Genomic DNA, 72,089 nt, shown 5'->3' with positions numbered 1-72,089 from the left:
ACAAAGCTTACAATGAATGCAGAAAACCCTAACCCTAGCTTCTCTTCTTGCCTTTGATCCGCCTCTTGACTCGGAGAGCTTCCAAGAACCTTCAAGAACTGGCGATCACAAGCTTTGAGAGTGCTGTGGAGGAGCTGGCGAAGATCTGAGATGAAACAGTGAAGAGATGCCGCAGCCATCGCACGCCTGCAGCTATAAACGACGCCAACGGTCGGATCCCGATCGATTCGAATATTCCCAATCGATCGGGGAGGCTTTGGATCGATCCACGGATCGATCCAGAGCGCCTGGGTCGCTCCACGGATCGCTCCTGCGCTCATCGCGCGAAGCAGCGCCGTCCCAATCGATCCACTGATCGATTGGGCCCTCTGGATCTATCCACTGATCGATCCAGATCCTGGATCGATCCACTGATCGATCCAGCACTTGATTTTTGTCCAAACCAAGTCCCAAACCTCCCAAACCAACATCCGGTCAACCTTGACCTGTTGGTATGTCATGCCTAGCATCTAGTCACTCCCTTGACCTGCTAGGACTCCCTTGCCGAGTGTCCGATCAATCCCTTTGACCCACTTGGACTTTTCTCTGCGCCAAGTATCCGGTCAATCCCTTTGACCTACTTGGACTTTTCTTTCATGCCAAGTATCCAGTCAATCCTTTGACCTACTTGGACTTCCCAACACCAGATGTCCGATCATCCTTGATCCATCTGGATTTTCCCTTGCCTGGCTTCACTCACCAGGACTTTCACCTAGCTTCACTCACTAGGACTTTCACCTGGCTTCACTCACCAGGATTTTCCATCTGCCTAGCTTCACTCACTAGGACTTTCACCTGGCTTCACTCACCAGGATTTTCCATCTGCCTAGCTTCACTCACTAGGACTTTCACCTGGCTTTACTCACCAGGATTTCCATCTGCCTAGCTTCACTCACTCGGAATTTCACCTGGCTTCACTCACCAGGATTTTCCATCTGCCTAGCTTCACTCACTAGGACTTTCACCTGACTTTACTCACCAGGATTTCCATCTGCCTAGCTTCACTCACTAGGACTTTCACCTGGCTTTACTCACCAGGATTTCCATCTGCCTAGCTTCACTCACTAGGACTTTCACCTGGCTTCACTCACCAGGACTTTTCTTCTGCCTGGCTTCACTCACCAGGACTTTCATTTTGCCTAACATCCCAGTTAGGACTTCCCAGTCAAATATCCAGTCAACCTTGACCTACTTGACTCTTCTTCAATCAATATCTTATTGTCAAACATCTAAACCCAAACCAAGACCCATCTTGGTTACCCAGGTCAACCTTGACCTGAGGGATATTGCACCAACAATCTCCCCCTTTTTGATGTTTGACAATACCACAATAACACTTACAATCCCATATGTAAGTTAGGCTAATCTCATAGCCTCCTTCTTCATGCCACTAGGTAATGAAAGCATAAATTAAGCTCTTCATTCTCCCCCTAAGAGGGCAAACTCCCTCTAGGTAATGAAAGCCTAACTTACTCCCTTTCATGAGTCCTTTCATTCTCCCCCTATGACCTTCCCATAGGTAATGAAGGCCTAAACTTAACCATATATTCTCCCCCTATTGGCACACATCAACCCATCGTTGGACACACATCAAACTATGCTCCAATTCTGGGCACACTTCCAACAAATCCATTTGTTGAAGACTCTCCCCCTGAAGAGTTGCTCATCGTGATCACAACTTCACTCATTGTGATCACCCGATAATGAGATCTCATACCCGTCATTATCACCTTAACTTCTCCCCCAATGTTGACAAATACCCAACCTTGAGCATTTTCAACCACTTGAGTGTCCACTTGAAATAATGAGGATATCCACTCCCCATTTCTCCCCATTTCAAGTTTAAATGCTCAACCTTAAGCAAGTTCACAACAGAAGGTTAACCACCTCCCAAGGTTCATGAAAAATAATTTTCATGTCTTCAAAAAGTCCCTCCCCCTAAAGACATGGTGGTAACTTCTGTCATTGCACCAACAATGACTTGGAATCCCTAAAACATTAGGAAACCCAAATTTAGAAGTTTTGAGGTTCAAATATTCAAAATTTGAAACATACCTCAACCTAAACTTCAACTTAGCCTTCCTTAACCAATCCATCCTTGTTTTCACATGAAAACACCCTTTTTATGGATACAAATGTATTTTTAGGGATTTGGAATGGTTACCTAGACTCAAGGAGGTTCAAAGATGCTGAAATCAAACCTTCCCAGCCAAAATCAGCAACTTGGATCGATTGGAGTTGGGTTCCAATCGATTGAACCTTTCTGAATCGATCCACTGATCGATTCAGACTCCCTGGATCGATCGGCTGATCGATCCAGCGAGCTTCTGCTCGCGGGAATTGCCGTTTGAATCGATCCATGGATCGATTCAGGAACTCCAATCGATCCATGGATCGATCGGAGCTCTGATAGTTGCTGAAATTCCATTTCAGTCAACTTCAGAAACCCCTAGAAAATTCTACAAAAATCCAAAAATTATGAAATTTCGTGTAGACATTATTTAGGGCGTTTACTATCACGGAAAAATAGTTTTCTTTGAAAATACTTCATATTTTCAACGATTGACACAAACTTGAAAACTTGCAAAAACTTTAGTATTTTCTTCAAGTTTGTGTCTAACTATTCAATGGTGATTACTATCAAAAGATAGCCTTCACCAAGGTTTTCCAAAATCATTTTGAAAACATTTTCAAAACCAATATCCCATCATGTTCCTTGGGCATAATGCACATGACTTGTACATTAGCTTTCCCAATGATGGGAAAACACATAACTATGTGTTTTGATGAATTTAAAACTCAAAGGAATGCACTAAATCAACATCTTGAGTTTTTGTTCATCATCCTAACATCTCACTTGTATCTAATGTGCACTAAAACACATACAAGTCACCTTATAGTCTTTGTGAGATGTAGATTTTGGTTTTGCCCTAATCTAGGGATCATGCATATCTATCTAGGCATTTTAGAGATATTAGACATCCACCTAGGATGTCACTTGTTAATAAGTGTTGTTAAATGTCATTTGTCCTTAATTACAAGGAATTAAACTAATGCATGATAATGTTATGGCATACATCAAAATAAAATAACTTTCAAAAGAAAGATTCCTATAACTACATGATGTATGAATGTCATGACATGGTATTTTTGAGTTTTTCATAGTAAAACATGAATGCAAAAATAGACATGATGTCATGGCATGTGAGGCAAACAATCATGACAAAATTTAGCATTAATAAAATATACCTAGATTAACTATCTAAGTATCCTTAAAGTCTTAGCTAAACTTACAACTTAAACCTAGATTGCCCTAAAGTGCTTCAAGAGAATGCCAAAACCTAAATTGGCATTTCTAATTTCCTTGATTAATGTATGCCAATTGAAAATAAACATGTCCTCCAATGTTGGCATATTCCATTTTTCCACAAGAGTAGCACTTTTAAATTAAGGCTTAGTTTGCCTTTAATTTCCTAAGAACATACCAAAATCCCAACTTGGTAGTTCTTGTGTTTTCTCAAATTTGTGCCACTTTAAAATAAAATCAATACTTCTCCAATTTGGCACATTTTACTCTTTCAAGGAGTAAATAATAATTCCATTTCATTTTCAAAGGTTAACAAAAACCTTGAAAATGCTCCTTGAGTGTCAATTTCCTCAAAGTTGGGTTAACTACCCTTCTAATAGGAGTTGACACTCTCTAACCCATCTATGGGGTAGAGAAGATGCTCCTAGGAACCCAACACCTATTGGTGCTCCTTGGATGCTCTAGGTACTCACTAGGGATAACTTCCCTAGATACCTTCCTAGTGACCTTGTTGGGCTTCTTAGAAGCCTTGGTCACATTTTCTAGGTCAACTCTAGGGATAGCCTCCCTTGTAACCTTGTTCGTGACTTTCTTAGACTTCTTAGAAGTCTTAGTCACTTTGGTTGCAAAGATACTTCTAGGGATATCTTCCCTTGTATCCTTGACTTGACCTCTAGACTTAGGGTTCGTTCCATAACTATATGGAACCCTATGATAACTAGGCACATCCTTCTTAGCTTTTGGTTTGTATCCCAAACCTTTATGGCCATTGGATGGCTTTGATTTTCCTAAACCTAAGTTATGCTCACTTTGCCTTAATAGGATATTTTCCATCATTTTTAGGGTCTTCTCCATTTTATCAAGTCTTGACCTCAAGACTTGATTTTCTCTCACTAAGTCCTTAGTATTTGTTCCATGAGCATTTTTGTTTCTAGGCTTGTATCTTAAATCCTTAGAGTTATCGCCTAGGTTTTTACCTACATTCCTAGCCTTAGGGATAGTAGTTTTGGCATGTAGGGCCACATGCTTTTCCTTAAAGCCCTCATGCTTCCTATTCTTATGGCAAATCGCATTAAAATGATAAAAATTTGACCTATCATGCTTTTTACCATTTTGCAAGGGAATAGGCTCAATGAAAGTTACCTTCCTTTTTACCTTGGAGGCTCCCCCTTGACTAGTGCCTCCTTGAGCCTGGACCATCTTCTTCCCCTTGGGGCATTGACTTCGGTAATGCCCTTTTTGTTGACACAAGAAGCACACAATGTGCTCCTTACTCTTCTTTGTCCCGGGGGTGATCTCCTTGGGCTTCGCCTTGCCCTTTTGTGCCATTTGGCCCTTCTTCTTGGCCAATTTAGGGCACTTGCTCTTGTAGTGCCCATGTTCCCTACATTCAAAACATATAATATGATTTTTATTATTAATTGAAATATTTATACCTTTGCTTGTAGGGGTGGCATCTTTTTCTTTGGATCCGGAGGTAGAAGCTTCCTCTTGATCGGACCTTGATTCTCCTCCATTTGATTTTTCTTGACTTGTGGAGGTAGAATCTACTTCCTCCTCTTCGTCTCTTGACCCGGATGTAGAAGCTTCTCCTTCTTCTTGATCCGGCGTTACCAAGGATTGCTCCCCCTCAATCCTAGAGGTGGAGGCTTCATCATCTTGAATATGAAACAAGGAGTATGCTCCCTCCTTGTTCCCTTCGTTGCATTCCCTTGAGGATGAAGCTTCTTGGATCTCCTCTTCTTCGGAGGTTGAGCATCTCTCAACCTCGGAATCCTCCTCTTGGTCTTGCTCCAAAGAGTCACCCTCTCTGGATTTTTCATGATCTTGTACAGTGGAGGGGATCTCTTCATGAAGCTTAGCCAATTTGCTCCATAATTCCTTTGCATCTTCAAATTCTCCAATTTTGCAAAGGATGGTGCTTGGCAATAAATTGACCACAAGCTTGGTCACTTTGTCATTGGCCTCGCACCTTTAGACTTGCTCTTGGCTCCACTTGCTCCTTTTGAGTACTTTGCCCTTGGAATTTGTGGGAGCTTCAAAACCTTCCATGAGAGCAAACCATTGCTCTATCTCCATCATAAGAAAATTTTCGATTCTTGATTTCCAAGAATCGAAACTCGTAGAAGTGTATGGTGGAGCCACCCTTGTGTCAAATCCAAGTCCATCTTGGAATTGCATCTTGAAGTTGAGCTTGATAAAGTCTTGAACTTGAAGAATTTGCACCAACTTCTTCACCCTCTAGCTTTTCTTGTTATACTTGACCCTTCCGGCAATGATTCCGGTGAAGAGCGGCCTTGCTCTGATACCACTTGTTAGGACCAAAAGTAGCTAGAGGGGGGGGGGGGTGAATAGCTCGTCGCTTGCTCGTTGCTCGGCGTTGATTGTTGCTTCAAGAATATGCAGCGGAAAATACAGAAACAAATACACCCACGTTAACACTAGGATTTTACTTGGTATCCACCTCCAAAGGAGGTGACTAATCCAAGGATCCACACCACGCACGCACCCTCCACTATGAAACACTCCTTTTCGGTAACTACCGAGGGCGGAGAAGCCCTACAAGACTCTCGGTACAAGAAGAAGGAAAGGGAAACAAAATACAAGCACAAAGCTTACAATGAATGCAGAAAACCCTAACCCTAGCTTCTCTTCTTGCCTTTGATCCGCCTCTTGACTCGAAGAGCTTCCAAGAACCTTCAAGAACTGGCGATCACAAGCTTTGAGAGTGCTGTGGAGGAGCTGGCGAAGATCTGAGATGAAACGAGAGATGCCGCAGCCATCGCACGCCTGCAGCTATAAACGACGCCAACGGTCGGATCCCGATCGATTCGAATATTCCCAATCGATCGGGAGGCTTTGGATCGATCCACGGATCGATCCGAGCCGCCGATAAGCGCTGGATCGATCCACGGATCGATCCGGCGCTTATGAAGCGGCCGCGTCCCAATCGATCCATCGATCGATTGACCTCGATCGATCCACGGATCGATCCGGAGGCTCTCTTTGGAATGGCCGGATCGATCCATCGATCGATCTAGGGCCGGATCGATCCATCGATCGATCCAAAGCCTTGATTTTTGTCCAAACCAAGTCCCAAACCTCCCAAACCAACATCCGGTCAACCTTGACTGATTGGTATGTCATGCCTAGCATCTAGTCACTCCCTTGACCTGCTAGGACTCCCTTGCCAAGTGTCCGGTCAATCCCTTTGACCCACTTGGACTTTTCTCTGTGCCAAGTATCCGGTCAATCCCTTTGACCTACTTGGACTTTTCTTTCATGCCAAGTATCCAGTCAATCCTTTGACCTACTTGGACTTCCCAACACCAGATGTCCGATCATCCTTGATCCATCTGGATTTTCCCTTGCCTGGCTTCACTCACCAGGACTTTCACCTAGCTTCACTCACTAGGACTTTCACCTGGCTTCACTCACCAGGATTTTCCATCTGCCTAGCTTCACTCACTAGGACTTTCACCTGGCTTCACTCACCAGGATTTTCCATCTGCCTAGCTTCACTCACTAGGACTTTCACCTGGCTTCACTCACCAGGATTTTCCATCTGCCTAGCTTCACTCACTCGGACTTTCACCTGGCTTCACTCACCAGGATTTTCCATCTGCCTAGCTTCACTCACTAGGACTTTCACCTGGCTTTACTCACCAGGATTTCCATCTGCCTAGCTTCACTCACTAGGACTTTCACCTGGCTTTACTCACCAGGATTTCCATCTGCCTAGCTTCACTCACTAGGACTTTCACCTGGCTTCACTCACCAGGACTTTTCTTCTGCCTGGCTTCACTCACCAGGACTTTCATTTTGCCTAACATCCCAGTTAGGACTTCCCAGTCAAATATCCAGTCAACCTTGACCTACTTGACTCTTCTTCAATCAATATCTTATTGTCAAACATCTAAACCCAAACCAAGACCCAGCTTGGTTACCCAGGTCAACCTTGACCTGAGGGATATTGCACCAACAGACATCAGTTTGACTTAAGATTTAAAGGAAACCTAAAAGTCAGGACCAGATAGTCCAAACTAGACTAACCTTATTGCACTATAATTCTATACATTTGTTGTGCTAACTTTGTGATGCAAATGTGAGATTTCTAGACCAAGGTGATCTAGCGCCTGGAAGGGATCCAGGTGCCTAGGATAATATAATGCCTCAAGGAACAAAGTCTCGATCAGCACCACATCATCTATTGAGGTACCTAGAAATGATCCAAGCACCTTGTATTGAGACATTTGAAATAATAGAGGCACCTAGGTTAGGATAAATTATGATGAGAATAGATCAGAATAAAATTTCTCCGAATAGATGCGCTTCAATGAGAATAAAGGTGTCTAGATGAAGCTATAAAAGAAATTCTCCAGCAGTAGTGAAATGCGCCAGGTGCCTCATTCATGACATAAAACACAATAAATGTATGACATATGCAGAAGACTTGATGAAATATTCAGAAAGCATGCTCGTCTCATATTGATATTGTGACATACTTGCATAAATTTAAACTCAATTATTTGTATGCAAGCGTAAAGAAAATTCAGTAATTGCTATGTAACAAATCGTATGGCACAAAAATGTAAACTCCATGGCACGCTGCTTGCGGTCCCAAGCAACGTGCCATACATTCCCTCTTAGGGATGTCAATTCGGGTGAATCGGATCGGATTAAGTTGGGTTGAATTTTTTTTTTTAATGCAATCTGAACCTGATCCGAACTCGAGTTCAACCCAAAACATCTAAATCCGAATCCGAACCCGATCAACCCGAACCTGACCCATATAATTCGAAAATCCGATTCAAAACAATTTTTTTGGACTATTTTCCCTATAATTCTTCACTTTTATCTCAATACTCCATTATTATCATACAAACATGATATTAATATACATAAAAATATCTAAATTTTTAAAAATAAAATTTGATTTAATCCCCAAAAAATCCATAAAATCCTATATTTAAGTCAACCCGGGTCAATCCAAACCCGACCCGACCCGAAAATTTTTAATCCTCTAACCCGAACCCGAAAATGCCCAACCCGAACCTGATTTTTTTCGAGTCGACTCGGGTTGGGTCGTTGGGTCGTCGAGTCGTGTTCATTTTTGACACCTCTATTCCCTCTCACCTCACATCTACTTGCCTCGTAGCCATCTATCACCAGGGCCGGCCCTAGGCATAGGCCTAGTGGCCTATGCCTAGGGCCCCTATTATATTGGGGCCCACATACACACATGAATTTGAATAATAAATATTTTAAATTATGGTTAAAGTAAATTTGAATCAATATTTATTTTAATTGATAATTTTAATTTTTTTATTAATCAAATTAGATTTAGTCAATAATTTTTTAAAAATTGTTTTACTAGTTAAATTTAGATTGGATTAATAATTTATATTTTTTACTTTAAAGTTAGATTTAGTTGTTAATTAATTAATTTATTTTATTCTAATTTATTAGGACTTTTTAATTTTTTATTAATAAATATTTAATTTACTAACATAAATTAAGTTTGATTAATAAATTTAAAATATTTATTAGTTATACTTATTAGTAATTGATATATTTTTATAAAAATATTTTTAAAAGTCAAAAGCATATTTAATATTGCACTATTATTTCTCTATAAATTTTATTTTATTTTTCTTTCTTCTCCTTCATTATCATTTTTCTATTGTTTCCATTATGGCCCATCTACAAGTTATGCACTCTTTTTTTTAAAAAAAATTCATCATCAATGCTTACTCGCTAAATTTTCTGGTTAAATAAATTTGATTGATAATTTTTCAAAATAAAATTGATAAAAGACAGTTCGATACATAAAATTTCGACTAATATAGAATCCAAGAAAATGATCTATCATAAGCAGTGTTTATAATTACTACTCGAATATGTTATCTTTAATTTTATACAACAATAATTTTATTGTTACGGTCGTTCGTCAAAGTTAAAATTGATGGATAAAAATTTTTAAGATAACAATTAAAATGTATATTAATAGTATTATTATAATTTATTACTCATTCTAGTATTTTTAACATTTTATTGATGAAATTTAATTTTATTTATTTAATAAAAATATTTATTAGATAAATATATTATTTTTTTAATAAATTATGTTGAAAAGTTTAACATAAAAGAATTTTTTTTTTAAATTTTACTAATAAAGAAGTGAGTTTACGTGACTTAATTAGTAACGATTTCCGATTCTAAAAATAACTTTTTACAATGTATAAATTATCCTTTTAAATTTTACTAATAAAATTAAATGTCTTTAATAATATTTTATAAAAAATTAATATTTATTAAAAAAAAGATATTTATTTTTAAAAAAATATTATTTATTTTAAAAAAATATTAATGGTAAAAAAAAAAAAAATCTGCTTAGGGCCTCCAGAATCGTTGAGACGGCCTTGTCTATCACCTTAGTAGTTCAACTTCGTTACCAGCACCCATCTATCCATGTATAGTGAGTCTAAAGACTCAACAAGCATATTCATATATAATAGCGAGTACATATTATAATCATGGTGGCAAAAGATGAATACGCTCACCCCCAGCGTTTCCGTCAACCCATCGCAGGGTCAACACGGAGGAGATAAATCACAGACGGTTACTAGCCTTTAGAATAGTGACTAGCACATAAGGGAGATATTTATCTCGACTTTATCGAGATTCGAACCTCAGACCTCATGATGACAATACTTTATGCGCTAGCCATTAGATCCATCCAAAAAGATACATATTATAATCATGAAACATGCATAGGATGTGAACAGAACACAAAAGAAAAATAAATTCATAACTTTTAGGTGATGATTATGATGCAAATGTAATAATTAATTGCGCAACCTAAATGCACCCTTGTGATACAGCCCATACTGCCCAAGCCAATATGCACATCTCTGTTCTTAGTTTGAAAGATCATCCCAGGAACTCGGTGCACCAGTCTCATATTTGTCACCACAAGTACATATATATAGACATAAGAATATTTTTATTCATAAAACTTCATAAACTTTCTCATTCATTCATCTTCTTACTCACAAAAAAGAAACTTTTATGGTTGAAGATCGTACATAATATAGCATAATAAACATAAACATGCCTCTAAAATTTTCATAAATGTCATGCTTCATGCTAAAATAACTTTCATGCATGAACATTCATACATTCACGCATTACATACTTTAATATCGATCCAAACGACTCGTTTTTTATGTTCTCGATGAAGAGAACTCTAGGATCCTTACATACCTTTAAATTAAATTAAAGACCACTCTATGTCATCCTTCACTCTATTTTAACACATGAAAACAAAACCATGGAACATGTTATGAAATCCCCCAACCAATCTACATACAAGATTTAAACCACAACCCAACAAGAACAACTCAACACCAAATTCAGATTTTTGTCTCTTAAGAATCTTTACACCAACACTCATCCAAACTTCAAATAACCTTCAAACATCGTCATTTTAATTCCAACAACACATCAAGATCAATTTCCTAACATAAAACGTGGAAACATGCTATGTGACCCTCCAAAAGATCTATACACCAAACTGAGACCAACTCACACCAAAATCCAGATTTTTTTTTTGTTTGTTTGTTTTTTCACTAGAACACATCAAAACTTCTTGTTTGATAGAAAATTCAGATTTGACCGCCCTTGACTTAAACTTGCTTCGAAATCCATCGAGAACAACTCACACTTCAGGTATACACATGATCTTGCATAGATCTTACAAAATATCATGCTTTCCTTTAGAAGAATCATCATTTAAGCATCATACACATATCAACATCAAAATACTTGCTTTGCTTGGATAGTGTTTTCTAAATTGAATAAAACTTACCTTTTCTTCATGGTAGAGGAATAATACGAACTCCGAGAAAGTGATATAGTCTTCAGATGAACGAACGAAGCATAACTTCTCTTGGCAGGGGTGGAGCCACCCTAGGGCTAGGGTGGGCTCCAGCCCTACCCATCTTACACAAAATAAAATCAAAAAATAAATTAGCCTCGTTCTTTTTTTTCCCTATTGCTTGTCGCATGCGGTTTATTAAATCAAAAATTTTGATTTGATTTGATTAAAAAAATATATAGATCCGCTAGGTGTTGCTACCTTCCTTGTTCTTCCTCGCAACCGTAGAACTGCAAGTGTAAAATATTTTAGTTTCTATTCTCTGTCTTTTTCTGTCACTGGGTTCGAGTAAATCTATTCGTCTTTGGAATGGATTACCTTCGAGCTCCTTTCTCAATGGTGTAGTCTATTAATTTCTTAAAGATCTTTATATTATCATTCACTTGATATTTCATATTCATGTACTGTACAGACATCCGGCAATCACTCGTCGAGTACAACATGATATCCTTTCTCTCGAATAGCATATAATATTTGTGCAACCAGCAGGTTTATTTTCTTTTGATATTATCTATATAAGTCAATTACTATTTTTTTCTTTTTGATAACTTAGACTAAATTTATTAACAGGTTTATTAATTAATTTGATTAATTTTATTTATATAATTGATTATTTTTCTTTATTGGCTTGATATTAGATATTAGATTGATTACTAAGAAATATTTTCTTATGATCAGATGAGATAATTTCTGTATTTATTCACTTTAATATAGAAAATTTAAGGAATGAAAAAAAGAAAAACTACCAACTTATTATTTAAAGAAAAAGAACAAACATCTATAAGAGTGGTTTTTATCATTATACATGTGACTGAGATAACTGTTGTAACACTTAATAAAGAAATATTTGATGCTTTTAGTCGTTATGATTTACATATTCACAACATACAGGGACAAGGATATGATGGTACTAGCAAAATACATAGTTCTTGGAATGAATTACAAACTCTTTTCTTGAAAGATTATTCATGTGCATATTATGTATATTGTTTCGCTCTCGACGGTTAGTCTCATGTAAATTAAGATCCTGACTACGCCCTGTCTCTTGGCTTAGGCGCAAATTTTGGAACCCTAGGGGAGTAAGGGTGGAAGCGCTCCTAACCTGAGTGAGGAAGAGTGGGAGAGTCTGTTGGTGCAAGAAGTACCAGATGATTGAACCTTAGTTTTAATTATGGTAAAGAGTTCAAAGTTAAAATTTTTTGTTGTTCTAACAAGTTGAATGAGTATGTAGAAAAGTCCTAATGGACACTAAGCAAGTGGAAATTCCTAGTTGTAGTTAAGCAACAAAGTTCTAGTCTAAGAGATTGGGCAAAGTCTTGGCGGATCGAGGACGTTAGGAGAAATCCTAGGGTCAAGAACACTAGGTGAAAATCCTGGGGGTCGCGAACACCAGGTGGAAGACTGAATGGGTCGGGGTTCGGACGTCCAGCGGAAAGTCCTGATGTCTCGGACGCTGAGCAAAAGTCCAAACGGTCTAAAGGACCGGTTTGGAAAAAAATAATTTCTCATGAGAGAAGTAGGTAAGGATGCATTCCCTAAAGAGGAAACAATAGGTGTCGGTCCGACCTAAAGTTTTAACGAAACTCAAAGTGAGAACCAGACAGTCCGGAGGCGGTCAAAACTTATTCTTTATATATATTGTTGTCTGGACTCTGGACTAACTCTTTTTTGCAGGAAAAATAAAGTTGGAAAAAAGGTAGTCTGGACGCTCGAGCAAGCTTCGATGAGGGAGCATCCCTGGGTGGGGTGCTTGGCCAGGCACCTGAGCGGTCTGGACACCTAGAGTTGCTCCAGGCGCTCGAACAGGCGAAAACTCATCATCACGCTGAGTTGGAGCGTGACGATTGCCAGGCGCCCGACCCGGAGGGAGGCTGAGCTCCCGGACGTGGATAAACTCCCGGATGAAGTTTCAACGAGAGCTCTCCACATCAGAACAGTTCAGGCGCCCGAGAGGGGATCTAAGTGCCCGGACAGGGCTATAAATGGAAGCTTCGACCAGCAACTCAGAGACATCAATTCAAAGAAGCTTCTCTCTTGCTCTATGCTCAGAAAACGTTTCCATGACGCTCAAACATTGCTCCGACAATCGAAGGTTCGCAACTTCATATCTTTAAAAGTTGTCGGTATAATTTTGTTTACTGTTCTTAAATCATTATAGTTCTTATACACAATTCTCATAACATATTTCAAACTACTAGTGGATTGTCCATCGAAAGCATTCAACGAGTACAAGCCTTAGAGTAGGAGTCGTCACAGGTTCCGAACTAAGTAAATCAAAATATTAACGATTGCTTTTTTTAACTTATCTTAATTTCGCTATGTTTACTCTCTATCGTGTTTTTCAAAAGGTGAAAAAACTATGAGCATTACTCATTCCCCCTAGTGCCAAAAACCAAGTTTTTTTTTTAAACATAAAACCTCAGCCTATATAATCCTATGGGCCAAAACCTGGCCAATGAAGCTTAAAATAAATATTTAGCCTACCACTCACTCTATATTTTGAAAATATTTAAATACCATACACTAACTTATATAAACCTGCACCAAAACATTTACACATAGATTAATTAATTAAATTTCCTCGTTAATTTGTGATTTTTTTTTTGACCTTACAAGTAGCTTCAACATAACTTTTCAATACGATCAAATAAGTTTTACACCCCTACAAAATTCAACTACAACATTATAACGTTGCTCCGACAACTATATTCTGTTGGATATAATTATCCTTATTTGATGAGCTTATTATCTGATACTAATTGATGATTCTCGTAAAACCTAAGCTGCATGAATTCTAGACAATCAAAGTAAGAATTCGAATAGGAAAAACAAGAACATATGAGCATGGATCTTCGTTTCATCGAGAACACGGCATAATGAAATAAATACTGTAATTACAAAGAATCTGAATGCAGTGGAATTGTCATAGTTCTTCGTGCAGAGCTCGTCGATCCAACAATCCTGCGGAAGAAGGAGGAGAAGAAGGTTGGCCTTCCGAAGGAGTTAAGATTGACGGCGCCGGATTCTCTTCGTCAATGGGGAACAAAGAGACGTCTCAAAATTACCCTAATCCTCTCGGGACCAACCCATTATATAGTGCACATCTATTATCAGTCCAGCGATGATAATAGATGTGAGACTATAAATCCATATATACTAAACATCTATTATCAGCAAATAGATGATAATAGATGCGGGACTACAGGTTCTACACATATGAGATCCACATCCAATTACCCGAAACTCACTAGACATAAGTTAGATCACTTCAAAAGGTTCGGATCATATTCACGTGTGCAACTTATAAATAAGTCCACCAAATAGAGATAATTATATCCAACATATTCTACTATAGATTTCTTAAATTGTTGTCGGTATATTTAGTATTTATTAAAATTGATTGTCTTTCATATTAGAAGCTTTGTAATCTTCAAGCCATTAGTGAATTGTTCAAAAAAAAAAATATTCAACGAATGTAGACATGTGAGTAAAAGTCGTCAAAGCTTCAAATCAAATAAAACAAACTATGTTAACTTTGGGTTTTGTATTTATTATTTCTGTTACGTTTTCTCGATTATTTTACAAAAAAATAAAAAAACAATGACTCATGCTATTTACCCTTTTAATGTGCTTTTCAATCCAATAGAACTGTAATTGTATTCCTAATATGTCAACGGTTAACCGGAGCAAAGATATCCCTAGGCCAAATTAGATACCAAAGAGAGTTAGAAGGGGGCAAGCTAGACCTTAGCAAAACTCTCACGTCAAGTCCTAGCAAAAAAAACCAAGTAGAGATAGAGAAAAAAACTGAAGTAGAAAAGTAGCTCATATAATTATGGCTCTCCAATAATTGGAGCCCAAATTTGCTCACAATGAGTGGGCGCCGAGCTTGGCCTTTATCCATCTATTTCCAAGCTTGTTACAAATTTAATTTGGATATATTTTTAATAAATCTACTAGAAACTTTTAACGCTAGCTATTAAATCACTAAATAAATTAAATATTTATTTTGAATATGGTTTTGTCATGATCGATTGATCATGCAAGAGTGTCATGATTGTAATCACATCGTGATTCAGTGGCACGGTACTGAAGATAATGTTCCTCTCGTCCTTCTCTGCATCAAATTATTTGATGGAGGTGGAAAGGGCATGAAGATTTGGGCAGTGAAGGACTTGGAGCCGAGAATAAATAAGGCAACAAAATTGGAAGGCATGTGAAGCGAGGACGGAGGCAACTGGGACGGCGAGACGCCAGGCTACCCTGTCGGCTGCTCTTCGTTTCTTTCGATTATTCTTTTACTGAGTTGAAGGCTATATATTTTGTAAAATATTTTAGATTTTTCGTTAATAATAATGATTATTATTATTATTATTATTATTATTATTATTATTAAGCACATTAATTACATAAAAAAATTGAATAGAGTTTTTTTTTTTCTTTTTGCAAATTAAATGACCCTGGTCCTGTGGTCCATGGTCCCCATAAGTGTCGTTGAATTCAAATGTTGGAAGTGGTTCGTAATGACAGGAGCCTTTACCTGAAGAGAAATTTGTCTGCATGTTTATTAAGCCGATGACTAACATCTCTGAGTGCGTGTAACGTACATACCATCAGCAGTGTTTTTCAATAGGTAAAAGTTAAGGGAATTTTTTTTTTTAAAAAAAAAACGCCTCTAATTATTATAATAGTTACAATAGTCCTCACTTTTAAAAAGTAAAAAAAAAATATCACATATTTTTATTTTAACATTATCATAATAATCACATAATACATATGATAATCATCGTGCGCAATTATTGCGTCTGAAATATAAGAAAATACATCCTTGTGTCTAAAAAAAATGGATCAGAAAATGAGCCACTTATAATTATGGTAAAATCATGATCACAAACCAACCATAATTGATTGCGATCGCTCCCTCGGTTTATTATCCTCCTAGGTTATAGTTTGGATCGGGACAGATGACCAGAGACTATCTGGAGACCGCCGGCAGTGGGTAAGTGGCCAGACAACCTAGTACCAAGCAGGGGCAGCCTCCGGGTAGCTTCCGACCACTCGATCCGACCCAAACTATAATATGAGGGAACGGTAAACCCATAGAGGAATCACAACCAATTATAGTCGGATCATAGCCACGATTTGATCGCAATTACAAATGGTCCACCCCTGGTCTACTTTGTGGACGAGGAGATCTCGGCTTGAAATATAATGCATGTGATGCAGGAGTATTCCCCTAGGGTCACGTGGCTAAGAAGGTCAATAATTAAGCTAGGATGGAAGACATGGTCAACAATGCCCGACTCTCGGCTATGTTCGACTTTTGACTCCCAGCTACGTTCGACTCTTAGCTACATTCGACTCTCAACTCTCAGTTATGCCTGACTCTCAACTCTTGGCTATGCTCGACTCTCGACTCCTGGCTATACTGGACTCTCAACTCTCGGCTACACCCGACTCTCGACTATGTCTGACTCCCGACTATGTATGACCCTCGACTCCTAGGCGTCATCGATTCTAGGTGATCTTCAGACGAATCATCGTGTAGGGAGAAGCAAGGATTACACAGGCGTCATAGCGAAAGCGACGAAAATAAATGAGCAATGATGTCCCTTTATGTAGGAAAGCGTGATAACACCCACGAGTAATAGGGGAAACGTGTTGATACAGGTTATGTTAATAATCTGATTTTGATGAATGATAATTAGGTTAAAGTTAGATGTGTTGTTTGTCAAACTACTTTGCCAAGTGTGTAAAAATTGATGAGTCCGGAGGACCAAACACCAGGCTAAAATCCAGCTAGGTCTGTGGGACTAGATAGTTGGTGTAAATTCCATATAGGTCAACGGGTCGACCTGATAGCTGGCAGGAAATCTGATGAACAACCGGCAAAAGTCCAGTTGGGTCTACGAACCTGACAACTGTCATGAAGATCTGGTAGGACAAGAGACTAGTCAAACCGATTGTAAATTGGTAAGTAAAGGTAAGTCACTAGAGAAAAGTAACTCGGTGAGGACGCATCCCAATTGAGGGGCAATAGGCGTTGGTCCAATTTATGATCATTTTGGATCCCTAAACTAAGACCTTGACTAGATACTATTCTCAGGGAAACATGGTCTAATTACTACTAAATATTATTGTGCTAACACTTGTCTTGCATGTTATTATTTAGTTTATTGGACTAATACGCTTTGCAAGGCAAGAAGAGCACAAAAAGTTTCAGATGAACAGTATCCAAGGTACCTTCCAAGAGATGGAAGGCGCCTTCATGGAAGGCGTCTTGGCACTGTTCATAGAAAGCGTCTTCAGTTCTTTGAAGGCGCCTTCCGTGAGATAAATTTTGGACCTCATCGCAGATAAGGCGCAGTAAAGTCGGGATAGAGTTTGTCACATTGAAAGCATTTTCAATGGCTATAGTAGGCACCTTCCACACCCTTTTTAAGGGGGGCTCAACCAAGCTTCTATATACAATGCGCATACGATCATTTGCGCTTCCGATTGGACTTTTGAATGCTCCGGCTTCCTGCTACAATTTCGTTGCGACGCTACCACGCTCATCTACTGCTAAGAAGTCACCCAAACACCGAGCTCGAGCCGACCAACTTCGAAAAAAGTGTTTGGTAACTTTAAATTCTATACTTAATTTTTGCAAAAGGACAAGTGTAGTATGTTACACTTGTTCCAACTTTCTCTGTACTCGATTCCATCTTCCGGCGGTTCTGAAAGAAGTATTTTAGTGAATTGCCTATCGATAGGTCCGCAGGACCTGGGTCTTGGAGTGGAAGTCGTCGAAGACTCCAAACTAAGTAAACCGACTGTATCTGATTATGAATTCTTACTTGTGTTTTTTTTACTTATGTGTCTTCCGCTGCATATACTTTACTTTTCAAAATCGAAAAGAACGTTTCAACACGTGCGACTCGATCCTACAAAACGTGGTAACATTTGAGAATAATATGAAGGGCATAGCAAAGTCACCCAACCCTATAAAAGGTAGGCGAATTCTAGGAAGAGAGGTAAGCACACATAACTTTCCAAACCCTAATTTCCAATAACTATTTTCTTCTTTATGGAGAGCTTACTTGAGTGTCAAAGTGGTCTCGCTAGGGGCATCCTTGGCTATCACTCTAACCCACCCTCTTTGAGTGATTTTCCTCATAGGCAGAGAGTCACATCACCCTCCTAACAACCACTAAAAGTAATACATTACCAGCAAGTTAAACGTCTTTGTTCTCAGGCAAGATCAAATTAATTTCTATATGGGAACTCTAAGTTAAGAACTGGACTTAAACACAGTAAGATGAATGACACCGGAAATTCTAGCACGGAAGCTAACAAAAAAATCAAATGTTATTATAATGACTACAAAAGAATTCAACAAACTAGTGGCGACTACCATACAAGCGGTGTTGCAGGGGCAACTCTGACCATTAGCAATCCCGAAGATTGTCCTCCCAAATGAATAACCGCCTCAACTCGTTGAGGCGGCACCCACACTACAGCAAAGGTCCAACCAGCTAGGAGAAACCCCCAAGGCAGTGTTCCAGACCTCGGTTGGTATTTCTGATATGAAAGAGGAATTTTTAGGGTCTTCATGGGAAATTCCTTTTCGAAGCCCTCTAAGAGAAAAAGTGTGCATGTTGAGTAAAGTACCCGATTCTAAAGATCCTCCCTTCTTATCAGGAGTCCTTATAGATGAATTGCCAGGACATTTTCGAGCACTACAACTTTGAGAATATAATGGTGCAACGTATCCTGAGGACCACCATTGCAAATTCAAGAATGCCACCTTATTACATCGATACACAGATGGGATTAAGTGTCAAGTTTTTCTGATAATGCTATCGAGCTTAGCACAGAGGTGGTTCAATTATTATTCAGCATCCTCCATACGACCTTTTAAGGACTTTAAGGTAGTGTTTATGAGGTGTTTTGCTATCAGTCAAAAGTATCAAAAAACTCCTCATGATCTATTTGCCTTTAGGCAAAAGTCAAAGAGTTCTTAAAAGACTATCTACAAAGATTCAATCGAGTAGCCATGAATACACCCTTGGTTAATTTAGAAGTGCAGGTCAATGTCTTTTCTCAGGACTTAATCAATAGATATTTCTTTAGATCTCTAGTGAAAAAGCCTTCGGCCAATTTTGACGGTGATAATCTTGGGCTATTAAATATTTCTAAGTAGAAGAAGCTCAATTTGTCAAAAGAAAGTAAGTACTGGCCCAAAACCTAGACGCCCACTCAAGCAGATTGAAAGGAACTCCTCCCCCCCCCCCCAAAACCCTCTTACAGAATCAAGATTTCATGAATCACAAAGAGGAGAGAACTGTGTAGACAGTGGAAACTAACTCGATTAGAGGGCACAATCAGGAGTTTATAGTAGAGCCTTACTGTGACTTTCATCGTTCGAACACTCATTCCACCCGAGAATGCCAACAATATGCTCGAGAACTATGACTTGTGGTTGATTAAAGGAAGGTGGGTTGTAATCCAGCAGTTAAAAGATTTGTAGAACCTTACCGTCGCCCACAACGCGGTAGACCAAAGACGAATGTGCGGCAAGGATTACAGCACTGTTCTCGTTCGTCGGAACATAGTCATGACAACATTCGACCACATCAAACCTTGACAGACCAGGAGAAAAATAATGACAAGGGTAAGAGCAAAGTCAATCCTCTGGGATGATTAACATGATTTTTAAAGAACCAATAGATGGTGATTCCAATCAGACCAAAAAGGTCCATGGATGCCGATTGAAAAATTATACGATCAGCTCGAGTTGGGGTATTGGCCTTGGTCCCATGATAAACTTTGGCCCTAATGATCTAGAAGGAGTAGAGGTGCCTCACGAAAATGCTTTTGTGATTCAGACCCTTATAGCCAATTACATAGTTAAACGGATATTCAAATATGCCTTTGATCAATTACAACTAGACGAAGAAGAATTGCATCATGTGAACACCTCTTTATTCGAGTTTACTGGGTATCAGGTACAAACTATGGGGCAAATCTAGTTTTCCCTTTCTTTAGGGGAAGATATATGAGGAGAACCAGATGCACATCCTTCCTGGTGGTGAATACTAAGTTAGCTTACAATGCTCTACTAGGGAGACCAATGCTAAATGCCTTCCAGGCTGTGGTCTCCACATTCCATCAAAACATCAAATTCCCAATGAATAGTTAGATCGGGGAGGTAAAAGGGGAGTCAATTAACGACTCAGAAATGTTGGGAGGTTGTTGGTGTGATTGTCCTCGGGTCAAGGTTGACCAATTTAGCTAAATTGGGTGGGCTCGAGCTTGAGTTTCAATATTTGAACAATATGTGAAGAAGATGTCAAGTAGGTCTAAGTTGACCAGATACTTGACGATGTGTGAGAGAAAAGTCAAGTAGGTTATGGAGGACCAGATACTTGACTTGGAAAGTTCTAACTTGAGGTTAGACAAGATAAAGTTCTAACTCAAGGGTTAGACAATGAAGGCTTTATTGAGGTTAGGTAAAATAAAATCCAGGTGGATCAAGGAGGACCAGACATTGACAAGAGGAAAGTCCTAACTACGGTTAGGTAAAAGGAAATCTAAGTACGTCAAGGAGGATCCCACTTGGTGATCGAAAATCCAACAGAAAGTTAGCACAAGAAAAAGTCCAAGTGAGTCAAAAGATTGATCGAACACTTAGTGAAGAAGTCCCAATAGATCTCAATTGACTGAAAATTGTGCAAAGGAATTCTAAACTTGGGTTAAACAAGTTAAGGTTGGGCAATCGATCAGGTGATCGATTAGGTGCATTTCTTTACGATGAACAATGAGTTTATGAATCAATCAGGTGATTGATTGAAGCCATGTTAATCACTTAGATAATCGATTGGGAGAAATAGTTCGCAATAAACAGTGACTTCTGAATCGATCAGGTGATCGATTGGGAGAAGTTCGCGAATGAATAATGAGCTTTGTAATCGATTTTGTAATCAATTAAGAAACCTTGTAATCAATTAAGTAATCGATTAGGAGAAGCAGAAAAGAGTCATTGCAAGGTTTGGATGGCTCGATTTGATCAGATCTGACATGACAATCGATTGAGGGTAAGGTCAATCAATTGGGAGTCCTAATCTATGGGATATAAAGGCGTTCATAGAGATTCAAATCACACTCTTCTTCTCCACTCTTCATCGCTAATTTTTGAAATTTCTTAGAGACAAGTATTGTTGTACTTTGCAAGTATCAAAAGGTAATCTACAGCAACAAGAGATCAAAGCAAAGGTCATTCATTGTTATATTTATTTCTTTGTTTTTGTTGTATTTATTGTTGTATTTTGTCGTATTTACTTGTGTAATTGCTTGTATGAAACTTCTCCACCTTCTAGAATGAGGTTTTCATAGTGTATTGTGAGTGAGGAAAGTAGACCCTTTGATTAGTCACCTCAAGGAGATGAATATTAAGTAAAATTAAGGGTGTTAGCATTGGTTCGAGTTTTCCAGTGCAACAATCATCAATAAAGCGATTGGAGCTAATCACCGCCCCCCCTCTAACTCCTAAAGTGTTCTAACAGTAAATGCTACGTGGATGTAATCTGAGAGAATTCTCGAAAAGCCTGTCACACTCAATGCACTTTCTTCTAAGTCACCAATGACTCGCCCCAAGGAAGGTCATCAGGAGGTACAAATTCATCCCACTCAGCCCGGGGGAGTTGTTCGGGTGGCCACTGATCTTGAATCATAGCTTAGAGACAGACTGATTATTTGTCTTTCTCGCAATCATGACGTCTTCGCCTAGTCACCCAAAGAAGTGTCAGGAGTCTTCCATTTGGTGATGGTCCATCATTTGAATACTTTGTCAGAAGCTCGACCGGTGTGGTAGAGGAAGCAGAAATTCTCACTCGAGTAAAGCCAAGTGATTCAAGCAAAGGTGGATAAACTATTAGGAGTTGGGTATATACGAGAGATTCAGTTCCCGACTTGTCTATTTAACATGGTGTTGGTCTTCAAACCAAGAGGCAACTGGTGGATTTGCATTGATTTTTAGGACCTCAACAAAGCTTGCCTGAAAGACTGCTACCCACTTCCTTATATTGACCAATTGGTAGATGTCACGGTTGGCTGTGGAATCATATGCATATTGGACATCTACCAGGTGTATCACCAAATTCCCTTGGTTCGAGAGGATCAAGAAAAATTCAGTTTCATTACTCTTAATGGTACATTTTGCTACACCATTATGCCTTTCGGTTTGAAGAATATAGGAGCAACCTACTAACGACTCATGGATCGGTGGTTTTCAAGCATCAAATTGGAAGAGACATGAAGATATACGTTGATATATCCTAATCAAATTTGTACACACCAAAACCCTCATATCGGATATTAAGGAGACCTTCTCCACCCTCAGGAAATACAGTCTTAAGCTAAATCCTCACAAGTGTTTATTTGAAGTCAAGAGTGGAAAATTTCTAGGGTATATTGTCACTGAACGGGAAATTAAGGCCAATCTGGAAAGAGTTCTGAACCGTGGTGAACTATGAATCGAATCATAATCGATGATTTTGAACTGTGAATCATAATTGTAGCTCTGAACCATGAATCATAATCATCTTGGATGTTTATTTTAAGAGTCAACTTTTAAGCAATCGATGGTTCTAGACCATCGAATCGTTGATTATGAATCGTAATTATAACATAGCTTCTCAATACTGCTGATACAGGATGTTAAGGGCAGACCCAAGTATAATGTGGAAGTCAAAGTCAAACTGACGTGGTAGTTAAGGTCAAAGGGAGATGATAGTTAGCATATTACTTTCAATAGAACTTTGCTCTTCGTCCAGCGCTAAGGCCTTCATAATGAGGACGACCAACCTAGAAGCTAGTCAGACCTAAGGCACCTAGTGCCTCATTCTAATCTTAAGACATCTATCATATATATGATCATTCGATAGCCAACCGAGTTTAGTGAAGTTTAATCTATCATAGATCCAACCAGTCATAAATCCGGCCAAGGTAAGGGGATCCAGCTTCTCACTCAGTACAAGTCTTACAACATATGATCGGTCGGCCTTATGAGTTTTCTCATATGCCAGTCGATAATAACTCTAGTCAGATTTACACAGCTTAGTATACCTACCGCTCATAAATACAGTAAAGCAGCTTCCCTTATAAACTTGGTCGAATTTCCACATCTCAGGTTTTCACTTCAAAAACAAGTCTTCTCTCATCTAGGCGATCGTCTTAAAATACTTATCGAATCTCCAGGGGCTCAGTTCCCCATTCCTTAAAAGCAAGTATTCTAGTATGATCCGGATATAGTTGAGTGGCAGAGATGAAATTAGGAGGAAAAGACAGGGGCATTTAGTTCTTTTAGGGGGAAGCTAGGGCTTTGAAAGGGAAAAAAAGGGCTCGGGTTTAGAGAGGGAGGAGGCGGCGGCATAGAGAGAGTTCACGGGAAAGAACAGAGGGGGCTGGGTTCGTGATTTTTGCCGCCGCCAGCCATCAAGGAGACTCTCTCTCTCCTTCTCCAGCTCTCCGCCGGCGCCGACGAAGTCGCCGGCGCTCCCTTCTTCTCCTCCTCTCCTCCCTCGCCGGCAGCCTCCGCGCGCACAGCAGCTCCCTCGCCGGCAGCCTCCGCGCGCACAGCGCCTCCCTCGCCGGCAGCCTCCGCGCGCACAGCAGCTCCCTCGCCGGCAGCCTCTACACGCAGAGCAGCCCTCCTCCGGCACTTACCGGCAGTCCTGGTGCCGACTTTGCCTAGTGTTCCGGCCTACGCGCCGTTGTCACATTCCGGCCTGCGAGCCGATGTCGTACGCCGGTCGTGTCGCCGTTGTATTCCGATTGTGTGTCACCTTTCAGATTCATGCCACATTCGGCTCCGCGTTGTCACCTCCGGACCCAGCTCCTCTTCGGTCGGTTCAGAGGCATCCACCCTTCCGGGTCACGACGACTCGGTCAGTTTCACGACTTGCTCACTCATCCATCCGAGGGCGCCCCCTGGGCCAGGGTACGTTCTCGTACCTTCTTTACATTTATTTCAATATTCTATTATTATCCGGATATTTATGCATCTGTGGGATTCGCCTCGAGCACCGAGGTACCAGAGACCGGGGGAACCCGGTCGCTGGATACAGGTACAGTTGACCGGAGGAGGACTTCTGACGATCTGGTCAACGCAGCGGACAGATCATCAACCGGGTCATGGGGATGCGGTCAACCTTCCAGACACGTCACACCGGCAGGTTCGTTTTCTCAGCTTCCAGACAGGATCAAAATGGCGCCGTCTGTGGGAACGCGCCTGATCTGGAACGTGAAGATGGACGACGCCGAAGAGTTCTGCCATCCTCATGACTTCGGTCAGTTTTTCTGTTACCTGTTCTCTGTCAATTATATGATCTGTATTAGTCGCTCGACCGAAGACCCCCGAGCCGTTCGGCCGGGTATATGGTATCCGAGCCCAGCGCTCGATGTGAAGGCCCGAGCCGTTCGGCCGGGTATATGGTATCCGAGCCCAGCGCTCGATGTGAAGGCCCGAGCCGTTCGGCCGGGTATATGGTATCCGAGGCCAGCGCTCGATGTGAGGGCTCGAGCCGTTCGGCCGGGTATATGGTATCACTTGGAGACCGATGAGCACCGTCGTTAAAAATCGAGAGCCGCGCCGACCGGCTATAAATATCCGCGCCGACGAGCACCGTCGTTAAAAATCAAGAGTCGGACCGGCGACTATAAACCTCCCGGGCGACCGACCAAGAGTCGGGCCGCAGTCGACCGACGAGCACCGTCGTTAAAAATCGAGAGTCGGACCGGCGACTATAAACCTCCCGGGCGACCGACCAAGCGTCGGGACGCAGTCGGGCCGGCGACTATAAACCTCCCGAGCTGAAGACCTCTGCACGGACCAACATATCATATATTCTCTCCCCTGTTCGGGGTCGAGTTATCACTGAAGGCCCCCGAGCCGTTCGGCCGGGAGGTTTATATCCGAGCCACAGGCTCGAAGACGAAGGCCCCCGAGCCGTTCGGCCGGGAGGTTTATATCCGAGCCGCAGGCTCGAAGACGAAGGCCCCCGAGCCGTTCGGCCGGGAGGTTTATATCCGAGCCACAGGCTCGATGCCGAAGGCCCCCGAGTCGTTCGACCGGGAGGTTTATATCCGAGCCACAGGCTCGAAGACGAAGGCCCCCGAGCCGTTCGGCCGGGAGGTTTATATCCGAGCCACAGGCTCGAAGACGAAGGCCCCCGAGCCGTTCGGCCGGGAGGTTTATATACGAGCCAGGGGCTCGATGGCGAAGACCCCCGAGCCGATCAGCCGGGAGGATTATATTCAAGCGATCATCACCGGTTTCGGACCAGTTCAGCGGACCAGCACATCATATGTCTATATCCCCCGTTCGGGGTTGAGCGGCCTTCACTGGTCACGGACTAGATTCATGATCATCTATCTCCCCCGTTCGGGGTCGAGCAATCGTCCGCCCGGCATCTATCTGATTGATCGACGTCATCGCAGTCGCACGCGCGGCATCGTCCGCCCGACATCTATTTGACCGATCGACTTCACCGCGGTCGCACGCGCGGCATCGTACGCCCGGCATCTATCTGACTGATCGACGTCATCGCAGTCGCACGCGCGGCATCGTCCGCCCGGCATCTATCTGACTGATCGACGTCATCGCAGTCGCACGCGCGACATCGTCCGCCCGGCATCTATCTGACCGATCGACGTCACCACGCATGGCATCATCCATCCGGCATCTATACATCCGATCGGCAGCACTACGATCGTTCGCACGACAGCATTCGTCCGGCATCTATCCATCCGATCGGCATCATTCCGATCACTCGTTCAGCATTGCCAACTCCTCGCTACTCGACTGCCGGACCAGCATTTTATGTTCGCTCGTTGACCATTCTCGATGTTGCTCATTCAGCACGTCAGGCCAGCATTTCATGATCGACTGATCGTCATTTTCTCTGTCGCCCGTTCGGCGTTGTCCGCTCGCCGTCTACTCACTCGATCGACATCTTTCCGATCATCCGTTCGGCCACACCGCTTGATCTAGGTCGCACGCCCGGCCTCGTGCCGGTCTACTCAGCGTCCCACGTGTCGCTCGGTCGGCTGTCAGTTTACATGTCGATCACTCAGCGTCTATCCACCCGATCGGCATCACTTCGATCGTCCGGTCGGTATCTTCGTGGCTGCGTACTAGGTCGCTGGAGACAGTATACTTTGGGTTCAGCGATTTGATTTTGATATCGTGAGCGGTTCAGCCCTTTGCAATAGATTGTCCAGTCAGTCGGACTCACGCCTCCTTCGACTAGACTTGAAGGGGAGGCTTGTGATCCGGATATAGTTGAGTGGCAGAGATGAAATTAGGAGGAAAAGACAGGGGCATTTAGGTCTTTTAGGGGGAAGCTAGGGCTTTGAAAGGGAAAAAAAGGGCTCGGGTTTAGAGAGGGAGGAGGCGGCGGCATAGAGAGAGTTCACGGGAAAGAACAGAGGGGGCTGGGTTCGTGATTTTTGCCACCGCCAGCCATCAAGGAGACTCTCTCTCTCCTTCTCCAGCTCTCCGCCGGCGCCGACGAAGCCGCCGGCGCTCCCTTCTTCTCCTCCTCTCCTCCCTCGCCGGCAGCCTCCGCGCGCACAGCAGCTCCCTCGCCGGCAGCCTCCGCGCGCACAGCGCCTCCCTCGCCGGCAGCCTCCGCGCGCACAGCAGCTCCCTCGCCGGCAGCCTCAGCGCGCACAGCAGCTCCCTCGCCGGCAGCCTCCGCGCGCACAGCAGCTCCCTCGCCGGCAGCCTCCGCGCGCACAGCAGCTCCCTCGCCGGCAGCCTCCGCGCGCACAGCGCCTCCCTCGCCGGAAGCCTCCGCGCGCACAGTGCCTCCCTCGCCGGCAGCCTCTACACGCAGAGCAGCCCTCCACCGGCACTTACCGGCAGTCCTGGTGCCGACTTTGCCTAGTGTTCCGGCCTACGCGCCGTTGTCACATTCCGGCCTTCGAGCCGATGTCGTACGCCGGTCGTGTCGCCGTTGTATTCCGATTGTGTGTCACCTTTCAGATTCATGCCACATTCGGCTCCGCGTTGTCACCTCCGGACCCAGCTCCTCTTCGGTCGGTTCAGAGGCATCCACCCTTCCGGGTCACGACGACTCGGTCAGTTTCACGACTTGCTCACTCATCCATCCGAGGGCGCCCCCTTGGGCCAGGGTACGTTCTCGTACCTTCTTTACATTTATTTCAATATTCTATTATTATCCGGATATTTATGCATCTGTGGGATTCGCCTCGAGCACCGAGGTACCAAAGACCGGGGGAACCCGGTCGCTGGATACAGGTACAGTTGACCGGAGGAGGACTTCAGACGACCTGGTCAACGCAGCGGACAGATCATCAACCGGGTCATGGGGATGCGGTCAACCTTCCAGACACGTCACACCGGCAGGTTCGTTTTCTCAGCTTCCAGACAGGATCATAGTATATGACCGATCAGCTAAAAAACAGACCGAACCTAGGAAACTTAGCTTCGTATTACTTCTAGAACAGTATAACCAAATAGCTTAAGAGAAGGGTAGATATACATTCGGCCAATTTAAAGGCTCGGTCGGGATACACTCAGTAGACAACATAGTTAGAGAATCATAACAATCTGTCGGAATAACAACCGTTTGTTAGAGAATATTCCTCTATTATAATGTGAGCATTCACTAGAACCTTCTTCGAAGGTGATTGCACTTCCCATCAGCTAACAACTTATGACAGCATGTTCCTTCAACCGTTTTATTAATGGCGTAAGTTACAAAAGACAAAGAGGTGCACATATGGGTAACGAAAGATTCCTCAGATGATTACTGTACATCGCCCAGGCTGTATGTCTTCCCTTACTTGACAACCTCTGTCATTCTCTGACACCTCATGATTGCGGAGGTTATGAGTAGTGATATATAAAGAGGTCCTCTCCGTTAACAAGGTATAGATACACACATCTTACGTTATTCTTACTTACACACACATATTTTTACTATTCTTCTCCCCGTTTGGCCGCTCAGAGATCATATTGATTTGAACGTCGGAGGACCTTCATAAGAGACCCCCTTCTTTGTTTTTATTTTTGAGTACTAACATTTTGTTAGCTCATTTGAGTATGTATAGAGAAGAGGAAGACATTCGAAGCTCTTTTCTTATTCCATTTCGTCATCTTCTTCTCCTTTGTAAAATCTTTCACCAGTCAATCATATTATCATCTACCTAACGTATTATCTCTTCAATTTTAGACCAAATTAATTGTTATATTAATTTTTAAATAAGAATATTTTTAATAAAAAATATAATGAAGTGTACTTTTGACTTTTTAAAATGGAGGATATTCTTTTGAGGAGGGTAAGAATTAATGATTAGGGGTATTTAAAAAAAAATATTTACCCAAAAGGTAATTGGGATTTAAATAGTGACGTTATTAGTTAAATTAAATATTAATTATAGGAATAAAAGTTAATAAATATTATATAGTACATAATTGTTTTCCAACTAAAATTATTAGATCCTGTAGTTTTTATTTTAATACTAAAAATATAATATATATTTTTTAATTAGCATCATATATTTTATTTAATTAATTTTGAAAACGGCCAATTGGATTTTTATAAAAATTTTATCGATGAGTAAATTAGAGAGCGCTGGACGATTTATTAGTCCAGTATTTTTAAATTAATTGTCAATTAAAAAAATGATTAGTAATTTATTGATGTTAGGACTCATCCTAAATGTCGGAAACCGAAAAGGACACTAAAAGTATATAATTGAAATGATGTAATTTGCTTTCGTCACATGTACGAAAGAGAATGGAAGCAGCCAGCCAATAACGTTTGTGTAATACAGAATCATATAAATATGATTTTATACTTTTTAAATCAAAAAGTGAAACTATTAAAAAATTACCAAACAATTTGAGCTATGATATTGAGCTATTCAAAATCGCATAAAATGCAAAATTAATGTCAACATCCACATGAGTGGAAAATTACTGAACGTGGAAGAGAGATATATCAAGAATTATATATATATATATATATATATATATATTTCTAGCGAAGATGAGGAGGAGGGATCTAGCTCCTCTTCTTCCACTTGCTACTATCCGTTGGGAATGACTTGCCTTCTTTTTCCCAAAGCCAAGGGAAAGAGCCAAATCTCAACCATCTCCACTAAGTGATGATCATTATTAATTATAATTCCCCTTTTTTCCTGCTCGGAAACAAATTAAGTTGTTTCCTGCTCGGAATAAAGGACAAAGATCATATGCAATAAATGATCTTCCACAAAGGAAGAGGATGAGATTGAGAGGCTTCACCAAAACCACAAGTGAACATGCGCTCGATGCATCTCGTGGCGATGGCGATGGCGATGACGATGGTGAGATAGATAGTTTAAACTTCTCACGAGTTATTTGTGTGAAAATGAGTTGAAAGAAATGCACATATGTTCATTCAATTATAATAAATTTATTTATTAATTTTTATAAAATTTAACGAATAAAAATCAAATAGGTATCTAATTAAAGTCAAATGAGCATCCCAGTTAAATGACTTGTCCAAAATATCCTTACATAATATGATCATTCGGCCATGTACAAGTTATCAACCAGCTTCTATAATTGTAAAAGTTAACATCTAACTTCTACACGTGCCTGTACAACATATAGAAGTTAGCTGACAACTAACTTCTACAATATATTATATGATCATTCGATAGTGTAGAAGCCAGTAACTAGTTTCTATAATTGTAGATGTTAGATGTTAACTTCTATAATATATAGTTGTAGAAACTAACATCTAACTTCTTCAATGTATAGATGCTTGCAATTAGCTTCTACATTTGGTAGAAGCTAGTTGCTAGTTTCTTCATTTCCTCGGAACGGTCTAGTGGCTAGCGCATGAGATGTTGTCAATTTAAAGTTTGAGATTCGAATTTTGACATAAACGAGGTAAATGTCTCCCTCATATGAGGTTGGGGGTGAGCGTTGTCGCCTTTACCAACTAGTTGCTAGCTTCTACACTAATGAATTTAATTATATTATTTTAATTTGCTTATTTGAGTGATAATCTTATTAAAATAATATTTCAATGAGTAAAATAAATTATTGGAACTCCATAACACTTATTATATTTCAAATGAAAATTATCTGATCACGATCGACAGTGTATAAGTTAGCATGTAATTTCTATAACATGTAGAAGCTAATGCTAGCTTTTACAACGTATAGAAGCTAGTTGTTAGCTTCTACAACGATGACTTTATAATATTTTGATTATGTTTTTCTGAATGATAACTTGATTAAAATAACATTTCAAAGAATAAACTAAGCCATGAGGACTTAATGACATTCATTATATTTTAAATAAATATAATTTAATTAACATCGAGTATGTAGAAATTAACATGTAACTTCTACAAAATATAGTTAATATTAGCTTCTATAATATTATTGAATTTAGGAGTATTTTCAGGATAAAATCATAAAAAGAATATTTATTTAATTTTGTTTTTTTTTTAAAAAAATGCTAATATGATGTTTTTATTAATTTAGGACAACATTTTGATTTTTACCTATATTTAATTGTCCAACATAATATATATGAAAAATATTCATAAAACACTATTAAACTTAAGTTCTCAGGGCTATTTTACTCACCCCTGTTTTATATATATATATGCACATTCATTTGAATGTACCTTAGCATCGAGCTCAAGATCTTCACCTTTTTGTGACAACCAATCAACCAACACCCATCACATCTCCCATTCGCTATTTCACCTACATGCACATGTAATCAACACAAAGAAACACGTCATGTGAGTTGCACATGCACATGAATGATATAGGCAGACGTAGTAGCTGCTGAGGCATCAATTTTTTTTTTTTCTGTACCATGAAAGAATCTAGCTATGTGAGAGGGTTAAATCTAATGCTAAAGGGTACAATCTCTCTCTCTCCGTGTTTGTCCGTCTGTCTATCCATCTATAAATAGCATCGCCCACAGCGCCCACTGTGCGATTTGATCAAACAAGCGAGCCGCATGGCCCACAGCCTCACCTTGTTTCTCAAGTTACAATCCGTCCGGTCAAGAAGAGTTACAACTACTGAATTATTATGATACGCAAGTCGCCCACCGAGTTGGACTCGCCGATCCGACTCGGAATCTTAACGCCGAATCCGACGGCGAGCTAGCCACCAAACCGAAGAAATAATTGGGGGCACGGAAGGAAGGGCACTTTCGGCATATCAATTTAATGGGAAAAAAAACAAAAACCAAAAAAAAGTGAAAAAGGAAAAAGGGAGCAAAAGGAGGCGCATAGAAAACGCCTTCTCCCATGCGGCGGCGACCGACGTCAAAATTACGTGTCCGGTGTCGCGCTTTCCTCTCCAGTCATCGGAACACGCACAACGGGAATATTATTTTTCCGTTACTGCCATGTCAGATATCTTCTGCCGAATAATTACGTTTTTGTTTTTTTGTTTTTTTACTTTTTCTGATTTAAAAAGAAGAGCAGAAGGAAGGCGAATGCTGCTCGCTTTTGCTGCGATTCTACGGCGCGGTGGATGATATCATATCATGCTTCTTGGTGTACTGCGACGGAATCCGCCGCTCTTTTCGCCGATCGCCGCAGCCTGATCCCTCCTCCGGTTGCTGCTGGATCCGGGGCGCGGGTGGTGCGATTGCTGCTGCTCGTGTCGCCTTGAGAGTGGATTTTTGTTTTTTGTTTTTTTGTTTTGTTTTTCCGGTGGGATATGGGCTGCGGAGGCTCCAAGATCGAGGAGGAGGCCGCGGTGACGCTCTGCCGCCGGCGCTCGCGGCTTCTTGCCGATGTCATTCGCTGTCGCTACGATCTCGCCGACGCACACTCCGCTTACGTCGGATCCCTCGCATCCGTCAGCGCCGCTCTCCGTGAGTTGCTGAATGGGCCGCTCCCGCCTTCTTCCCCTGTACTCCCCCTCCCCGGCCAGCGGAAGGGTGACTCCCTCCCGCCGCTCACTCCGTCCCCTCCTCCGGTGGCCGCGGCACTCCCCTCTGCTGCTGACCGTGGCCACTCTGGCTCGCACATTCATTTCCACTCCTCAGATTCTGATTCGGACGATGATTCGCCCCTTCACTCGGATGGCGCTTCTCCGATCCACCACCTCCCCGGGGATGACTCTCCGCCCGTTGGGCGGACCTACCTCAACCTACACTATGCGCGAAACCGCCCCGCAGAGTCGTCGGTCACCTATGAGCAGCAACCTCCGAGTTCCGAGCCGATACGCTTCGGCACCGTTGATGAACTTGCTCCCACGGCTTACTCTTACTATGGCCGCCCGTATCCCCCTCAAAATTCCAACTTTTACCCTTCCCATCCTTCTTATCCATCATACGTCAACTACGGTGGCGGTATCTTCGGATTCTCCTCACCGCCTCCAAACATTCCACAACCTGCCATGGGAGCAGGTGGGAATCCTACTCCTAGTGAGCCTCCGCCACCTCCGTCGCCCAAGGCTTCAACATGGGATTTTCTCAACCCGTTCGAGTCGTATGATGATTATTACGCTCCATATACCTCAAGCCGAAGCTCAAACGAGTTGAGAGAGGAGGAAGGAATTCCTGATCTGGAAGACGAAGCACAGGAAGTGGTCAAGGAAGCTTATGGCGATCCAAAGTTCGTAGCATCCACATCAGCCGCTGCAGATGGGGAACACTATGGTAAGGCTGCTATGGGGTCAAAAGAAGTTATGACCGGAAGTGTTGGGGAAGATTCCCAAAGAAAGTCGAAGTCAATGGAGGTAAGGAGTAGCTCGGAGCAGGAGGTTCATGTGGTGGAGAAGAGTGTGGTGACTGGACCAGCAGAGCAGCACAATGCAGATTTCATGGTTTCTAAGAATTATCAAAATGATTCTGAGATCGTGCAGGAGATAAAGATTCAGTTTGATAGGGCTTCCCAATCGGTTGTTCAGGTGTCCAAGATTCTTGAAGTGGGAAAGGTCCAGTATCAGCACAAGAATTCTGTGTATAAAGGTGGAACATGTTTACTATTATCTTACAATTTCTTTCTCGATATATCTTATACGTTTGTGAAATAGTTTCATTAACACCTGTTCTCTTTGCTTTATTTTGTTTTGTTTTTGAAACAGTTCCTGCCGGGATGATATGTGGACTTTCTCTATTTGCAACTTCTACCAGCAAAGATCTTTCATTTGAAGAAGACTACAGTCTGTCGTCAACATTGCAGAAGCTCTACAACTGGGAACAAAAGCTTCTCGAGGAAGTCATGGTTAGTGCAAAAATCATCTTTTTAGGTCCAGTAGTCGTCTGATCTCAATCCTTTTTGTTTTATTTGGAGGCAGTGGCCACAAGCAAATAACATGTGAAACTAGGCAGCTATTAATTTGAGAGAACTAAAAATGCTGATTCTGGGGCTGTTACAGAAATGTTATAACAGCTATAGCACTTGATTATTTGTCCAATTTCCTTCCTAAGTAATCCTTGAATCATATCTTTATTCCATTGGCTAAACATCTTCATGAGAATTTTCCCCCTTTTTTTTCAACAGTGACCTTCCTTCCTCAAGGACATTTTTGCTCAACTTTTAGCAATAGCATGTGACTGACATTTGCATTCTAGGCCCGAGTCCACATTTGATTATTGATGTCATCATAGTTATTATGCTTGCAATATGTCAGTGATAATTCTGAAATAGGAAATGTGTTTAGATGACCTGTTTCTCGAATTAATCCATTACAGCACCACGGTGGTTGAATTCATCTATTTTCTGATGAATAGGTTTATATTCCTAAGTAGCTGTATATTCATTCTTGTTCATTGTGTCATACTCATACAAAATGTAATTTGGACAAATTATCTGATCTAATCCTTATAATGTAGCAACTTCCAAAAATATTTTGATGAGAATTGTGTGCATCCTGCATACCACACAAAGATATTGCAGAATGAAATTACAGTCTCTAATTGTAGTTTTTGTCTCTACCAAGTATTCTACTGAATATTTGTCTAATTTTCTTAGAAATATTTATTCCATGAATATTTTCTTATGCTCAATTAGGAAAGAGAAATGTTTGACTCACTTTTATGAACTTATGTTGAACTTATGGCAGGTTGAAGAAGAGATGAGGGTGCTATATGAAAGAAAACTCCAATACTCGAGGCACTTAAGTGAAAGGGGTGCAGAAGCTGAAAGGCTTGATGCAGTGGAAACTACCATCAGGAAACTATCTACAAAGATAAGAGTAGCCATTCAAGTTGTGGACACAGTTTCAAGTAAAATCAGTCAGTTAAGGGATGAAGAATTATGGATACTAATTAAAGAACTAATTAGTGGGTATGTGATAATCATTATTCCTTCACCCTTATCTTATTGATTTGGAAATATTTGTTGTGGAATAGGTACTCCTGCCAAAAATGAAATAGAGAAAGCACACAGTTTTACTTGAATCTGATATGGAGCTAATATGTTGGAAGCTTTTGGTAGTTTAACTATTTTCATACAATGCAGCTCATCATATATTATCCCGCCTCATGGATACAAAGAAGTTGGAGTTTAAAAGATATAGTAACACTTGTCTTAAAGTTATAGACTCGTATGCCCAATCCTAGTATTATTTTTTGTCAATAATACTTGATCCGGTCCAAGATCAAGGGATGGGATGACTAGGTCAAAGTAACCACGATCGAGTAATTTTGACCAGCTGGATACATGTTGGGTCAGTCTTCGTCAAGTCAATCTTATGTCAGGTCGGGCTTCTTAGGAGGTCAACTTCCTTCAGGTTGGCTTTCCTTGGGTCAGGCTTCAATAGATCGACTGCCTTCAGGTCGGGCTTCAATAGACCATTTGCCTTCAGGTCGAGCTTCAATAGACAGACTGCTTTTAGGTCGGGCTTCAATAGACCAATTTCCTTTAGAACCAAGAGATCTTTCTAGCAAGGATATGAAAAGACTCAAGAAGAACGTTAAGAGAACATCTGAGTCAGAACTCGACATGGCCATTCCGACATTCAAGTTAGACCTTTGAGAAAAAGTGGAGAAAACTCGACTGGTGCCTTAACTACCGCATCCTTTGATGATCAGTGCTTCAATAACCGCTGAGTCAATTCCCAATTTGGGCAGACCACATTTGGATGCGACTCGAACTATTTTCTTTGGGGGCTGATTTGGTTGAAGCTTGGTTTGATCTGACTCAGAGTCTAAACGCATCTGAGCTCGGTCTGACTCGACCCGAGCTCTGTTTTCCCTAACCCAAGTCGGTTTGACTTGATCCGAATTCATTTTGACTTTGACTTTTAGCTTGACTGTTGACTGGACTACATCACATGGTGCTGACTGTCCTCACCATATCAATACCCTATAAAAATTCTTTAGTTAACAAATTTATTAACAATCTTTGAGCATGTTTAATCACTTTAATCTATTTTCTATTATTATATATTAGAATTATATCTAATTGTTCCCTGATTTTTTCTTTTATCTTTTATTGGGTGTGACATATTGATCTTGGTGTTCTGGTCTCTTTTATACTATCTTTTCTTGTGTTGTTGGGCAGTTTCTTACAGGATAACACTGGCCAATCAAATATCTTTACTTATACTTCCTTTGATACGCTATATGGTAGTGTAGAAAAATTAGCAAACAAAAATGAAAAGTTAATTTAATAGAGACAATAATGATAAGATGGATATGTGAAGCGAGAAAATAAAAAATTATTATTATCTAGGAGCAAATATGATTGTTCAAATATGTAGAAATGAACAAAGCTAGATTAAGATGATAGAGAGATGTTCAAATATGACCGATGGATGGACAAGTTAATCAATTAGTGGCAAGATTTGTGTAGGAAGTGTATCTCAACATTATGTGACCTTTTCGATCTCATGAACTTTTAATTAAAATAATCTTGAAAATTTTGAAATAAAAATTCTATTGTTGATCAAACTTTCTTTCAGTTTTGATTAATTTCTTTTCTTTTGTTAGCAGTTCATCATATGGCCATGTCCAAGTGCGTGGAATAGATTATTGGATCTTGCAGCTCATTAAATGACAATTTTTCTTCTTCAACTATGGATTAAATTTTCTCCCATTGATGCCTTATGTGGCTTCTTCATGTGTTTTTTCATTTGCTAATTGAACTTTATTAAGATATGAAACAATCACCTCTGGTAATTCTACAACTGTCACAGCCGATTGGTCTGGTGAAATTAGTATCAGGACTTGCAAAGTTTATCCCCTCTATGCTTGGTCGGGTGCAATCAACAATGTTATTGTAGGTCTGATAAAAATTTATAAATAACAATATCAGTTGACTTTTCCTTTTGCTGTCTTATATTTCATTGGAATAAATCTAATAGTGATTAGTATCAAATTTGCATCTGATCCATTGAGCTTCTAGAGACTAGATTCAAGCTATACAAATATTGTTTCATCATTATGGTATTATCCTATACAAAAATTTCCAAACACTAATCTAGTATGAGATTGCATGTGATTCATTAAGGTGAGATAAAAAATATGTATCATTGGTTTAAGCTTGCGTGTGATAGTGTTGATTATGTTGTATTACATGGATTTGTTACAAAATTCAATTATAGCTTGTTTTAGTTTTTTTTGTTTCTTATTAATGCAACAAGTTCTTATTGTCAGTTTAACCTTCCAGGTTTAAGGAGATGTGGAAAGTTATATCAGAATGCCATCATATTCAGTATCAAGCAATATCTGAGACCAAAAACATGGACTCTATTGTGTCTGGAGGAAAGCTTTCTGATAATACTCATCCAGACACAGTAAAGCAATTAGAACTGGCGATGGCGGAATGGATTGCCAATTTCTCTGCTTGGGTTAGCGCTCAGAAGATCTATATCAGTGCTTTGAATGAATGGCTGAAGAAAGGTATCCATTATGAACCAGAGGTTACAGATGATGGAGTGGTTCCTTTTTCTCCTGGAAGATTAGGTGCACCTCCTGTATTTGTCATTTGTAACTATTGGTCTTCCAGCATAGAAATGGTATCTGAAAAAGCTGTTGTTAAAGCAGCAAAGGATTTTGTTGATACTGTTCTTAATATTTGGAAAGAGAACAAAGTTTTGCTGCAGCAGAGATTATTGATAAACAAAAATATGGATGGCATGCTAAGGTCAATGGAAAATGAACAAGAAGAACTTCTTAAGCAGAGAAAAAAATTAATGATAATTTCTGGTGATAATTTGGCAACAACTGAACATGTGCATCATGAATCGACTAGTCTCCAGTCCAATTTGAGGCATATCTTTGAAGCTGTAAAAGATTTTTCTGCTAATACCATGAAAGCATATGAGGTACTTTACAAACAAACTGAAGAGACACAGATTTGCTGAGCCGAGGCAAGAGAGTTGTAGGATATTGCATCATTTTGATTGATCATCCACACAACTACTTGACTTTGTTGAGATTAGTATTCATGGATAAATGTGAGCCATAGCTCTGTCATTAGACTCAAGGTTTGTGTCTGGTATATATCATCAGATGCTTGGTAAAATAGTTGCTCTTCCACCTTCGGCAATTGGATCAAGGCTATGAACCAGCTCACTTCATATGTATCCATTGTTTGCGGTACTTTCTCAAAGTCATTTCCAAAAAGCTCAGAGTGAGCATAGGCAAAATGGATCTGAGATGAACTTCTGAGTGTATCATAAAACATTGGCAGAAAACTTGGCATGACCTTCATAGATAAAGATTCCAATGATTCACAATCATGTATAGGGGATCCATATCATGAGCATATCACTCTAGATAGTGTGACCTACAAGGTCTGAGTAGCTTTATATCATCACAATGGAAGGACCAAACAACAGGAAAATGATTTCCAAACCGCTATATCAGAAAGTTTGGTGGTATATGATGATTAGTTGGTTTAAGTCTTGGTATTTGAAAGTTGACTAGGTAATTTGCAGTTAGCTCCGAAATATTAGAATCTCCATGTGTATGTCAGACACCTGATAGTCCAACACCGATCCTTTGAGTTGGATATCAACATCCTCATTGATATTATGGCGTTGATCCTCCGAGTTCAATATCAACATCCCCATTGAGTGTGTAAGAAATTGAGGAACAACTGTGCCAGAAACTTAGATCCATATCTGTAAACAACTGAGCCAGAAACTCAGATCCATATCTGTAAACAACTGTGCTAGAAACTTAGATCCATATCTGTGTTGGATCTACTCTTACTGAAATCTAGTAGCAGTCTACCACTGGCCCATATTACCTTTTCAATCATTTATGTAATTGTACAAGAACTTCTGCCAAAGTATGACACACCACAAACTCAGCTCCACCTCTTCGCTGCAGTCTGTACTTTTCATGCTGCTCTGATTAATTAAATGCAAGCATTTGTTGCCACTGTTACTGCTGTCATTTTTGCATGACAATGAGCTTGGAACAGCACAATACAGGAGCATTTGGTTAGCCAGTGAGGCTTCAGCTTCACTTACTACTGATCTCCCACATAATTCTCATTATGATTATCAGTTAGCACAGCATAGTGCAAGCAACTGATACTCAGGGAAAGAGATTATTATGTATGTGCAAATGTGGATTACCTTTACCTCAGCTTAGTCCATAAGCTATTCGGTTTGTCAACCTTGCTGTGCGGTTGGCGTACAGAAACAGTGTCTTTAGCAATATTGGTTCTATGCTCATTGACTTGTGATTTACTGCAGTCTTATCTGTTCTAATTAGCCAGCATGATAGCAGATGAAATGGGGTATGAACTCTGAAGGTCTTGCGGCAGAGACGAAAAATCTAGATAAACACATGACTGTTTAGAATCTGATGTAGTTACTGACTGAAGCATGCTGAATTGCTTATTTTTGTTAGGAAGGCCAAGGTAGTCCCTTTGCACTAGAGTATCACAGATTCAACTTTATTTTTATGACTAAAAATTCTTATATTCTGTTCTTTTGTTTTTTTTTTTTAATTCATATTGTATGCTAGCGCTACCATAACCTCGGGCCTGATGGATATTTGGTCATGTATTTTCCTTAGCTCTGTACATTTGGAGGTTAAATTATGTGCAGCTATATCACCGGCTATTTAATAACACTTTGTTTCTGAAGTAATATGGAACGGGATAAAATAAAGTTAATCTATGTTTGGTTTAATTAGATTGGATTGAGTTCAGAGGATGATCCGTCTCTGAACATTCTAAAGATTTTCTGTTCTTGAGCAATTCAGAAGTAATTTTTTAAATATTATTATTGAAAGGGAAATGCTGATCCCAACTATTAGATCTGATAATGAGTATGACATGTTTTCCTGGAAAATGGTTATTTTTTATGAGGGGTTGCATTTTAGTTATATTTGTGTAAAAGCATGTGGTTATAGTGCCCCCATTGTAAGTCTTTGTTTGTTAGAAAGCAACACAGCCACTTATATAGTTACCATGTAGAGCTTAGACTATAGATTCTATGGAGTAGAGATACTCTGTAGGATCTTAACTTTGTAAAGTTTACCATACGCCTTTGCTATCTTATTTGCACTGCAAATTTCCTTCTTGCAACTTGGATACAATGCGTTCTCTAGTTCACAGTCTTAGAAATCATCTCTTCATGCAAGCTGAATGCTGCTGTTCTAAGAACTTGGCAGATAATTCCTCAAAGTGTTGCAGGTAGCAACAGTAGTTATTTAGAAATTACAAAATTCCAACACAAGAGAAGCTTCATTTGCTCATATACACATGAAGTGTCTGAGATGATTTGTGTGGATAGTGGTTCCTTACTCCGACTTGATAAGCAGCCAACAATCGACTTGATAGTGGCCCTAACCTATTTATGCAATTGGTAAAATAATTATCTTTATTCATAGGAACTACCAAACAGAGCTAAGTCATTTATGATGAAGCACTAATCAAAGCAACATGGATTTACCATTTTCTTGTCCATTGTTGTATTGATTTGCAGGATAGATGGGTCAAGCAGTAGATGAGTTCGATAAACCCGTAGGTTGAACACACCAGGAAGATCGAACAGGTTAAACAACTTGAGTGGGATAAACAGATTAACTGGATGGATCGAATAAGCCTTATCAATAAAGCCAAGCAGAAGATGACTTTGGCTGGTTCCAAAAATGCTATGGTTGTGACATGGACCAACTCAGCATGTACTCATAAGAAACAAGTCAGCAGCTCTGCAAGTCTCTGTAGCCTGATTTCAATGCCTGGCGACTGGTTGCTAAAATCTTCTGTAATTCTATATCACATGCATTGCTTCTAATTGTCTTGTAGAAACAGATTACTCTGTTCCGTTGTTATAACATGTTTAGGAAGTGAAGCAGGGTGTGACTGACCATGAAGACTGTCTTTTAGTTCTTCACGAGTAGACGAAGACGAGCATAAAGTCCAGAGGAAAATCATTATCACACAGCTTAGCTGCCCGTGATTAGTGGCTGTTCATGTTCATGACTCCAGATCATGTGAGGTATCAGTCAACGAGAGCGACTGATAGATTTGTAAAACTACGAGATCTCGCTCACTCAATACGGTAACGATATCTTGAATGGTAGCCAAAAGGTACTCATGCGTTGTGCACAGTTGACTCCACAATCATATGTAGAGAGATAAATTAAGAAACTATAATTGACGAACCTGTGTACGATATCTTGAATGAATCTATGAAGGTTATGTTTGATAAAAAAAATGGAGTTTATTACAATTTAATTTCAGGCACACACATTTACCTGGAAAGTTCATTTTACTAATCAATCCGCGTGATCTAGAACATAAGAGTTTTGTCTTTAACTTCAACACGTCCACTCTCCCACAATCCCTCCAACGCAAGCTAGAGATTAATCAGGCTCAATCTTACATTTCTAATCCAATTAATTAATTAAACAAACAAACAAACAAATCATAGAGCTTAACGGTCAAACCCACTTAATTATTAGCAAAATTTAGTCGGCGGGCCTGTTTTTATACCTTACGTTTCGCTTTAGACAGCAACTCGTTGCATTTTTTAGTTGGAATGGTATATTCAATTTATACCGATTAATTTTAAAAATGATAGATTAGGTTCATATAAATTTTTTATCGACTATTAGAATAAATAAGGAAAACTTAAGGAAGAAGTGATTCCAACCGCGAGGAAGGAAGCCATCAGAAAAGACAGGAATTCAATCGATTTCTCATCAGGTAAAAACTGGAATGCTGGATCGCTATCGACGACCTTGTTATTAACTAATCTACTTTATTTACACTCGCAAAGTTCCATCCGGTCCCTTTCGGGATGTGTGAGGCAGTCGAGTATTTGAGCAAACGCAATCTCTGGAAGATCGCATCAGTGTGGATCGAAGGGAGTCAGTTAGTTAGTTAGTTCGTTCGTTAGCCATGGAACTCGATCTTCCGGGCTTCAGATTCCATCCCACTGAAGAGGAGCTGCTGGACTTCTACTTGAAGGGCGTGGTGCAGGGCAAGAAGCTCCAGCTCGAGATCATCACCACCATTCATCTCTATCGCTATGATCCTTGGGATCTCCCTGGTAATTGAATTGAACTTCTTCGATTCGATCGAGCTCGAGTGCTGTTCTGTTTTCGTCGAATTCAATTTGTTGATGTTGATGTGCGGGCGCAGGGTTGGCCAAGATAGGGGAGAAGGAATGGTACTTCTACGTGCCGAGAGACCGGAAGCAGGCGAACGGCGGCGGGCGGCCGAGCAGGACGACGGAGAGGGGGTTTTGGAAGGCGACCGGGAGTGATCGGCCGGTCCGCAGCGCCGCCGACCCAAAGCGGCTCATCGGCCTCAAGAAGACGCTGGTCTACTACGAGGGCCGGGCGCCTCGCGGCACCAAGACTGACTGGGTCATGAACGAGTACCGCCTCCCCGATCCCCCAACGGCCAACAACTCCGTCAATCCGCCGCCGCCGCCGCCCAAGGTTTGGCGCGTTAACGGTCACTGATATATATATCGTCGGGGAGGGCATAGTAATAAGTATGCGGGCTGATCGATCTCGAACTTGATTTGTGAATGTGATGATCAGGAGGGCATAGTTTTGTGCAAGATATACAGGAAGGCGACGTCGATGAAGGAGCTGGAGCAGCGGGCGGCGGCGATGGAGGTGGCGGCGCCGACGGTGTCGCCGTCGCACAATTGCGAGTCGGTAACCGAGTCGTGGCCGGATTGGTCGATCGACGAGAGCTTCCAGCTGAAGTCTTTGGAGTTCCTTGAAGACGTGATCGTGCTGGGGAACAGAGAGGCGGCGGCGGCGGCGGCGCTGGTGGACGAAGAGGAGGAAGTGGTAGTGGACACTTCCGCCACGGCGGCGAGCCGGAAGCCGAGTCTGCCGGAGCTGGAGGTGCCGAAGCCCAACGGACTGGAGTGGCTGCAGGACCCGTTCTTGACTCAGTTGAGGAGTCCATGGATGGTGGAGCTCTGCTCTCCTTCCTACGCCACCATACTCAATTTCTGAGCTCGACGAACTCGAAACACGAACAGAAATGCACAGAACAATAAAAAAAAAAAATCAGGCGAATTGTTGATTTCTTCTAACAAAAAAAAAAGGAAAGAAAGAAAGATCTGGACAAAGTAAAAAAAAAAAAAAAATTTAAAAAAAAGCAGTCGAGGAAAACTTTGGATGAAAGAGACGTTTATTCTTGTCGGAGTATGAAGACAGTGCAATCCGAGCTGTAAAATTAAATATTGTCATATGAATGATTTTCTCTACAACTCCATGCTGTAAAGATATGCTTTTATTTTTAGAATAAACAAAAGTGTATAGTATAGGGAACTTGTCATGTATTTAACAATGGATTCCGATATTTTATGAAAAGTTTTTCAAAAGTGCATTGTTATCTTGGGAAATTATTAAGATTTTAAAATAATTTGAAAGATTTTTTGTTTTCAAAGAATAAATTTGTTTATTTTCTTGTAGGGGATGGAGTATGAAAAACTTTAGGTAAAAATCAAAGGCAATCTCTTTTAATTTTTTATTTTTAATTAAAAGCGCGTCACACCCTATTAATTTTTATAAAATGATATAGTTGTGCTCTAGTATATTGATAAGCCTAATTAGTCTAAAAATTTTGTTTAAATTTTATTAAACATTTAAAACAAATTTGAGAGACATTTTGTTTTCGAAAACAATTTTTTTTTTATTTTCTTTTAGGGGATGGAGTGTGGAAAACTTTAGCCAAAATTCAAACACATCTTGTTTTTTATTTTTAATTCAAAGAGTGTCACACCCTATTAATCTTTGTAAAATGATATAGTTATCTGCAAATATATTATTTAATATTATTAATTTATGTCACTCTTGTATGAAGATGATAAATCATATTGTAGCAGTTATGAAATTGTAACTGTTATCGTGTGTGTATATATATATATATATAAATGATAAATTCAGTTAACTTCATTGACTAACCCTGGGGTGACCGACCCGATCTCACGGAATTTTTCCACTAGCCACTAGAGTAAATCGGAAAGTATGCATGGCGGGTAGCCCATAAGTCCAACATCTTTTGGTTGCACATCCCATTTAGAGAAAAAATCATGCAAATACGCTATAGCTGGGTCGTGGTTCCTAGGTGACAATCTGGATGTCCTACTGTGACACCATAGCCTATGATACAAAAATGATAAATCCAATTATATATATATATATATGTGTGTGTGAGATGTAGTATCTAATAATTGCTACAATGTGAATGTTATTACAGAGGTAAATCCGCTTGATTAATTCAGGATTAGCGTGTGACAGAAGATAATAATACTAAACACTATATTTGAGGGCAAACTGTGTTACTTTACAAGGGGACTAATTGGCTGAGGTGCCCTTTTGATTAAACAAAAATTAAAAAAAGACACCACCTTAATGATTGAAAAAGCAAAAAGGGGCCTCCACGTTTGATACAGATAATTTATGCAGTGGTATTGTCACATATAAATTTAGAGTCGATTCTCAGCCGATGCAAAAGTTTCACAAATTACCTCACCCCTTACATGAGCTATTGTTACTGTGTGAAGTCTTTGTGATTTACGTATTTGTATTTAGCCAATGGTCGATGATACTGGTATGCTTAAGATGAGCATTATCACTTTTTGTCATGGACAAAAACAAAAAATCGAATTGTTTCATTACATTTAGATTGGTGTTTGTATCTCTCAAGCAGTGCTCCCTATGCAAGCAAATTATAAAGTCAAATGATCATATTTTTTTCCCATTGCACCATCATGAGACAACTTTGGGACAAAGTTTGAGAATGGTTGGGCATCCAACCAACCCTTTACACGGTGGAAAGTTTGTTTAGAATTTTTCAGAGACAATTCTGAAACAAAGGCTAGTTGGCGAAGGATTATTATTTAGCGGTCACTTGTATGATCTAGATAGAGGCTATTTAGTCGGCGAAGGATATTTTTCAAAGTTCAAAATTTCTATCATTTTATAGACATCTAGTATACGTAACTTTCATATAATTTTCTTAATTTCTATATATTTTTACGACTAATATAATTTTATAAACTTAGGATTCCAAAGATAAGAATACTTAAGCATTTGACATGCTTCCTCATACTTCATATTGCTAGCTTGTTTTTTTTATAATGTTAATCCAATTATTTCTTTAATTTTAGTTTTATAGGGAAGCAATTTAAGTGGAATATTAAAATGTATATGAATTTAAATGGATAAAATTAATTTTAATTTAATTATCAATTGATATAGCCTTTAAATGGAAAATATAACTAGTAAACTATCAAATGCTTATCTAAATTTATTTTGGTATATTTTTAACCACAATATATCGAGTATTAATATAATATGATATTATCTAATTATTATAATTTTATTGTTAAAAGTAAATAAACTAAATGAAACAATATCAAAGGAATATAATTCATATAATAAAAAGATATCAAAATTGTCCCATTCAATTAAACATCAAAAGTCAATTTCAAAATTATAAAAAGCTAATTACTAATCTCTACTATTGTGCTTGGGATATAAAAGAAATATTATCAAAATATTTTTAAAATGAAAAATATAAAAAGGTATTATTCTTTTTTTTTTTTAAAAAAAAGAGAACTAAAAACATTTACGGTTTTATAAAAATAGTTGATATAATCATTTGGACCAACAGATATACCAAACCAAAAGCGACACCGATATGTTCTAGAAATGAAGCTTATAACGCCCGTTATTTAACTTCTACCGGCAATGGATCCGCCCGCCGTGTCCCGGGATAGGAAGCGGCCGCCGAAGAGCTCTCCGTCGCGCTTCCGATAGAGAGCGAACGGGCGAACGAGCGGTGGAGGTGAAGGAAGCAGAGAGGCGGGCGATGCCTCCACCGAGGCGGCGCCACCCCCCTGGCCGGTGCCAAACCCCGGGGGCCTCCGCCCTCTCCATCCTTTCCTTTGCCACCTTGCTCGTACTTATCTTCCTCGCCTTCCTCTCGTACCTCGCCCCGCCCCTTCTCGACCACCGGCCCCTCTCTGGCGCACAACCTGGGGATGCATCATCGCGGTCGGGTCCATCTTATTCAAAGGAAATAATGTGATTTTCCGCTTACTTTTCTTTCTTTATTTGGTCTTCTCAATTGCATTGCTTAGCTTGTTGGAGGGAGGGTCAAGAAGCATGATCTCTGGAGATCCAAACTGTCCAAGTTCTATGTTGGGTGTAGCAATGCTAGTAATAAGTTTGCAGGTTTGTGAAAATACATATTCCAATTACTTATGTCCTGATGAGATGTTAGGATCTTGGCAATAAAATTATATTAATCTGTTAGATTATTTAATTTTTGAACAGTTCGTATTGACGCATTGTTTTCTCCTTGAATTTAACAGCAGCGAACGCTGTTACTTATCGTGATAGATACTTGATGATTGGAACTAGTGGTGGTTTAAATCAACAGAGAACGGGAGTGAGTGTTTTGTATCCTTTTCTTTGTAATCAATTTCTTCGGGATACTTCCCCTTCGTATCAGTTTTCTTATAGTATGTTTGATTTATAAACTGGTTGTGTTGGTTTAAGGACATAACTGTTAGAAAGCCTCCACGTACTTTTACAGGGACATAATTTCAGCAATCATTCTCGTTTATATTTCCTCCAGAAAATGGATATCAACTACACATCTTGTTTGCATAAAAGGTCTTAGTTCTGGTACAACCTATGAACTATCAAGGTGTGTATGTTCTTTAAGACATGTATGTTGTTTAAACCCGAAAACAAGTGTATTTTTAAATTAGACAACAGGAATGCTATTTTCTCACCAGGATTTTTGTTAAAGAAAAATGGCCGTGCATCGCTTATTTTAGTCATTCATCATACATCCCTTGGTGGGGATACCAGTTCAATATCTAGTTAACTTGTTAGATTGGCCTCCTTTTCTATGATTGATGAACTGTTAAAAATTGCAAATTGTGGCTGGATTTAGAATACTGAGGAATTGCTGTATTCTTATGTGCAATTAAGCATTATACTGATTTGGGAATTGGCAATGGTTTTGATCTCCTCCGTTATGACATGACAAAGTTGATACATATTAGTCTTGAGCTTTAGCATTTGTACTTCCCTATCTGCTCAGCAAGTAGTGAACCTCTGTAGATCTATTAAAGGATGTACTGACTGATGCACATAGGGTGTTTAAGATTGATGAGATCCATTTGTCCTATTGTACCTGCTTATGCACTTCATGAGCTTATGCAGCAAGGGACCTCATGACATCCACTTATGGTTGTATGAGGATCTTGTAGGACAAAATTCCTATCTTTTTATTCAAGCCAGGTTCAAGCTAATATTGGTTAGCTTAACTCAGTTTTGTGATATAGACAAACAAAAGCAGGTTGTCTGTATTACTTAGCTCAATAGGTTAACATTGCAGTTTGTTGATTAAAATTCACTGTTATAAATTGTTTGTTTTATCTTGCATGTATTTCTCAGATCTATATATTGTATTACAAAATATTGATACAAAATTGTAGATCATATTGGAGATTAATTTAATTATTAACTTGTAGATGTAAGTTTTTTTTTACAATGATTGCTTAGGTTGATTTATTTCTTGTATGTAATAATTGTATATTCATAAATTTGTTTGACAAATGATGCTATACATTATTGTCAATGCAACATTTTTTTTCAAAATAAAAAATGATCATACATATATATCTACATATCGTGGCCTTGATCACTTCTATAACATCTTGCTTTATTCAATGAGCTCATAGTCAACTTGGGTAGAAGAAAAGAATATTAATCCACATTATGGACATTGTTTTGCTTTACCTCAACACACTTGTAACTGTACAAGGAGCTTTCTTGTATAAGTTGTCTTCCTGCTTACACTGCTAGTCATTGATGGGGTTTCGCCTTACCAAGGCCCTTTAGATTTAGAGAAAAATATGCCTAGCCTAGCCACCTCTTTTGATACCTACCAATGTTTTTTTTTCCCATTCCAAAAGCACTCCCTAATTTATGAAGTTGATATGTTTTGACAAAAAAACATCTATATGAACATAAAACACTTCAAATTATTTTATATAATTAAAATATTCTTCAAATCCTTTGGTTTACATTAGATATAAGTTTAATTTCTTAATCATAGAATTATAGAAATACCTTCATGACAAATACACACATTAATAGAGGAAGAGGGAGATAAAAAAAGGCTTGGTTATCGATGATAAAATAAGATAAAATTTTATTTAACTATAGATGTGGATATAATAGGGGACAAAACCAAATGGTGAAGAAGGATCATATATCTGACATCACTTAATGGGGGTAAAGGCTTAGTTGTTGTTGTATAGTAGATATATTACTTTGTGTAGTTTTCGCTGGCTGGGTTATTGGATGCCCTGCATTTTTTGAAAAGAGCAATATAAAAGAGCTTTTACTTATTTCATACAAGATGAAACAAATTGATTTTTCTAGTATTAGAAGCAACATTTCAGTAGTTGTTGAACAAGGAGCATCAGAATTCAGCCCCTTCAGTTTTTTTTCTTGACCTCAACTTGACCTTCTGTTTAGTACTAATTAAAATGAGTGACCTGATACCAAATTGTTGTTGTTGGTGAACTAAGTAAAATGAGCACATGCTAAAATGCAATTTAGTGGGTGATCAAGATGGTACAAAAAAAAAAAAGACCTCTTGAATGGGACTTCTTGGGCAAATGGTGGTCCATTAGGAATTAAAACCCTCAAAATCCTGAGATAAATTATCATGGATTTTGCAGTTCACAGGGATTCTGATAGTCGTCCCTTAGGAAAATGAATTTGGGTACAAATTCAAAATGTCTTTGGCATGCTTTAAATTGCTACTCTTAATTGTCAAATTATGTTTGTGTATAGTTTATAGTTCAGTTTCTGATATGTTGTGGATGTCAATTATCAAGTCATATCACATAGGAAATTTTGGTTTTAGATACCTGTGGCATACCCTACCAAAGTTTTTGCTTTTGTAGTTGTATCAGCTTTCCTTTTGGACTCTTATAACAATGCTGATTAGCTTGATTAAAATGATAGCTAGTGAAATGGTAGTGCAATTATGACTTCTTGGCCTACTTCTTTGGTGGAATGCTAGATCATTGAAAGAATTTTGATGTGTCCCAGATAATAGATGCTGTTGTTGCAGCTCGGATCCTGAATGCCACACTCGTTGTTCCAAAGCTGGACCAGAGATCTTTCTGGAAGGATGCCAGGTTCTCTTCAAAACCCTCAGTTGACACTTGAAAGTTACGTATGAGACTTACTACTTGCAAGATTGACTGGAAGCTGCTACTTTTTTTTCTTCCTGATATACAGCAATTTTGGTGATATTTTTGATGTTGATTGGTTCATCTCATTCCTCTCAAAAGATGTTAAAATCATAAAAGAGCTTCCAAAAAAGGGCGGGAAATATTTCAGGTCTCCATACACTATGCGGGTTCCACGGAAGTGTACTCCAAGATGTTACCAAAACCGGGTCTTACCTGTTCTTATGAAGAAGCATGTAAGTTCCTGTTGTCATGGACTAACTGTATGTATAATATAGTATATCTAATGAGTTTATGGCGTATGTTTTTCTCAATCAGTTAGGTTCTGGTAATTCCATCTCCACGAAACATGTATTTGAAAATGTTATGGTAATGGTAGTCTATGAACAATCATATTTTAAGTGATGCTTTTTCTAGCACGAGAGATGGTAAAATTATGAGCATTTGTTGTGTTCTGAAGGAAAATTAGTTTAATATTTATAGTCTTATTGTAATGAAAATGTCTGTAAAATGCAGGTTGTCCAGCTTACAAAGTTCGATTACAGACTTGCAAATAAGTTGGAAATTGAGATGCAAAAGCTGAGATGTAGAGTTAATTATCATGCCTTGACGTTTAGTCATCCAATACAAGAAATGGGTGAGAAGCTGATACGGCGAATGAAGGAAAAAGGCAATCACTTCATTGCCCTTCACTTGAGGTAAAACTTCAATTCCATTTTGTTTATTTTAATAAAGATTTAGTTTAGAATATGTGTGTATGTGCATGGATAATTCTGTGATTAAAAAGCTAGAAAAGAGTCATGGCTAGAATACTCAGTTGTTTAGCTGCATAGCTTCACCCTGATTGTTTAGTATTGATTTTTTTTTTTGATGAAATTGTTTAGTATTGAAATTGATGCTGAACATACCTGCACCAATGATTCATGAAAACTGTGGGAAACAAGTCCATGTATTTGTATTTCATGTTCTTCATGTGAAAACACTGTTGGTACTTTCGGGACAATCAAATGGTTCCAAAAATGGAATATAACAAAATCAAGAAAGGAAAACATAAAATGTAATTTTTTTTAGTTTGATTTTCACTGGAATGGCATGATTTCTTGGGTAGATGAATGGAAGTAGATTAATATTTTAAAATTCTCTTTTCTTTTAAGCATCATAAGGTTAAATAAGAAAAAGTGCATTCAACGAGTGAATTGCTTATTGCAAATATTACAACCTGGAATGATGAATCCTGGAGGGAATGGATCCTAATGATGATTCTGAGTGAAATTAATCCTTCCAAACATCTAAATAGGGTCAAACATAGAGAGACTCTGGATCTGTGTATCTTTCCTGTTTTCACAGGGGTTCAATTCTAACAGAATTTTACCTGCTTGCAAATTAGATCAATTTAGTCAAAAACATGTATTCCCATGATATGATCAGCCTACCCAATCCAATTCATTATGATCTTTCCCTGAAAATTGTATGCATCTGTTTGCATCAACTGTGCTAGTTAGACTGTCTTCAACCTTCCCAACTCTATCCAACTTATTCCAGCCCCTTTTTCAAACATATATCCTGTGCCTAATCTTGGTGCCTTTTCTATTATTGAGATTTGTGCAGTGATGTTTCAGTTGGTTTCTATTTCAGATTTGAACCAGATATGCTTGCCTTCTCAGGGTGTTACTATGGCGGAGGAGAGAAGGAAATCAGAGAACTTGGTGCAATACGCAAGAGGTGGAAAACTTTACATGTAAGTAAAACAGTATTCCTATTCTTCAGTGAATGTTCCTTGGTAACTAAGTGTGTTACTAACTGTGAGTAGATAAGCAATCCTGACAAGGCGCGGAGGCAAGGAAGATGCCCACTAACACCAGAAGAGGTAGGACTGATGCTGAGGGGGCTGGGCTATGGGAATGATGTTCACATATATGTGGCATCTGGTGAAATATATGGTGGTGATGAATCATTGGCACCTCTGAAAACCCTCTTTCCAAATTTTTATTCAAAAGAGACGTTAGCCAGCAAAGAGGAATTGGAACCGTTCTCTTCATTCTCATCACGTATGGCTGCCCTTGATTTTATTGTATGTGATGGAAGCGATGCTTTTGTGGCAAACAACAATGGCAACATGGCTCGGATATTGGCTGGGAGAAGGTAAACTTTGCTTCTATACGATTGCCTAATTGCAATATGTGTGTCTGGTTGATCATTGCCAGATTGATCTCTTGTATAATTCACCAGGAGATACTTTGGGCACAAGAGGACTATAAGACCAAATGCTAAGAAGCTGTACTCACTGTTTCTAAACCAAGCAAACATGAGCTGGGATGAATTTGCGTCAAAGGTTCGCACTCATCAGAGAGGATTTATGGGAGAGCCAAAGGAGGTTAGACCAGGCAGAGGTGAATTTCATGAAAATCCATCAAATTGTATCTGTGATGCTGCTGAGGCTGCTGCGAAACGTGCATCTTCTGCATCGCTGAATCAGAGCAACCCTGACGATCAACATCAAAAGAACATTACAAGCAAAAATGTAGGGAAACCTACATCTAGCGATCTGCCTGAAGAACCAGACTGGTCTGAACTTGACTACGGAGAGTATGCACCTTTAGGTAAAAGTTCATCTAATAATACAGAGATGGACTATGATTCATTTGCAAGAACAGAGGATTCTGAGATTGAGGATATTCTCTCTGACTAGTCATATTTATCTTTGAACCCTGCGATTTTATTGATCATCCAATTCTTCCTGGAATTCTTTTATTTCGTTGACTGGAATTGGCTTACATCGAGATTACTTTTTCCGATTTGTGATTCATTGCACTGGAATTATACTCGAGCATGCTGCTTGTAGTGCTGCGCTATAGTTTAGGATTTTGGTGGAATTGCACGGTGCTTCGTGGCCGTGTAAATCCCTCTGAATACTGGACGCATATGGCAAAAATATTTCTTTGTAGAGACTCCATTTCTTGTACGTTAACAATTGACTTCCTTTTTCTTTTTAAATTACTAAACTGATAAACACTTTCTCATCTAAAACGCTTCTTTTAATGTCTTGTATTTAATTGTGTTTTTTTTTTTTTTTTTTCTAAAAGGTGTTTGATATTGCACTGCAAAATGTTGCACAAATTAAGCGCTTCTATGGTGACTTGTGCTATGTTGCACTAAAGGATCTTTGCTCTGTTTTTCTTTTTAAATGAATGATTTAAAAACAGATATTGCCTGTAAAGTAAATTGTAGTTGTTATGATTTAAAAACTAGCACATGCTTGAAAAATGATATTTCGAGAGGATGCCATCGCCTACTGAAACACCACAGACAGGCTGAAACCAGCAGCTCTTCTCCATCCCCTTCCAGTCCCCAAGAGACATAAGTGGCAACTCAGGTTCACCAATGGTACGACGATGCTGTTCTTCGATTCATCTACATGTGTCATCACAACCAAATAATGGCTCCCACTGGTCGAGAAAATTAGTAGATTTTTCCAAACAAATGTTCGGACAACTGGAGCAAATGTTATCTTGTTGAAAATAGGAGAACTATATTGCTTGTTATCAAGAAAGTTCAACACTAGGCACCACAAAATATATTCTTGCAATGAACAACAACTCCTTTCAATTTTAAGTATTGCAGGAAATCTTGCCATTAGCTAGTAACATCTGTTTCAATACTCTTTGAACGTATCATTGCTTACCAGTGTGATCTTTGAGTTTATTGATCCTGGATGCATTGATTTCATATGCAACATTCTTGTTACTTTCTTGTCTTGGTTCATGCTGAATACACAACAATTCTATCCACAACAGGGATGGATGATGATCCATGTGACACTGAATGTATTTACAGCTGTCTTAGAGTGGATACCATGTTCATTCTTTGGTCGGTGTATGTTAGTAACTCCTTTTGCCCCCATAAAAATGAGAAGAAAAAAAATCTCAAAACTAATTGCAACTCATCCTTATGCCATTGTACTAGTGAAAAGCTGACCATCTTGCAAACATATCATTCAGTTCAAAAGATTCTCTTAAGATCATTGCCTCACATTATCCAACCACTTGAGACCGAATAGCATAATCAAGCAATCTATAGCAGGTTCTCAATAAATTTCAGAAAACCAGCAGAAACAATATACAAATCCCAGTTCAATCTTTGTTCCGCCTTTTGTGTTTATATCAATTTCAAGCAATTCTAATACCTTGTAATTTTTTGAGCAATTTCCATGTCACTCACTTGGGAGCTTTAGCATGTCCTTCCGGTTTATTGCCTAAAATTCATCTGTATTTTTTCTTGGGCATTGGTCAGCGCAAAGATCATTCTATCCTTGAAAAACTCCAATAACTATAAGAAAGCCTTTTCTTCAGATTGGTCTCCTGATTATGAACTGCATCAAATGTCTTATGATGATGCCATAATTGGAGTAACAACTGGTTGCACAGATATTTTTATAGTTCGAGTATCTGAAGATCTGTAGATATGAATGCACTCCTGAAGATCTGCATCACATGTCAGTAGCACCAACTCTGACTCATCATCAAGATACTTGAAATTCACTGAATTTTTAATGCTTATGTCGAACCTCTTTAAAATCTCATCTCTCAATTCTTCAAAGCTCCAGTTAGGATCAAGACGGATCCTAACCTTTTCTGCACCATATGCGGCTTTAACTATCATCCAACTGCTTTTGGGATCACCTGGAGGTGACAGACTTCCAGAAGAACAATGCTCACCAGATGATTTGTGATTTTGAAATCTAGGACATGACCATGTGCTTTTAGTTGAAAGATGCAACGTCATCTGGCTCTTTGCCCCTTGATTGTCACTAACCTTTTCCTCAAGGTTACCTTCACCTGCAATCTGAAGACAGTGCTTTTCACCATGTGGAGTTGAACATAAAATTGAAGTTTGACTAGATGATGATGAGTGAGAAGAGGAAGAATGGTGATGGCTTGTTATCGCATCTATGTCTTGATCAGAATGTAGATGATCATTTTGAATTGATTTGGAAACTGGAAAGCCTCCCATTGAGTTTTTATCTTGGAATTCTCCTAATGAATTCTTCTCTGATACAGATGCCGTTGTGAAATCTGTGTACAGGGAACTGAGTTGGATGGCTTTATCAGTACCATGCACTGAGTCAATAACAACTTGCAGTTTCCTTAAAGAGTGGTCTACTTTCTTGATTTTCCGGGAAGGCCATCGAGCTAATCCATGCTGTCGGCATATTCTTTTAAGAGTAGTAGGGCACACTGGAACATGTAAAGATAATAGCCATCAAGTATCATCAGTCACTTGGGATTCCATAGTTGGATCACACAGCCTTTGCAAGGCTATAGTTGAAAGCAAAACAACTGAAGTAGACATTCAAAAAGCATGCATTTGTCCAATCAGTTAAAATACATTACAATCAGGGAAGATTGGTTGGGAGTGAAAAAAATGAAACCCATTAGCCCACACCAGTCGTGGACTGCATTAGTTTCTTATTCACAAAGTGAATATGACTCTTAGGTGATACCACCCAATAAGCCTAGGCAACAAAAGGCTCCTTGCACATAAGTTTACTACTTTTTGGATATGCACCTCATGCATAGGAATATAGGCTATGTAGTTATCCATCTCTTCCCTAGTTTCACCTCTTCACAAATCTTCTAACAAAGAAAATAATCTAATGTATTTGAAAACGGAAATACTTTTGAGAAAATAAAGAACTAAACAAAGAAACATTTGAAAAGAAAGAGAAATGTAGATGATAATCTAATCCATGATGGGATTTCTACTAAAGAATGAATTATACCTCCAATGCTCTTTGCGGCATCTTTCAGGCTACCAGCAAAATACTTACGAAGAACTTCCAAACTAACAGTCTTTTGTGCTTTTCTGTGCCTCTTTTCAGTTGTTTTTGTAGCATCAGAACAGATACTGTAAAAATTTAAAGAATCTTCATTATCACTATCTTTGTTTTCCCATCCTACTGGATGCTGCCTGAGCTTTGAAGATTTCTTTTGTGCAGGTGATATCACCTCAACCTCATCCATGCCACTTACACTATCAAATCTTTCAACTTCATCCTTCAAATAAAAAACAGGGCCTGTTTTTTCCTTTGAGGATTCTTCTGTACTTATGGACAAAGGTGTTATATCACTAGACACATCCATTGTCTGAGCCTCTATTGAAGTGACATCAACACATTGTTTACCTGGCTCTCCTTCAGAAGAAGAATTATCCAACAAAAAATCAGACGGAAGTGCTCTATCCAATTGCAATGTAGCCTCATCTGCCAGCTCCTTCGCTGTGATAACCCTTAAATTTTGGCAAACATGTTGCATAGTCCTTGACAATGAGTCAAGCATCAGTTTCTGTTCTTCAATTAGTATGCAATTAGGGGGAAGAAAGAACTCCAACACAAAATCAGCACTCCCAGTCAGAATACTTCTTAGGCGTATTGCAACTGCACTTTTCAAACCAAATATCTTTGCATGGTGAGCGAGTGGATATTCTGTCTTACTCAAAGCACTAACATCTGGCAAAAAACATGGTTGATTGGTGGTGAAAGCCATACCAGCTACTCCTTGTCCCTTCAGCAAGTGATGCTCAGAACAGGCCTCATAAAAACCCATCATAGAAGGATCATTCACATAACAAGAAGATCCAACAGTGGAGACACACTCCCTATAGTTTTCATCAGAATGGCGGATGCCTTTTTTACCTTGTTGAATACATGGAACCCAGGTTTGAGCTAATGGTAACATGTGCATCACAGAAATGGTTTTTAACACCTCTAGGATTTCAGATAAAGCAGCTTGGTATGAATTACTAATTACCTGGGGAAAATAAGTGTTTTCACAATCAGTAGGATTCTTGAAGCGTAATGCTCTTTTAGTCTAATGACTCACCTTAAGCTGCGGAACAGTCACAGCTGCAGAAGAACTAAGCTCTACTTCCTGCAAATAACAGTATCCATTAGCAAAATACCAGAAAGAAATAGCTAAATTGAGGCCATAAATAACTTGTGCAATTACATTTTTGGCACTTAAACAAACTTTGACTTGAAATGAAGAACCAGAAAATCATTAGAAGTAGATAGCAAGCATGTAGAAATCAGTACATCTGAAAAGAAAATTAGGAAGAAAAAACATATTTATAAACTTAAGACTATTACAAAAAAAAAAAAGGTCTAACCTGAAGAGCATTGCAAATATTCTCCAGCTCAAAAGTGTAATTTATCTTCCGGGTTGTCATGACAAGTTCCACTACACCCAAGCAAGACTGACAGCCATGATCAAAAACAGGAAGAGCTACACTTCCCCGTATATCAAACAGTTGAGCATAATTCACCCGTGGATACTCATAGCTGGTAAAATATTGAACATCTGGTGTCCATTCGGGTAATCTTCCAACAAACACACGTCCAGGCAAACCTAATGCCTCGCCAGAGTTCTCTTCAGCTGACAACTGGTAGTTTGTGGAGACCTCTCTATAATTCACTAGTTTCTCAGAATTCGACGTGAGCGTGAAAGGTTGACTATAAGTTGTAAGAACCAATCGGTCTCCTCTCTTCATAGGCACCCACAGCTGAATTAGGACTTCTCCATCCCTATGAGTCTCCTTGATATGATCAAGTGCCTGCAGCAATTTCTCTTTCACATAGAAATTGGAATCCTTTGTTTGAATCCACCTACTTGTTCCTAGCTCTGAGCTCGGACTTGCTGATCTTAACTCACTAGTGAAGACCGTACGTATGCATTGTCCAATGGAATTTGGGTCAACGAAATGCAATATATCGACATCTCCAGCTAGGGTTTCGTCTCCAGGCCTTCCCATGCTTTCTCGGTCACAATTTTCCAGCGGATTAGGGCTGTCATTGTTGACCTCGAAAAGAGGTGAAAAACTCAAAGAATTGAAGGGGCTCATGGAGTTAGGAGAATCAGCTGGGAAGCCATCATGAAATTCCAACCAACCATCTCCGGATAATAACTGATCCAACGAATCCAAATCAGCAGCCCCACCTGAAAGACTGTTTCTCGGTGACCTCTCAGGCTGAGGAACTGCTTCCATCAGTGGAATCTCTCTTCAATACCAATTAGAGAACCCTAGTGAAACCATAACCGAAAAACAACACCTTGAGAAGATGCATCAAATAAGAGGGCGAAAGTTCTTCAAAAATAACTCTTCTTTTCTGTCGAGTTCGCAGAGGTATCGACAAATCAAACCGAAACTTGGAAAAGAGGAGCAGACGTAGAACAAAAGCTAACCTTTGGAATACAGAGCGCAAAAGCAAACAAAAACCTGATCGGATGAATAAATCCCGGCAGACTGATGTGATTCAATCACCAAAGGGAAAAGGATCGCCACGAACTGCTCCTTTTACCCAGCCGCAAACAAACTACACTCAACTCCAAGGGATCTCGACTGAATCCCGATGGTTGAATGAATACTTGAAGCCAATCAAATTTGACGCTGTGGTTGAAATCTTCCTCATCGATCCAAGACAAACAAGACCAACTAAGTTTGTGGGGTTTGTGGATTGGAAAGAGGGAGAAACGAGGATGGTATTGGCGGCGTCATCGTCCCCGCGATTGGTTAGTCGATCGACTTGATCCTGCACGGCAATTCGGCATCAGGTTTTCCACAATGGCGGCTTATAAAGTCTCGGCATGAAGTCTCCGCCATATAACTTCACTATGGACGTGCGCTCGGGAGTACACTTGATAACTGTTAAAAGTAGAGGGTTTGACGGTTCAAAATCATCAGTTCGATATGATTCACTAATTCAACGGTCTTGATAGGTTGACTTTTAACTTTAATGGTCTAAAATAGTTAGTATTTACGATTCGATTTACAATTAATCACTATTTAAGGTTATTATATATAAAAAAAAAATTAAAAACTATTTTTTAAAAAAATTTGTATTTATTTAAGTGGCTTATATATCCCCTTAAAACATCCATATCAATTTTTCTATTACTATATCTAAAATTTAGAATAAATGATTTCAGGTTCCGATGCAGGCGGAGTTAATACTATGAATCTTGTATTTTGTCATGCCCCCTCAAGAGGAGAATGGATGTTAATCATACTCATCTTGACCATAATCCATTCATGTTGGTTGGCATCTAAACCTTTTGTGAGAATGTCCGCCAATTGACATTGAGAGCTAACATATAAAACTTGGATTTTCTGACGTTCAACTTGTTCACGCACAAAATGCCAATCTATGTCGAAGTGTTTTGTCCGTTCATGCTGTATTGGATTGACGGCTATTTGAATGGCGGACTTATTATCACATAGTAGTGGGACATGAGCATTATGTGGGATATGGAAGGATCGTAGTAGATTGAGAATCCAAAGAACTTCGCATGTCGCTGTGGACATGGCTCGATATTCAGCCTCAGTTGAGCTCCTGGCCACAGAATTTTGCTTCTTTGCTTTCCAGCTAATAATACTATTGCCCAGAAACACACAGTATCCCGAAACAGAACGTCGAGTATCTTGACACTTTGCCCAGTCACTGTCACTATAGACCTTTAACGTGCGAGGTGAGGTGCTAGAGTAGAAAACGCCACACCCAGGGGATCCCTTTAAGTACCGTAATACTCGGAGTGCTGCTTTAAAATGCTCGATGGTAGGTTGACTCATGTACTGAGACAGAACCTGCACGGTATAACACAAATCAGGACGGGTAAATGTTAAATAGATGAGCTTACCTACTAATTTCCGATATATGGTAGGATCAATCTTCTCTGAATCTGAATGATGAAGATGATCATTGCTCTGGAGTGGTGTCCGAAACGGTTTTGCACCCAGCAAACCATACTCATGAAGAAGGTCTAATGTATACTTCCGTTGGCATAGGATAATCCCTTTCTTTGATCGGGCTATCTCTAGACCAAGGAAGTAGTGAGGGACACCTAGGTCTTTGAGCTTGAATTCTCCTTTAAGATATCCAACTAGGTGTTCTAGCGCTGTTTCAGAAGTACTGCCGAGCATAATGTCGTCGACGTATACTAAAAGAGCAATGAATAGATCACCGTTAGTATATGTGAAAAGGGAATGGTCAGCAGAGCTCTTCTGGAAGCCGTATCGAAAAAGGATCTCTGAGAATGTTGTGTTCCATTGTCGAGAGGCTTGCTTGAGGCCGTATAATGCCTTGGTGAGTTGGCAAGCCGGTTTCTCCTGACTAGAGTGCGGGACTGTAGATGGATAGCCAGGTGGTAAATCCATAAAAATGGTCTCGGTAAGCTCTCCATTGAGGAAGGCATTATTGACGTCAAGTTGCCGGAGAAACCATGACTGTGACGCAGCAAGTGCAAAAAATAGTCGAACTGTAGTATGCTTGATTACGGGGCTGAAAGTTTCTTTGTAATCGAAGTGCTTGATTTGGCTATAGCCCTTAGCAACGAGGCGTGCCTTATGTCGCTCTATAGTTCCATCGGCATTCATTTTTACCTTAAAGATCCACTTACAGCCAATCGTGTGTATTGATTTTGGCACCGAAACTACTTTCCAAGTTTGGTTGGCGTCGAGCACAGCTAACTCAGCTTCCATTGCTGATATCCATTCAGCATGTTGTGTTGCTTCCTCATATGATTGTGGCTCCATAGTTGTGGAAAGAACAGAGGTAAAAGCTGCATAGGAAGGGCTTAATCGGATGGAGCTCAGGTATCTTTGAATGGGATAAGCCATGCTATGATTAGCTTGTGGATCAGATATATCGTGCTGATAGATGCTCAGATACTTGGGTACTTGCCGAATCCGCTGAGATCGAGGTCTAAGGTCTATGACATCTTCTATTATTGTCTCAGGAGTAAGTTCTTGGTTATCATGACTCTTAGTTGTTGCAGATTGCTCTTCAGTCTGCTCACTGTCCATAGCTTGAGAGGGAATTTCTGGTTGGGCTGGACTTGTCTTGGTAGTTTCAGGCTTATCAATTGTAGGTAGAAATTCCTTAATGGACTCATTGGGGTTGTTGATTTCTGGAAGCCCCCTTTCAGGAGGCGGGGCATTTAGACGAGAAATGTAGTCTGAAGCAAAGGGAAAAACATCTTCGTGAAAGACGACGTTTCGGGAGACAAAAATCTCTTCAGTTTCAAGATCATAGATAGTGTATCCTTTCATTCCGGCTGGATAGCCAATGAAGATGCAACGTCGGGCTCGTTCATCCAATTTCGTGCGATTGCGTTTCAGTGTTGAGGCGAAGCACAGACATCCAAAGACCCGCAAGTAGTCATATTTTGGCATTTTTCCAGTGAGCTTCTCATATGGGGTTACGAAATGGAGTCGCTGAACAGGTATACGATTGATTAGGTGTGTTGCTGTGAGTACGGCATAGCCCCAAAATTTCTTTGGTAGATTGGACTGAAATAAAAGTGCGCGAGCCATATTGAGAAGATGTTGGTGACGCCTTTCCACAACTCCATTCTGTTCTGGTGTCTCCACGCAAGATTTTTGATGCTCAATTCCTTGTTGGTCATAGTTAAAGAAGTTGAATTCCTTTGCTTGATCAGATCGAATGACTTTAATCTGCTTATGGAATTTAACAGGGACCATGTTGATAAAAGATTGCAGTATTTTTGGTGCTTCAGATTTTTGATGCATAAGGTATGTCCAAACGGCTCGTGAATGATCTTCTACGATGGTGAGGAAGAACCGCTGTCCTCCTATAGTAGGAGCGTGGCATGGACCCCATGTGTCTATATGAACTAGATCAAACAAAGGTCGTGCATCGACATGTTCGGTAAAGGGTAACCTTTTTTGTTTTGCCTTGGGGCAAGTCAAACAAATATTATTTGGATAACTATGAATTTGTGGATAAAATTTAGAAATATAAGGAATAATGCGATGAGATGTGTGGCCTAATCGGAAATGCCATAAATCAAAGCAAACAGAATTAGGCATGAGAGTTTTAGATACATATTGTAAATTGAAAGCAAAATTTTTGATGAGTGGTTGCTGCAGAAGGTATAGACTATGTTTTTGCTCAGCCTTCCCAATCATCATTCTGGAAGTTAATTCCTGAAGGAAACAAGCATTAGGAAAGAAACGTGGTTGAATCAAGTTTCTAACAAGCAGTTTATGAACCGAAATCAGATTTACTGTAAAACTTGGTATATATAAAACATCGTTGAGTATTAAATTAGGACCAAGGGTAACTTGTCCAATGTGAGTCACAGGTGCTCCATTACCATCAGGAAATTGGACACGAGCTGTGACAGTTTTTGTAGAGGAAAATAAAGAAAAATTTGATCACATATGTTCACTGGCTCCTGAGTCAACTATCCAAGTATCTTTTGGAATTAAATGTGCTTTGTGTGTATGTGATTCTAAGAAAGAAGAGTTACCAGCGAAGTTTTGTGTTTTCTCAGGATTGGGAATGGCTGACGTAGTCGTCGCAACTGTAGATGAGTTCTGTCCATTTTGCATTAGTTGCTTCAACTGCCCTCGTGATAATGAAAGAATCTCATCATCATTGCCACCAGAGGTAGTGCCTGCAGTTGCAATGACACTGTGAGCATAGGAAGGTTTTGAAGTATTAAACTTTCCTTTTCCTTTCTTTTTATTGTAGTTAGGTGGAAGACCGACGAGGAGGTAGCATTGCTCAATGTTGTGATTTTTGCGATGACAGTAGGTGCAGTATTTGGTAGGAGCACCATTATTGGGGTGAGAAGCTTCAGATTTGTGAGCAAGGAGGGCAGACGCTTCAACCGGAAGCGGCAATACTGGTTGTTTAAGCCTCTGTTCCTCCTGGTATGCCGAGTGATAAGCTTCATCTAGGGATGGAAGCGGTTTTTGATTCATCATTTGTGACCTGGTGATGTTGAACTCTGAGTTGAGAGCATTAAGAAACATGAATAGGTTATCTTTGTCTCTTTGCTCTCTGAACGGTTTGAAGCAAGAGTTATCACACTTTCCACAAGAACATTGGGGAACTGGTCGGAAGATGCTATATTCTTGGAGTAGCGCATTGTATTTCACAAAAAGTTCATCTACGGACAGAGATCCTTGTGTGAGTGAGCCAAGTTCTCGTTGAAGATGAGCTACCCGAGTGTCATCTGGTTTTGTAAACCGTTGTTGCAGTGTTGTCCAAATTTCGTAAGCTGTGGCACTATCAGGGATGGATGCAGCAATATTTGGTTCAATGCACCGAAGCAACCAGGTGACGACCAGATTGTTGCATTTGTGCCATAATTTGTAGTGAGGATCAGCATTTTCAGGTGCCGAAAGTTCACCAGTAATATAAGCTTCTTTGTCTCGAATAGAAAGTGCTCGCTGGACCTGTCGAGACCAGGCAGAATAATTAGTAGAGTTGAGCAGCTGGGTGGTAAGCTGTATTTCTCCGGTTTCAGTTGGCAGAATCCTATAGTGAAGAGGAATTGAGGAGGAAGATGATTCTGCATGAGAAGCCCTGGTTATAGCTTTGAACAGCTCAAAGAGTTGTTCGGTTGTGATAGAAGCCCCAGCCATGCACGGGAGAAGAGGGACAGCAGATTAGAGAGAAGAAGGAAAAGAAATTCAAATCAGAGCCACTCTGCTCTGCTCTGATACCATGTTAAAGCTAGTTTACCGGTTTATGATTTGCCACGATTCAAGATTATTATATTAAAAAAATTAAAAATTAAAAATTATTTTAAAAAAAGACTTGTATTTATTTAAGTTGCTTACATATCCCTTTAGGGTATAGGGGAATCAAAGTTCACATAGTTTTTTTTTATATTTTTACTATTTTACATTGTCACTTACTTCCATTTTCATTCATATTGTATTCTTTCCTTCAATATCAAAATCTTCAACTTCGTCATTTGAAAGTTGCATTCCTTGGATTCTTTTTTCAGCTCTAGTCTAATCGTCCAGTAATGCTTGGGCTTCCAATGAGTCAAGAGACAAAGTTGATCGTCGTTCATCTAATATATTGCTGTCGATACTAAATGTCTGCTCCATAGCAACAGTTAACACTAGATAAGCTAAAATTTCATTGGCGATCACGGAGAGGACGGAAAAGCTTTGAGTCTTCTGTGACACCATTTTAAAATATCAAAATTTTCACTATCTGCTTTATTAAAATAAAAAAAGTCGTGAACTAATTCTTATGTTCCTGTGTGGAACTTAAAGATTCTCGTGGATGTTTCGTCCGCTCTTTTAATAAAAGTTGTGCTTTTGCAAATTTTAAATTACTACTAGTAGTTTGTTGTATTTCAGAAATATTAATTTGTATTTCATATTTTGCATAATATTGATTATAAATATCATATAAGTAAATTCTAACATTATATATAATATTTATTGAATTGGAAAAATCTTTAATTGAAATTAAAACATCGTAATATTAATATATTTTTTTTTTGTAAAACTTCGAATTCAAATCTAGGATCTATAACAAATGCAATTAAATAAATTTCAGAAATAAAATAAAAATATTTTTCCCATTTAATTTTTATAGCTAAGATGCAAGAAGATAAAGATTTATTATTAGTATGTTCATTTAAAACTAATACTATATTAGAAAAATTTTCTAAAACTAATTAAGAAGTGAGATAATAAACATCGAAAGGTTATTCGATTGAATCATTAAATACTTTTAAAATTTCACAAATACTACTACAAATATTCCATTATTGTGAAAATAAATATATATTAGTATTAGTATTTTGTGCAAAAAAATGAAGATAATAATTCTTTATATTAAAATGATCTTATAATAATTGGTATGTTGAATTTCAACGTTAGTACGTCACGTGAAAATTTTTTAGGTTTCATTCCATTAGTTTTTACAAAATCTACTCCATTGTTTCATTATAGATGGATGAGACCATAAATAAAAAATTATAATTATAATTGGTTTAATATAATTTTCTAAAATTTTTAATCTATCTTGACATATAAATTTAAAATATGGCATACACAACGAATATGAAAAAAATAAACCAGCTAACAAACAAATTTTAGATCATATATACAAGCGGTATTAGAACTAGCATTATCTAATGATATTGAAAATATTTTATGAGTTAATCCATATTCTTCTAAAATTAAACATAATAATTGTACGATGTTATGAGTATTATGTAATTCATTAAAAACTCTATAAGCTAATAATCTTTTTTGGAGGTTCAAAGAGTTATCAATCCAATGACAAGTCACACCCATATACGAATATGTTTGCCAATGATCACTCCAAATATTGGAACATAAAGAAATTTTATTATCTAATTTACTAAATTCATCAATTAAGTTTTTTCTTTATTTTACTAATTTTTTAACTGTATGAGTAAGTGTAGTCCTAGGAACACGTTTAGCACATGGATTAAGAGATTATTTACAAAAATCTTCAAATGTGTATTTAGATCCAAAACTAAAAGAAATATGTTCTAAAAATTGGAAACAAAAGTGTGTAGAAATGAAGACGAAAACGTATAGAGAATACAAAATTGAGATTAAGAGTAGAGAAGATGTGTGTAAAAATGATGAAATATGCTCTCTATTTATAGAGTTTGGATAGTAACGAACACTAAATCATAGTCATTGATAAAAAAATGATCAAATGATCTTAACCGTTGAAAAAAATATCCCAAAACCCCCCTCCCTCTATTGGTCCTTTGTAGTCGGTAAGAAGGGGGTGAATTGCCTAAAAATAAAAATGAACCTTTCTCGTTCTTTATATCTTGATTAAAACTAACACTTGTATAAGAAGAATTAACAAACTAATTAAGAAGAAAAAAGAGACACAGAAGAATTACTTGCTTTACAATCAGAGGATTGCTAATCCAAGACGTTGAAAGCTCACTATCAAAATCTCCTTCAGGCGAAGAAACCTCTTACAACATTGACAGCTCACACAGTAGTAGAACAGACAAAGAAATCGATTACAAGTGTTGTTGTTTAGCTTCTGGGATCATGACTGTATTTATATCCCTGATCGGGACGCTTGGAAGGGTTCCAGGCGCTTGGACGTGGATAGAATTTTATCCACGTCGTACCAGCCGCAACAGGTGGCTTTGCGATAAACTTTCTAGTTTGAGTGCCAGACCATAGTCAACAACAGGTTGACTTTTTTGTCCAGCTTCCACTTTGGCTCCGCTCACTTGGGTGATTTCGGCCATCCAGAATAAGGCTCATTAGAACCCATTTTCGGCCTTCTTGAGCGTCCTTCCACTCTGTTTTCTCGTCCCTCGGAACTGTCGAGCGCTTCTTTCTTGTCCGCTAGCGTATTCTTCCGCAGCACCTCGTCCCTCGAACGCACCAAGCCCATTGGCTTTCTCTCATGCCGTCCTTCTCGCTAGCTGCGTCTTTCACTCGACCTCCAGTGTTCATAAGTTCCTGCACACTTAGACACAAGACATCAAAACATAACAGGACCTAACTTGACTTGGTTGATCACATCAAAACTATCACAGGTTACTTACAATCTTTCCCTTTTTGATGTGAGCAATCCCAAATTAAGTTAGGAAAAATGAAAAACAAATACAGAGAAAGAAAGAAAAAAAACAAGTACATATTTTGTATTTTTAAAAAAGTATACCCTCTCCTACACTTAACCTATAATTCTTTTCCTTTGATCACATTAAAAATAGGGGTCTGCCATGAAAATAAAAAAAAATTAAAAAGAGTTTAAGGGTTAACAATAAGGTAATCATCATCCAGACAAAAATCATTAAATTTGGAAAATCAGGATTTTTATAATATTTATAAAAAAAATTTGAAAAATATTTTAATAGTAGAAAATTTTTATAGCAGTAAATCAGACACAATCAAGACTGTAATAAAATTTTCATGAAATTATGAGTTTGATTTAAGTAGCGATAAATTTTCTTCTAAAAAAGGTTCAATTTTCAAAAACAAATTCTTAAAAATATTTTTTAAGTTTGAAAAATCTTGATTTTTTTTTTGAGTATGTAGTATAGCAAGTAGTTTTGCAAAAAAGAAAAAAAAAATCAAAAAATAACTTTTTGGGATTTTTAATCTTAAAATTTATATTTTAGATAAATAATTATAGAAAATTCACCAACATTCAAAAATTTAAAAGAAATATTCTTAGATAGAAAAAATGATTAGGTTTCACAGAAAAATAAATTTTACAAAAATTACTTTACAAATTATTTTTAAATTAAAAAAATATAATCTTTATAAAAAAAATTATTTAACAGTCAAAAAAATTTAAAATTTTTCTTATAAATAAATGATGAATTCCTTTTTCTCGGAAAAAATTGGGATCGAATTAATTTCAAACAGAAATTATAAAAAAAATATTTAGTCTATTCTAAGCAAAAAAATATTAAATCAATTCAAATTTATGACATGCATAAAAATTTAATCTAAACATGATTTTAGAGCCCAAAATAGGTTCCTTCATATTAGATTAATTAAAATTTTTTCAGGGATATATTTTGATGACAACTTTCTAACTTAGCCCTTATAATATCTAAACTACCAGTTAAGTCCAGAATTATTTCTAAAATTTGAAGGAATAAAAGTTAAACATGCAGGATTTTTTAAATTTTATATTTGTTCTTTAAATTTTTATTTTCTATTTTTAGTTTGTTGAAATCTTCCAATCGATAAGATGTTGCTAGGGTTCCTTTTAAATCATTATTTTCTTTTAATAATTTTTTATTCTTAATTTCTAATTTAAAGGAAGTTTTAGATGGGATTTTTATAAATTTAAATAACTTATCAGGCAGTAAAGACAGTATCTGACTTACCTTGTCGATCTCATCATCTGAGACTCCCTCTATAGAGCTGCTCTCTTCTAACATTGCTCCCCCTTCATCGATACTCTCGATACTCATTGCTGAAGAATTTGCTTTGTCTTCTTCTTCTTGGTGACTTACCATCAGCGCAAGTCCGACGTAAGCTTCGACTTCTAATTCTGATGAAGTTTCGTCACATGTTGTCTTTAGGTTCTTGTGCCTTTTCTGGATTGATCTCTTGTCCTTGCTTTTGTCCTTGTCCTTGTCCTTCAATTTTAGGCAGTTATCTTTCACGTGTCCTTCTTCATTATAATGATAACATTTTACCTTTATTTTCCTTCTTTTACCCTGCACTTGATTAAACTTATTAGTTTTAAATAACTTTTTAAATTTCCCTACCATGAATGTCATTTCGTCATCATCGAGAGAAGTTTCGGATTATGTTTCTTTTATTTTTTCCTTTACGGCAATGTTCTACTTCGTCTTCATTTTTAGATCTACATTTCTAGAATCGTGAGTTTCAAATGTTGAAAATAACCCCTCTAAATCACTTACCTCTAAGTCCCTAGAGATGAAATATACATCTACTAGGGTTGACCATTCAGGAGTCTTAGGAAATGTGTTAAGTGCGTATCTTAGCAAATCTTAGTTGGTTACCTTTTTCTCCGAGATTCGAGAGTCCAGTGATGTGTTTCTTGATTCTTGAGTGGAGGTGTGCGACGATTTCACCTTCTTCCAATCGGAGGTTTCAGATCATGTTTCGAAGCAGGTCTCGTCTAGTGAGTTTGGCTTCAGGTGTACCTTCATATAGCTCCAGAAACTTTTCCCAAAGTTCCTTCACTAATTAGTAGGCACCGATTCTGTTGACTTCTTGTTGAGGTAGCACACTAGGTTGATGGAATTCGACTTATCCATTTGCTACGAAGTCTGCGTGCTCCTTCTTGGTCCATTGATATTCTTCTTTATCCTTCGGTGTTACAAAACCATACTTCAAAATTAGTAATAAATCGAAGTCTGTTTTGAAGAATACCTCCACCTTTCTTTTCCAAATTGTGAACTCCCCCTCGAACTTAGGCAGGTAGATGATTGGTCGGACCATCTCTTGTACTTTGATCGACGGTTAATTCTTCTTAAGCGTCCTTGCTCTGATACCACTTATTGGTCCCTTGCGGCCGGCAAGAGGGGGGTGAATTGTCTAAAAATAAAAACGACCCTTTATTATTCTTTATAGTTTGATTAAAACTAACACTTGTATAAAAAGAATTAACAAACTAATTAAGAAGAGAGAAGAGACACAAAAGGATTACTTGGTTTGCAATCAAAGGATTGCTAATCCAAGACGTTGAAAGCTTACTATTAAAATCTCCTTTAGGCAAAGAAGCCTCTTATAGCATTGACAACTCACACAATAGTAGAACAGATAAAGAAATTGATTACAAGGGTTGTTTTTTAGCTTTTAGGATAAGGATTGTATTTATAGCTCTGATCGGGGTGCCTAAAAGAGTTCTAGGCACTTGGATGTGGATAAAATTTTATCCACGTCATACCAGATCGCAACAAGTGGCTTTGCGATAAACTTTCTAGTTCGGGCGCCTATACCCGCTCCGGGCGCCTGGACCACTCCAGGAGCTTGGACCATAGTCAACAGTAGGTTGACTTTTTTATCCGGCTTCCTGACTCCACTCGCTTGGGTGATTTTGTCCATCCGGAATAGGGCTCACTCGAACCCATTTTCAACCTTCTCGAGCGTCCTTTGGCTCTGGCTCTCGACCCTCAGAATCGCCATGAGCTTCTTTCTCGTCCGCCAATGTACTCTTCCGCAGTGCCTCGTCCCTCGGACGCATTGAGCTCGTCAACTCTCTCCCGTACCATCCTTCTCGCTAGCTACGTCTTTCACTAGACCTCCTGTGCTCCTAAGTTCCTGCATACTTAGACATAGGGCATCAAAACATAATATGACCTAACTTGACTTGGTTGATCACATCAAAACTATCATGGAATACTTACACCATCAACAACTAGGAACCGCCGGTTAACCAGCGGTTCCAGCGGGGAAAAAAATCAGTTGAACCTGCGGACCGAACCGGTAGTTAACCAGCGGTCCACCGGTTTTGCACTTAAGGAACCACAACTGGCCCGACAACTTGCCAGACCGATTCTGGTTTCGATTCGGCCAGACGAACTGGGTCAACGGGCAACCGACCCATTGACCCAATTACGGGCCCCGGCTGGATTCGGGTTAGGCCCAGTCCGAGGTCAGGTCTACTTGAGAGTACTTAATATAAAAATCAAAGATATATTTATTTTTTTCTGAATATTTATTTATTTATTGTTTTACGTTTTATAGATTAAAATATATATTATATTCTCATAATTTGCAAAATTAAATTTCAAAGTTCAGCTAGGTAAACTTATGAATATTTCTTAATTTTATTTATAATCTTAAATTATTAGGATAATAATATTATTAATTGAAGTTGATAAAAATTCGAGTTTGATAAAAAAAAATTAAATTTGACTCAGCTCATTAAGGCACTTATTTGAAATCCTATATAAATAATAATAATATACTATGCAAGAATTATAGTTTTAATGTTTAACAATATTTAAGCTAGAGAAAAGGAAAAAGAGATTTCACTTGTGTATCAAGTGTACAGAAAGTCCTTGAAAATTAGAAGGCCAAATGCAAGGTAAATAAAATTTAAGAAAATTGAAGATCAAATTTTTGGTAAGAGAAAAAAAACCCAAGTATATCATAAGATCATATGCGTGGATGGAAGAAATCCTTGTAGATTAAAAGAAAGGATACAAGACAAGTGAAGTTCAAAAAGATCAAGGATCATATTCTTGACAAGAGAAGAAAAACCCAAGCAGATCATAGGATCAGATGCGTAGGTGGATGAAGACTCTGTTGGATTTTTCGGGCCGCGAAAACCCCGAATCACCCTAGCCATTGGATCTCGTGCGAAGAAAACTTTCCGAAAACACGAGTACGAGTTTTAAATTACGATCTACAGTAGATCTACAAAGGAAAAACATTTTACCTTCGAAGCGTACCCTCGCAAATCCCGCTCGTCCAATGGTACACCGGATCTCGAAGTTGTCAACGTAGACAACTCTCTAGTGATATCCACACGAACAAGGTGTGTTCTCTAACACACAAGGATGGAGAAGAGAGCACCCAAGTGTGCTAGCACTTTCTAGGGCTCTCGGGTAGGATTTAAAAAGGGGAGAAAGGAGAGAAAGAAAAGGGATCTCACATAATCCTCTAGGTACCCTCCTTTGTGACCTTCACTTCACCCTTTTCATGGAACACAACTCACACACCTTCTCATTTTCTTGAAACCCACGGCAACAGCAAGAGAAAGGAGGAAGAGAGCTAGGAGGAAGGAGAAGCATTCAACACCACTTGAATGACACAAAATGAAACCTCCTACACCATTAGTGTGGCCGGCCACACACATGTAACCTCCCCATTTAATGTGGCCGGCCACATTAAATGGAATGGGAGGTGTAACCTCCATGAGGTGGCACACCTCATGAGGTGGAGATGATGTGGCTGCCATGTAGGATGAGTCATCCTTCATGAAGTGGCAATTCATCAAGTCAAACTTGATGTTTCAACTTCCCATTTTGGTCAAGTCAAAATTGACCAAATCTCTTTCATGTTGAGTTGAATTCATTCTTTGATTCAAGCTAATTTCAATCTAATGAATCTCAATTCATTAATATAAATTGACTTAATGAATCAAATTTAAATTAGACTTATTCAACAATTGAATCTAATTGAGTCTAACTCAATAAGTCTAATTTAAATCAATCCGAATCCAATTGGTTCATCATATGAACCTAATCTCCATCCACTTGTTCTTTGTGTGTGACCCAATAGGTTCTTGTAACGTTGGCAATGTTTCTAAACTCCTTTAAAAACATAAGCAATGAGCGGCATCTAGCAATACATCATTGCTACCCAAGTTACAAGAAATGTTGAGATCCAACATCACCTTGTGACTACTAATTGTGACTCCTCACAATATATGACAAGTGTCCTTCTATCCTAGACATCTAGATTGATCAATGTGAGGCATATACCGTGTCATCTTCTAATCAATCTAAATCTTGAACTCCAAGTAGACTCACTAAATCAAATGAGCTCAATATCCTATATTGACTCATTTGGGCATGGCCATGCACTTCGTGGTCTCACTCTATCAAGAATACCGATGTCTCTCCCGTCATATAGGAGGGATAGATCCCATCTACATCACTCACATCCCTCTACATAATTCATTACATACCCAGTAATCGCCTTTATAGTCCACCCAGTTACGGGTGACGTTTGACGAAATCAAAGTACATAACTCCTTATGTAGGGAACCATGGTGACTTCAGGTCTAAGGACTAGTAGTCATACTAATAGCCGCATGAGAAAGTATATGACACTCATATAACGATCCATGATACTTTCTCATGGCGGGTCATTCAGTATACATTCTCTAATGCATACCCATGTGTCAACTTGATATCTCTATATCCATGACTTGTGAGATCAAGTCATCGAGTTGACCTACATGCTAGTCTTATTGCATTAACATTGTCCCTGAATGTTAATACTCGACTAGGAATGATTTAGAGTAGTGTTCCCTATATCATCTCACTATCGATTCAACCAATCGATTGATATAGGTAAGAACCTCCTACTCAAGGACGTTATTATACTTAGTTTATTTGGCACCAATACAAGTAAGTATAATAACCAAAAACCAAATGCCTTTATTTATATAGAATATGATACAACAAGTCCAAAATACAATCATCAAATGATTGGCTCTAGGGCTCTAGCTAACAGACTCAAAGGTAAGGATGAGTCAAAAGTCTAACAACAAGAGGATCATCTGACATAAGGTAATGGGAACACAAGGATAGCAAACTCTTAGATGAATTCGGTCATTAGAATGACTGAAAACTACCATCAGTCAACTGATCATTAGATTCATTCGACTGGTATTGGTATCAGTCGAATGGAAATAAATATCAATCGATTGATACACTGTAAAACCTATGTTCAAGTTCTATTCTTCATATTAGTTGATTGAATTTGATATCAATCGAATTGATTCAGTTTTAAAAGCAAATCAATTCGACTAATTTGAGTAATTGATTCGATTGGTGTTGCTTTTGGAGTGAACAAAAGTGAATCAATTCGACTGATAAGGGTAATCAATCGACTAGTGTTGTTTTTGAAGTGAACAGAAATGAATTGATTCGAGTGATCAGGGTAATCAGACGACTGATGTTGTTTATTAAGTGAACAGAAACGAATCGATTTGACTGATCAAGATAATCAATCGACTAGTGTTGTTTCTGAAGCGAACAAAAGAAAATTGATTCAACTGATCACTCGATCAATCTATT

At 39.0% G+C, this 72,089-nt stretch overlaps 3 protein-coding genes and 1 pseudogene across 9 annotated transcripts; 3 read left to right on the top strand and 1 right to left on the bottom strand.

Annotated features, from left to right (window-relative positions):
* Nucleotides 1-31,797: 31,797 nt before the first annotated feature.
* LOC121980246 (protein ROLLING AND ERECT LEAF 2-like) lies at nt 31,798-40,614 on the top strand. 2 transcript variants are annotated; one of them, XM_042532220.1, is made up of 6 exons: nt 31,798-33,301; nt 33,418-33,557; nt 34,399-34,622; nt 36,948-39,155; nt 39,936-40,107; nt 40,228-40,614. In XM_042532220.1, the coding sequence occupies exons 1-4, from the start codon at nt 32,044-32,046 to the stop codon at nt 37,642-37,644; spliced, it is 2,319 nt and encodes a 772-aa protein (XP_042388154.1). In that variant the 5' UTR covers nt 31,798-32,043; the 3' UTR covers nt 37,645-39,155; nt 39,936-40,107; nt 40,228-40,614. The 2 variants fall into 2 exon arrangements, with proteins under 2 accessions (XP_042388154.1, XP_042388153.1); XM_042532219.1 differs by lacking the exon at nt 39,936-40,107.
* A 736-nt stretch (nt 40,615-41,350) lies between these two features.
* On the top strand, nt 41,351-43,049 carry LOC121982643 (NAC domain-containing protein 22-like). 3 transcript variants are annotated; one of them, XM_042535777.1, is made up of 4 exons: nt 41,351-41,453; nt 41,527-41,799; nt 41,892-42,193; nt 42,299-43,049. In XM_042535777.1, exons 2-4 carry the CDS (start codon nt 41,649-41,651, stop codon nt 42,725-42,727), a joined length of 882 nt encoding a protein of 293 aa, XP_042391711.1. In that variant the 5' UTR covers nt 41,351-41,453; nt 41,527-41,648; the 3' UTR covers nt 42,728-43,049. The 3 variants fall into 3 exon arrangements, with proteins under 3 accessions (XP_042391711.1, XP_042391713.1, XP_042391710.1); XM_042535779.1 differs by having other exon boundaries at nt 41,410-41,799; nt 42,299-42,376; nt 42,515-43,049; XM_042535776.1 differs by having other exon boundaries at nt 41,412-41,799.
* A 2,411-nt stretch (nt 43,050-45,460) lies between these two features.
* Nucleotides 45,461-51,751, top strand: LOC121980245 (annotated as a pseudogene).
* Nucleotides 51,752-52,517: 766 nt separating this feature from the next.
* On the bottom strand, nt 52,518-57,650 carry LOC121980244 (protein NLP1-like). Of its 4 annotated transcripts, none has more exons than XM_042532216.1 (5): nt 57,246-57,650; nt 56,173-57,169; nt 55,887-55,934; nt 54,788-55,814; nt 52,518-54,242 (listed from the first exon to the last, which is right to left on the bottom strand). In XM_042532216.1, exons 2-5 carry the CDS (start codon nt 57,046-57,048, stop codon nt 53,392-53,394), a joined length of 2,802 nt encoding a protein of 933 aa, XP_042388150.1. In that variant the 5' UTR covers nt 57,049-57,169; nt 57,246-57,650; the 3' UTR covers nt 52,518-53,391. The 4 variants fall into 4 exon arrangements, with proteins under 4 accessions (XP_042388150.1, XP_042388149.1, XP_042388151.1 ...); XM_042532215.1 differs by having other exon boundaries at nt 56,173-57,083; XM_042532217.1 differs by having other exon boundaries at nt 57,280-57,650.
* Between the last annotated feature and the right edge of the window lie 14,439 nt (nt 57,651-72,089).

Source organism: Zingiber officinale, chromosome 5A (assembly GCF_018446385.1).
Source record: "Zingiber officinale cultivar Zhangliang chromosome 5A, Zo_v1.1, whole genome shotgun sequence".
In the NCBI taxonomy this organism is placed as follows: domain Eukaryota; kingdom Viridiplantae; phylum Streptophyta; class Magnoliopsida; order Zingiberales; family Zingiberaceae; genus Zingiber; species Zingiber officinale.
This window is presented reverse-complemented; position numbering and strand designations above follow the sequence as displayed.

Coding starts and splice junctions, on each gene's coding strand:
- LOC121980246 (XM_042532219.1), top strand. CDS start 32,044: ATGGGCTGCGGAGGCTCCAAGATCGAGGAGGAGGCCGCGGTGACGCTC. Junction 33,558..34,398: donor AGCTTCTCGAGGAAGTCATG/GTTAGTGCAAAA, acceptor AACTTATGGCAG/GTTGAAGAAGAGATGAGGGT. Junction 34,623..36,947: donor ATTAAAGAACTAATTAGTGG/GTATGTGATAAT, acceptor TTAACCTTCCAG/GTTTAAGGAGATGTGGAAAG.
- LOC121982643 (XM_042535777.1), top strand. CDS start 41,649: ATGGAACTCGATCTTCCGGGCTTCAGATTCCATCCCACTGAAGAGGAG. Junction 41,800..41,891: donor TGATCCTTGGGATCTCCCTG/GTAATTGAATTG, acceptor GTGCGGGCGCAG/GGTTGGCCAAGATAGGGGAG. Junction 42,194..42,298: donor CGCCGCCGCCGCCGCCCAAG/GTTTGGCGCGTT, acceptor TGTGATGATCAG/GAGGGCATAGTTTTGTGCAA.
- LOC121980244 (XM_042532216.1), bottom strand. CDS start 57,048: ATGGAAGCAGTTCCTCAGCCTGAGAGGTCACCGAGAAACAGTCTTTCA. Junction 55,935..56,172: donor ATATTTGCAATGCTCTTCAG/GTTAGACCTTTT, acceptor TGTTATTTGCAG/GAAGTAGAGCTTAGTTCTTC. Junction 55,815..55,886: donor TGACTGTTCCGCAGCTTAAG/GTGAGTCATTAG, acceptor TATTTTCCCCAG/GTAATTAGTAATTCATACCA.